The 72089-nt window shown below is 30.9% G+C and overlaps 6 protein-coding genes, 1 long non-coding RNA gene and 2 other non-coding genes across 12 annotated transcripts; 5 read left to right on the top strand and 4 right to left on the bottom strand.

Moving 5' to 3' along the window:
• Positions 1 to 1797: 1797 nt before the first annotated feature.
• LOC131173632 (small nucleolar RNA R71) lies at positions 1798 to 1905 on the bottom strand. The gene has a single exon (XR_009143946.1). It is a non-coding gene; the product is annotated as a small nucleolar RNA R71 (small nucleolar RNA).
• A 17957-nt stretch (positions 1906 to 19862) lies between these two features.
• On the top strand, positions 19863 to 22820 carry LOC110648177 (zinc finger protein WIP2). Its single transcript, XM_021802325.2, has 2 exons — positions 19863 to 20584; positions 22113 to 22820. Exons 1-2 carry the CDS (start codon positions 20018 to 20020, stop codon positions 22542 to 22544), a joined length of 999 nt encoding a protein of 332 aa, XP_021658017.2. The 5' UTR covers positions 19863 to 20017; the 3' UTR covers positions 22545 to 22820.
• A 1121-nt stretch (positions 22821 to 23941) lies between these two features.
• LOC110648178 (uncharacterized) lies at positions 23942 to 25606 on the top strand. The gene is made up of 2 exons (XR_002493537.2): positions 23942 to 24148; positions 25087 to 25606. It is a non-coding gene; the product is annotated as an uncharacterized LOC110648178 (long non-coding RNA).
• Positions 25607 to 26146: 540 nt separating this feature from the next.
• LOC131173378 (thylakoid lumenal 19 kDa protein, chloroplastic-like) lies at positions 26147 to 27095 on the bottom strand. Its single transcript, XM_058135687.1, has one exon. It carries the CDS (start codon positions 27050 to 27052, stop codon positions 26330 to 26332), a length of 723 nt encoding a protein of 240 aa, XP_057991670.1. The 5' UTR covers positions 27053 to 27095; the 3' UTR covers positions 26147 to 26329.
• A 1423-nt stretch (positions 27096 to 28518) lies between these two features.
• On the top strand, positions 28519 to 34822 carry LOC131168903 (putative RING-type E3 ubiquitin transferase C3H69). 4 transcript variants are annotated; one of them, XR_009143687.1, is made up of 8 exons: positions 28519 to 28759; positions 29456 to 29543; positions 29648 to 30438; positions 30795 to 30864; positions 33360 to 33448; positions 33567 to 33627; positions 33787 to 33870; positions 34411 to 34822. XR_009143687.1 is itself a non-coding variant. In XM_058135686.1 (7 exons), exons 1-6 carry the CDS (start codon positions 28749 to 28751, stop codon positions 33601 to 33603), a joined length of 1086 nt encoding a protein of 361 aa, XP_057991669.1. In that variant the 5' UTR covers positions 28526 to 28748; the 3' UTR covers positions 33604 to 33627; positions 34411 to 34822. The 4 variants fall into 4 exon arrangements, 3 of the variants coding, with proteins under 3 accessions (XP_057991668.1, XP_057991667.1, XP_057991669.1); XM_058135686.1 differs by lacking the exon at positions 33787 to 33870 and having other exon boundaries at positions 28526 to 28759; XM_058135685.1 differs by lacking the exons at positions 33360 to 33448; positions 33567 to 33627; positions 33787 to 33870; positions 34411 to 34822 and adding an exon at positions 32112 to 32732 and having other exon boundaries at positions 28525 to 28759; positions 29648 to 29697; positions 29818 to 30438.
• Positions 34823 to 48280: 13458 nt separating this feature from the next.
• Positions 48281 to 48386, bottom strand: LOC131173502 (small nucleolar RNA R71). Its single transcript, XR_009143818.1, has one exon. It is a non-coding gene; the product is annotated as a small nucleolar RNA R71 (small nucleolar RNA).
• A 905-nt stretch (positions 48387 to 49291) lies between these two features.
• On the top strand, positions 49292 to 49845 carry LOC131173382 (uncharacterized). The gene is made up of 2 exons (XM_058135694.1): positions 49292 to 49488; positions 49617 to 49845. The coding sequence occupies exons 1-2, from the start codon at positions 49292 to 49294 to the stop codon at positions 49843 to 49845; spliced, it is 426 nt and encodes a 141-aa protein (XP_057991677.1).
• A 1788-nt stretch (positions 49846 to 51633) lies between these two features.
• On the top strand, positions 51634 to 52579 carry LOC131173381 (extensin-like). Its single transcript, XM_058135693.1, has 2 exons — positions 51634 to 52229; positions 52459 to 52579. The coding sequence occupies exons 1-2, from the start codon at positions 51634 to 51636 to the stop codon at positions 52577 to 52579; spliced, it is 717 nt and encodes a 238-aa protein (XP_057991676.1).
• Positions 52580 to 68944: 16365 nt separating this feature from the next.
• On the bottom strand, positions 68945 to 70460 carry LOC131173137 (malonyl-coenzyme:anthocyanin 5-O-glucoside-6'''-O-malonyltransferase-like). The gene has a single exon (XM_058134994.1). The coding sequence runs from the start codon at positions 70438 to 70440 to the stop codon at positions 69043 to 69045; it is 1398 nt and encodes a 465-aa protein (XP_057990977.1). The 5' UTR covers positions 70441 to 70460; the 3' UTR covers positions 68945 to 69042.
• Between the last annotated feature and the right edge of the window lie 1629 nt (positions 70461 to 72089).

Genomic DNA, 72089 nt, shown 5'->3' with positions numbered 1-72089 from the left:
TCTCCTCAAACACACTATTTTAAGGCTCCATGTCAGAAAAATACTATAAATAGCCTCATTTCCCATTTTAGAGAAGGGGGGGAAGAAAGAAAGGAAGGAAAGGAGCAGGAGCAAGGGCAGCTGAAGAGTCACATTTAGTTTTCCACACCATTTCCAACCAGATTTGGGATTTCTTTCTCTTCTTACCTTTTCCTACATTTCTAGTGTTGAGTTTTTTATTTCTTAGCTTAGATTAGAGCTTTATTTCCATTTAAATTCAGAATATCTTGTAGACATTATGGGTAGTGAGTAGTTTCATTTTGATTCTGGAGCAAGGGATGTAATATTTAGTTATTTTTGTGGATTTGAACTGGGTTAGTCCCAATTTAATGAATTTATGAGGTTTAATCCATTTCTTGTGTGCTTATTCACATGCTTAATGAAGGGCCCCATTAAGTTATGTTCTTAATCCTTGGTTGAAGCAGAAAGGAGAAAACCAAGTGATAGTTAATCAAGAAATTGGACTTAATTAACTTAGATCTAGAAATAGACTAAGGGTTAAGAGGGTTTTAATAGATTGATTAAAGAACCTAATGGGTCTTGGTTAATTTTAACTCCACGAAAGTAGGATTAAGTTAATTAAGGCACTCTTTGTCTCACTCGAAAGAGTTTTCAAAGGATTTTAGAATTAATCTCCTTTAAACCCATAAATTTCATGGATTGGGCTAGCTAGGAAAAATCCCAAAATGACTTAAATATGAACCCTTAACTCCAGAATCGTCTTTCATCAATTATTGCTTGGAATTTTACTTTTGAGTGTTTAGCTTAATCTCATTTTATTAATTTTCATTATTATCAATTTCTTTATTTTGCGAATTATTAAATTAGTCATTGTTTGAATTTAGTTTTGCATTTTCATATCTTCTGCTTCAAATTCCTAAATTTCTTTTATTAATTTGATTAAAATACAATTTTAACATATTTTATTTTACATCAAAAATTCAATCATTAACACAACTCCTCGTGGGAACGATATCTTTTTCTATACTACTTGAATGACCCGTGCACTTGCGGTTGGGACACATCAAGTTTTTGGCGCCGTTGCCGGGGAGTTGTTTGTTTAAGATTGAATTCTTGATTATTTTAGTTGTTTATAGTTTTATCTTTGTTATCTTTTCATTTTGTGTTTGTTTGTTTTTTTTAGGTACTCTTAATCTTTTATGAGAAGAGCTAGAAGCACAAGTGACACATCCTTATTATTTAATCCTGAAATTGAGAAGTTTTGTAGAGACAACAAGAAAGAAACTAGAAGAAGAAAAGAAGCATTGAGAGCAGCTGAAATTGAAACAGAAATGGCTGAAGAAAGAGTTGGAATCAGTGGTGATAATGGTGAAAATGATCGAAACAATGAAAATGCAGCTCATGGTGAAGAAGTTGTAAATGCTAATGTGCCTAAGGGAAGTATGATGGATCACGCATTTCCTCATTTTGATGATTTAAGAGAGAGTATAGCAAGACCAAGAATTGATGCAAATAGTTATAAGATGGATTTTGGAGTACTACAAATGATTCAGAATTCTCAATTCGGAGGTCATCCTTCAGAAAATCCTCATACTCATCTTAAGAAGTTTGTTATGATCTGTGACATGCAAAAGCAACCAGAGTATCTCGATGATGCAGAAGGCTAAAATTGTTTCCATTCTCTTTGAAAGATAGAGCATTGGATTGGCTTGATTCTTTACCTCACAACTCAATTACAAATTGGGAGCAGCTCACTGATGCATTTCTTGCCCAATACTTTCCACCTGGAAAAACTCAAGAGTTGAGGAATCAAATGATTGCTTTTAGACCAAGAGAAGATGAGACTCTTTATGAGTCATGGATGAGATGGAAGGAGTTGGAGAGACAATGTCCACATCATGCCATTCCTAAATGGATGATAAACCAGAATTTTTACACAAATGTCACTCCTGCTATCAGAGGAATCATTAATGCTCAAACTGGAGGGGAATTCATCATTAAGCATGAAGATGAAGCTTATGAGTTATTAGAGAAAATAGCAAAGAACAGTCATCTATGGAGTAGTCCAAAAGGGTCAACTCCAACTCAAAAAAGGCAAGTTGCTGGAATGTATGAGCTTGATCCATTCAACATGATCAATGCCAAATTTGATGCACTCACTAATGTCCTTGCTAAGAAAATGGAGGATTTAAGTATGCTAGTCAGTTCATCATCATGTTCTGGAAGTTCTCAACAAGTTACTTATGCAGAAGGAACAATGAGCTGTGGAGTAGATTATCCTTCATATGCTTGGAGGAATCATCCCAATTTTTCATGGGAGAATCAGCAAAATCAAGCTTCAACTCAGAACTTTCCATCACAACAACAAGAGCATCAATACCAACAACCTAGGCAACCACCACCTAGTTTTCAGCAAAAGAATGCAAATACTGCACCTTTACCAAGACAGCAAGAACAAAGTTCCACCACAGAGGCTTTATTACAACAAATTCTTGCTAATCAAATTAAGCGTGATGAAGAGTTGAGAGAGATGAAAGCAAGGCTGGAACAAATGCAAACACACAATAGGATGCTGGAAAATCAGATTGCACAACAAGCATGCTCATCAAGTACCAATTCTATGGGGAAACTTCCTAGTCAAACAGAAAATCCAAGGGAGCAATGTCATGCCATCACACTGAGGAGTGGTAAAATAGTGCATAATGAGAAGAGTGAAAAAGTTGAAAAGAGAGAAAATGAGGAAGATTTTGAGGGAGATGAAAAACAAAAGAGTTGAAAAGGTATTGCAAGAAAAGGTAATGAGGAGGTTTGAGAGAATGAAGAGAAATATATACCTCCAGCCTTACAAGCCACAGCTTCCCTTTCTACAGAGATTTTAAAAAGCCAAGCTTGATAAGCAATTTGGGAAGTTCTTAGAGGTTTTGAAGAAGCTATATATAAATGTGCCTTTTATTGATGCTCTTTCCCAAATGCCTTCTTATACTAAGTTTCTAAAAGAAATTCTCTCAAATAAGAGGAGACTTAAAGATGATGAGACTGTAGCCTTAACTGAGGAATGCAGTGCTATCCTCCAAAGGAAACTTCCTCCAAAGCTCAAGGATCCAGGGAGTTTTTCAATTCCATGCCACATTGGGGAATCATGTTCTATAAAAGCTTTATGTGATTTAGGGGCTAGTGTAAGCCTTATGCCCCTCTCCATCTATGAGAAGCTCAACATGGGAGATCTTAAGCCAACCCACATTTCTCTTCAGTTAGCCGATAGATCAATTAAGTATCCTAAAGGAGTTTTGGAGAATGTGCCTCTGAAGGTTGGGAAGTTCTATATACCTGTTGACTTTGTCATCTTGGACATGGAAGAGGATTCTAATATCCCAATCATTTTGGGGAGGCCTTTCCTAGCTACAGCTGGTGCTTTGATTGACGTGAAAGGTGAAAAGCTTACTCTCAGAGTCGGAGAGGATCATTTAGTCTTCAACATTGGCAATGATAAGAAGAAGCAACATGAAGATGTAGACTCTTGTTTGAGAATTGATATAGTTGATGAGTTAGTAAAAGAGCACTTTAGAAAGAGCTATCCGAAGGCTTCTCTTGAAAGTTGTCTTATCCATGAAGGAGTATCAATGATGAAAATCCAAAAGATGCTGAATTTGCACAACATTTAAAGGGTAATCCATCTTGTCCTATGGCACCAATCTTTCAAGTTGAGCAAGTGGAGAAAAGTGAAGTAAAACAACCATCTCTCAAAGAAAAAGATGCACCAAAGGTTGTCAAGAAAGAAATGGTCGGATTTTTAGACAAAGCAACAAGGATCTTCTCATGTGATGGAAAGAAAATGAAGTATAGATTCATTGAAGCACCTATTGGAAATAGAGGCAATAAATTCCAATTTAAGCCACCATGAAAAATTAAAAGAGTCCACTAAGGACTATAAATTAGCGCTCTTGGGAGTAATCCCAATTACTTTTATTTTACTTTTTATGATTTACTTTTACTTTCATTGCTTTTGTTTTTATCTTGAATCTCCCCAAATTCAATTTTTGACATTGTTGAATTTTATCCCTTGTAGATGTATTTCAATGGAGGAAGGTTGGTGAACTGCTGGGGAGTGATTCTTAACTTGAAAATTTTGTCCTTCAAACTCTCCAAAATCGATTGGTTTCTTTGCATAACCTGTCAGGCAGGAGCTACTGGTTTATGCAGAGCAAAATGACATTCTGCAGCAAAGAGGGTGTCTGCAGTAGATGGCTTATGTTCTTGGTGAGGTTGGGTGTGTAACTTTTAAGTAAATGTGCTTTTAATGTTAATATGGTGGTAAGTGAGCCATTTTTGCAGTTATGAGCTTATTTGGGTTGTGGGATTTAAGGTGGACAATATTGCATTTTTCTTGGCATGACTTGGGGAGTTCATCATTTGTGAATAGATACAACTTTATGCAGATTTTATTGAGTTTTAATGTGCTAAATGTTGATTTGCAGATTTTGAGTCAAAATGGCATGGGTCACAAATGCCTTTTATGCAGGATCCATCTTCTACAAGCTTGTGTGATGCATTTTTGATGAACTTTGTATATATTGATGTATTTTTGGTGAAAATTTCTCATGGTTTATGCTTCATGGAATTATATTTCTTCATTCTAGGGTATTTTTCACACTTGCAAATCATGTTCCATTGCAATCTTAATCTTGTTGAATTGTGCATAAGCAACTGCATAGCTTATGCAATCCTGTATAACCACAATTCTTGTCATTTTCATTCATATTGCAAAGTGCATGAGAAGAGTGCATAGCTTATGCAACTCTGCATAGCCTAATTTTGTCAAATTTCATATTTTTCGAAACCTGCATAAGCAGAGTGCATGACTTATGCACATTTGCATAACTTCAAATTCTTCATTTTCTCTTTCTGCCGAAGTCTGCATAAGGAGGGTGCATGACTTATGCACTTCTGCATAACCAGAAACTCCAAAAATCAAAACCTGCCGAGGGGTGCATAAGCAGAGTGCATAACTTATGCACTTCCGCATGACCAAAAACTCTGATTTTCTCTCTCTGCCGAGACCTGCATAAGGAGAGTGTCATTGATTTTCTCTCTCTGCCGAGACCTGCATAAGGAGAGTGCATGACTTATGCACTTCCGCATAACTGAAAACTCTGAAACCCAAAACCTGCTGAGAGGTGCATAAGCAGAGTGCATGACTTATGCACTTCTGCATAACCACAAACCCAAAATTCCAAAACCCACCGAGGAGTGCATAAGCAGAGTGCATAGCTTATGCACAACTGCATGACCACCAACCCAAAATCTCAAAACTTGCCGAGAGGTGCATAAGCAGAGTGCATAGCTTATGCACAACTGCATGACCACATTTTCCAAACACCAAAACCTGCCGAGACCTGCATAAGGAGGGTGCATAGCTTATGCACTTCTGCATGACCACCAACCCCAAAACTTAAAACCCACCGAAAAGTGCATAAGCAGAGTGCATAGCTTATGCACTTCCGCATGACCACTCTCCCTGAAGGTCAAAACTTGCCGAACAGTGCATAAGGACAGTGCATGACTTATGCACTTTTGCATGAGCTACTTCTCTGAAGTCCAAAACAAGCCGAAACTTGCATAAGTTAGTGCATAAGCTATGCACTCCTGCATAATCAGTTTTTCACACCTTTTTATCACCCACCTAAACATGCATAAGAGAGTGCATAGGTTATGCACAACTCACTTTTCACTTATGCAGTTTTTACACAAACCCTGTTCAAATCAAATTTCTTATGCAGAACTGCACAGGCTGTAATCCCCTTATGCAAATGTCCTGCATAGCCTGTGCAGCCCTTATAGCCACTCATGCAGAACCGCACGGCTTATGCACCCTACTTATGCACCTGATCTGGACAGCACTTTATTCTGCATAACCTGTGCAGCTTCTTATGCATTCCCATTATCTCTTGAATTCTCATCTGCTCTATACCAGGTAACCTTTTCTTTTTGCTCTTAACATTTCACAATTCCTGGTAATTACTATTTGCTTTAAGTTTTGATAATGCATTGCTTGAGACATTGAGGACAATGTCCAATTTTGAGTTTAGGGGTGCACATTTTGATTTTTGCTTTAGTTTTCACATTTTGAGTATAAGAGCATCTCATCCCATTCCATTTACATATATTGTAAATATTTTACATATACATCCATACATACATATACATTACACATTTACACACACATTATACACCACTTAGAATTATACACATTGCACACAAATAGACAAATAGATTTCCTCCATTTAGTTAATGCATTACTCATTTTTAGGAATCATGCATCATGCATTAAAATTTTTTGCCAAATCCCTTGAGTATTGAAAAGCTGCCTATGAGAGTGATTTGACTCACCCTTTAGTTGGGTTTGTGGATTGAAAGTTTCCTAAGAGGTGCAAGGTTTTGAAGTGTCTATCCCTTGCCTATATCTTCTTAGCCAAAAAGCCACCCAACTAGTCATTTGGAGATGGAAGTATTTAGAGGGAGTTATTGGATATAAGGTAGTCAAATGATGTCTCACCAATCCTAGAACAAATTTTTTAAACCTTTCAAGGCGAAATACCAGCTTGTACTTGAAAAGAGAGATGATTAGGCATTCTTTGATTTAAACCTCCTCATTTTAAACCTTTGGCCCTTTTCCTAATTAAAATTGACCCTTGCAAACCCCTTTGAGCCTTTTTGTCCCTAATTTTTCTTGAAACCCTTATTACTACCTAGCCAATGAACCAAACACTCCAACCCTTTTCATGAGAATAATTATTCATAATATTAGGTACATAAAAAATAAAAAAAAAGAAAAAAAAATACAATAAAAGGGAGAAGAAATGCTTGTCACCTTGTAAAAGTGCTAGTATATGTGCTTTTCACCATTGTCATTCAAAATGAAAGAAATCCACCCAAAGTATTAAAAGAAATGAGTTTGGGGGTGGCAATTTTAGGGACAATCATCAAAAGAAAATGCAAAATACAAGTTAAAGTATCAAAATGTCCCTCCATTTTTATGTGTTTTGTAAACTATGCTAGCACTTGACAATCCTCATTGTGTATTTCTCTCTCCCATATATAAAAAAAAAAAGAGAAAAAGAAAAATATATATAATAAAGTGTACCTTATGTTTCAAAATTGAAAATATTCTCATGCTTTGAATCCTTTTTACCCATCTTTCTTCTTAGCCTCATTTTGAACCCCATGGCCCCATTACATCCCTAAAAAGACCTTTGATCTCTTGATAGTACTAGCTACATTAGTGGAGATAGGAGTAGGGAATTTGCCTATGGGATTGGAAAATTATCCATTCATTCATTTAATTCCATCACTCTATATAGAGGCACTTTGGTTATTGATTGTCCTAGAATTCCTTTTGAGCATGACTCTCTCTTTTGATTGGTTGGTTTGGGGATTTTGAACGATAATTGACTTGATGGCTAAGCGGTGAAAGCTTGGATAAGCATTAGATTCTTTGCATTTTAAAGGATGGGTATATGGATTGCTGGTATGGCTGAAGGTGTGTTAAGTTACTTTAATAGGTGATTTTCATAGCTCTTTGGATAAGGCACCCCTAAAAATTTTGCATCATATTTTAAAGTTTGCTTGAGGACAAGCAAAAGCTTGAGTTTGGGGGTATTTGATGCATACATTTTGCATAGTCATTTAGGTCTAATTTCATAGCCATTTTATTTTATTATTAGTTATTTTTAGCTAATTTCATTAGTTATTTAGTTAGTTTTTCATAATTGTCAATTTTAGATTAATTTGTAATTTTTACTTTGTTTTGTAGGAAAAATGGTGTTTTTGAAGGACTGAAGAGAAATTTTGCCATTGAGGAGTAACTTCTACAGCCAAAGATGTCAAAAACAAGTTTTCAAGCTGAAATATGCATTGACCAAATTGTGCATAACTTGTCGCATAAGCTATGCGGATCTGCATAAGGAGAAAAATCACTGTTCCAATACCTGCCGAAATGTGCATAAGGAGACTGCATAGCTTATGCACATTCACGCCTCCCTTATGCACTTTCACGGAATTGTGCATAACCTATGCACCAAGTCATGCAGTTTCGCATAAGTGAACCAGAACTAGTAATCGCATAAGGGATCATGACTTATGCAGTCCACTTATGCACTCCCACAAAGAGTTCATTAATGAGCTGGCAGAAGATTCCCTCCTCAAACACACTATTTTAGGGCTCCATGTCAGAAAAATACTATAAATAGCCTCATTTCCCATTTTAGAGAAGGGGGGGAAGAAAGAAAGGAAGGAAAGGAGCAGGAGCAAGGGCAGCTGAAGAGTCACATTTAGTTTTCCACACCATTTCCAACCAGATTTGGGATTTCTTTCTCTTCTTACCTTTTCCTACATTTCTAGTGTTGAGTTTTTTATTTCTTAGCTTAGATTAGAGCTTTATTTCCATTTAAATTCAGAATATCTTGTAGACATTATGGGTAGTGAGTAGTTTCATTTTGATTCTGGAGTAAGGGATGTAATATTTAGTTATTTTTGTGGATTTGAACTGGGTTAGTCCCAATTTAATGAATTTATGAGGTTTAATCCATTTCTTGTGTGCTTATTCACATGCTTAATGAAGGGCCCCATTAAGTTATGTTCTTAATCCTTGGTTGAAGCACCGAAAGGAGAAAACCAAGTGATAGTTAATCAAGAAATTGGACTTAATTAACTTAGATCTAGAAATAGACTAAGAGTTAAGAGGGTTTTAATAGATTGATTAAAGAACCTAATGGGTCTTGGTTAATTTTAACTCCACGAAAGTAGGATTAAGTTAATTAAGGCACTCTTTGTCTCACTCGAAAGAGTTTTCAAAGGATTTTAGAATTAATCTCCTTTAAACCCATAAATTTCATGGATTGGGCTAGCTAGGAAAAATCCCAAAATGACTTAAATATGAACCCTTAACTCCAGAATCGTCTTTCATCAATTATTGCTTGGAATTTTACTTTTGAGTGTTTAGCTTAATCTCATTTTATTAATTTTCATTATTATCAATTTCTTTATTTTGCGAATTATTAAATTAGTCATTGTTTGAATTTAGTTTTGCATTTTCATATCTTCTGCTTCAAATTCCTAAATTTCTTTTATTAATTTGATTAAAATACAATTTTAACATATTTTATTTTACATCAAAAATTCAATCATTAACACAACTCCTCGTGGGAATGATATCTTTTTCTATACTACTTGAATGACCCGTGCACTTGCGGTTGGGACACATCAGTTGCCTATCGGTTGGAGTTACTACCCAACTTTTCTCATGTTCATCCTGTATTTCACATCTCCATGCTCAGGAAATACATACTCGATCATTCTCATGTGCTACATCTGGATACAATAAAGCTGAAAGAAAACTTGACATTTGAGGAGCAGCCAGTAGTCATAGTGGACTACAAAGTGAGGCAACTAAGATCAAAATAGATCCCTATGATTAAGGTTTTGTGGAGGAGCCAGTCAGTAGAAGAATGCACCTAGAAGTCAGAGCGAGATATGTGTAGCAAGTACCCTTATTTGCTCAATGTGTAACTCTGTTCTTTTATTCTGCCTTGTGTAAAAAAAAAAAAAAATTCGAGGACGAATTTTCTGTAAGGGGGGAAGAATGTAACAACCCGATATTTTTTTATTTAATATATATATATATATATATATATATATATATATATATTTTATATTTTTATAATAATTTAAACTATTTTATTTAAGATACTAAATTAGTATTTTCATAATGATTATAATCAAATAAAATGAAACAATAATTAAGTTTCTTTAGGGTATATTTAACTTCATTACTGAAGTCTTATTAAATTTAATTATAATAAAAGAATCGTTGGACTTGATTGAAAAACATTAAAAAGTTTAAGGACTGGTTATGTAATTAAAAGAAAGAAAAGGAAAATAATAAAGAAAAGAGCACACTGATGGGACGTTCAGCAAAGGGAAAAGGAAAATAATAATAATAATAATAATATAAGTAAAAGTTATATATATATATATATATATATATATATATATATATATATAAGTTGAAAGGACCTCTCTGCAGCGGGATTTGAAAGAAAATAAAAAATTTTGAAACATTGAACAGACCCCCTTCCATTTTTCCCGTCTCTCCTTCTCTCCCTTTCTTTTTATATTTTCTTTCTTCTTTTGCTCTGGCCAATGACTAGCCCATTGCCGAATGGCAAAGACCAAATGTCCAACATGCTCCGACGACCATGGGAAGCCAAAAACCAGTGGAGTTAGGCAGTGGCAGTAGTGGTTTTTGAGAAGAGAGAGAAAATAGTGGCAACAGCTTTTCGACTGATTTTTCGATGATTCGACCGTTGGATCAACTATCTGAGACCATCGTTAGACTCAGGACAATGAAATCTTCGAGATAGGACCGGCCCCACTCCGATCTGACACCGTTTGAAAAAGGCGATCATCAGACAGTCCAAATCGCTTGGTGAGAATTTTGAGCTTTTTTTATTTTCAAAAATTAAAAATAATTTCATGATAATTATTAACAATTTTTGGGCATAATTTTGGTTTGATCAGATCGAAGATAGCTGATCAGCGCTAGGATCACATTTTCTGCCAAATTCGGCTGTCCGGCGGTCTATATCAGAACGTGGTCGATATTATAGTCAATCCTAGCATTTTCAGACGTCACAGACACGTCCCCAGGATCGGAATTAGCATAGGTAAACCCGAACCCTACTTTTTCTTAATTATCTTGTGCTTGATTTCGATTAAAAATCTATAAAATATTCGTGGTAGGTGAGAAAATTATAATTTCTTTTGCACTAGCTTAATAATATTGCTAAGGACCGTGAGGCAAAATTTTAGAATTTTTAGAGCTCATTTTGGTAGTTTTTGCAAAAGGGTTAGTAATAGGGACTAAACTATAATTTTTCAAATTGTGATGGTTGACTGTTTGGATGGGCCTAGGAGGGGCCATGTGATGTGATTGAGTTGTGATTGTGTGATTTGTGGATATAGAAGTGTATTTTGAATCCTTTTGCAGGTTGGGTAGGTCCTAGGTATTAGGGAGACTCTGCTGGATTTTTGACACGACTTAGGGCGTCTTTGGTCCTTTCTAAACTTGTATTGAGTCAAATATATTAAACAATTGCAATGAAATTGTCAGGTGAGCAGGGACAGCCTTCCTCCTCCGCCCAGTCGCCGCAGTGACCTCAGTTCAAGTTTGTGAGTAAAATATTAATTTTAATTATAATTTTAATATTATTATATATTCAGACATGCTCATGCATCACTTATAAATATGTATCTATATAGTTAAACACTAGGCACATTTTATATTACATTCTTAATTGATGAAGTGCCATGGATGTTGTTTATAGTAATTTGGAGCAGTGTGTGTGCGTTGGCGTGTGTGTGGTGTGTGGTATTGGATATGGATAGGACAGGTAGACGCAACTTGAGAGACACTCGCTGGGACTTGGTCCTTTATGGATAAGTCGGAGTAGGCACGGTTCGAGATGATCTCGCTGGCCCCCGCATTTTTTTTATCAAGCGAAAGTCCGGCTTGAGAGACACTCACTGGCAGAGGTTGGATTAAGAGAGCTGTATAGGGGATCAGCTTCCATATATGTACTGTTTGAACATTATTGGGTGTGTGAGTGCTCCAAATTGCCTTTTTGCTGTTATGATGTGATGTGTATGAAAATTTCGATAGTGTTGTATTCCACTCCTTAGGATGCATTAGCTCTAGGTCACTATAGAAATTGTAGTTAAAATTGGTATTTTACTCTCTGAGTCGAACGCTCACTTCTGTTCACTTTATTTTTCTAGGCTATAGGAGGATTACTTGTTGTGACTAACCTACTCCTCTTCTTCGTAGGTTAATTAGTAATATCTAATGTATTTTGTACAATTTAGCTAAAATTTTAGACTCCACGTGTGTTAGGAGTATTTTAATCAATTTGGGACTGTAATATAATATTATGTTGAATTTGTAAGAACATTAAATGCATGTATGTGTGAGTATGATTGGATTTGATGAGAGCTCCCATTTGATTTATGACATGATGAGTATGTGGAGGGTGAGCTGAGCTCCCCAAATTATCATATATTGTGTTTACAGGTCGAGCGAGTCAAAAACTCTCCGTTGTATGGTCCATATTATGGCCAGACTCTGTCTGGTTGAATTCTTAAAATTGGGCTTAAAATGGGCCTTAGGATTGGGTTAAGGAATAGTTAAGCTTACTATGAGTCTCGGAGGTTTTAGGCTGGCCCAGATCCTAGTGCCGGTCCGGCCCATAAGTTGGGTCGTGACATTTTAACCCTATCTGATTATCTTTTCCCAGATTTTAATTCTTAACTTGCTGGTAATGTTTACAAGGCCACAACCAGCTGGTGATAGCTAAGAGTGTAACTGAGATTGCCTTGAATAAAGCTCATGGAAGCTGTCTCTTTCATACCTCAACAGTGGAGCTCATTGAGAGGTCTATTTTCCGCCACACTTATATGTGTATAATTATATATCCTTCTTTGCTAACCCTTCAAGACACTTGCTATCTCCTTTGATGACTTTTTGCAGACACTACAGTCACTACCTATTTTCTCTACAAAATGATGGAGAAATTTTCCAAGAAAAAATATATGAAGGAAAATAAAAAGGGAAAAAATATTTCCTTTCCTTTCCTTTCTTTGATTTGTCTGTATCCATTGAATACAAGGATAATGTGTTCCCCATTTATATTCTTTTGTTTGTGTAGTGAGAAAAATTGTTGAATCAGACAATTTTTAAATATATGTAGACCTACCCTATAATTGTTAGAATTTCTATTTTCTTTTTTATTAAACTTTTATTTTTTTTAATTATATGCATATTTTATTCATTAAGGGAAAAGTAAAAAGATTAAGCAATGGAAAAAAAAATAACAAATAAGTCCTAAAAATAACTACCAAATGTGGGAGAAGAGTTAGTAGCTTACAAGAATGCAAACTTTAAAGTAAGGTAAAGAAAATCTAGGGTAAAGGTAAGTTATTAATTTTTTTTAATTTATTAATTTGATTAATTTAAAAGTGAAGGTTTTAAAATTTTCAAAAATCTTAATGTTCTTAAAAAAAACTTTAACCTTTCTATTAAAAAAAAAAAATCTTACTTCCAAGCAAGTTGCTTAAGTGCTAGAGCTTTTTTTTTTTTTTTTTACTTAACTAAAATTCGATTCGGGTAAATAACACCATTTTAAGATTTTTAATGCGTCAAGTGATGTTGAAGAGTTCTTTGATATTGTTCTAGAAAGAGATTTAATTTTAGTGTGTAAGCTAATCAACTCAATAAAACTTTTAACTATTAAAAAAAATAATGTGATGTACAAAACATTTTATATTTTTTAAAGAGAATTGATATATACAATCTCATTCTTATTTTATAAAGAAATTATTTTCGTGACCTTTAAATCACTTGGAGCAAACAGTAGAAAAAGAATTCCTAGGAAAGTCATTCTTTGTGTTTGAGACATTCAATTCACACCCATTTCGACCAGTAAACTGGTGTAAAAAAAAGAAAAAGAGGAAGAAGAAGAAGAAAGGAGAGAGAGAAAGAGGGAATATGCATAGAAACCCCACAGTGGTTAAAATTAGGAGTCTGACAATTTTTCAGAAGAATGACATGGAAGTGATAGTTTGCTTGACAGATATTTAGTAGACGAAAACAATTATTGCGGACCCAGATACTGACATTTTCTGGGTTGTTTATGATGGAAAATTTTGAACGGCACAGCGGTATGGACCAGTGCATTCGATAAGTCCTTTTTCACATAAAAAGCTTGCAGGGCAGCAGGGGCGAAGAGACCTGCAGACTGTTAATTAATTAATTAGTACCTGCAACTGCGACAGCCAAGAGGCTCCATTTTGTTAAATGAAAAGTGAATATATTAACGTTTCAAATGATATATAGATTGATTGATTGATTAATTAATCTATGTCTAAATTGTGAAACTAAGGCTTCTAAATACTTTTGAATTAATATTTTTTTTATTTAATTTGGATTAGAGTTGGAATTCGAAATTTCATAATCTAACAAACAATATTCATAATTCATTGATATCATGTAGTGTTGTATCAGTAGTTAATTTGCTTGTAGGATGTGAATAATATATAGGAAAGGAAATTTGTGATATTAATATAATTGTTGGTTTAATTGGAATGAAATGAGACAATATTTAATTAGTTATGAAATATCCGGGGATGGAATGTAAATTTTGGATTTTTTTTTTCTCAAGGAATCCAATTTTATATATGATATTTTAATATTTAAATAACTTAAATTTATATTGGAATGATTTCTATTTAATTATATATATAATTCTTTAAAAAAATCAATTATATTTAATAATTTTTAAATTTGTAAGAAAAAAAAATTTAAATAAATTTTCATATAATTATGTTTAACTTTTATTTATTTGAGAATAAAATAATGATTTTATTTTAAATATAAAAATTGACTAAAAAGAAGTCGATTGAATTTAAAAATGTGCTTTCATTCTCATAATTGAAAATTATTTTTTAATTATTAATTAATTAATTAATATTTATGAAATTCATTGTAATCAACTGATATTTTTTTTTTATTTTGCGAATCAATTTATGTAATCTCGCGTTAAATTTATAAGTAAAATTATACCAAGTTAATTTAGAATGAATTTATCTCCATCACCTCTTATAATCTCCTAAAATAGAATTCCCATATTCCCTATTAAATGGCATTAAGGGACCTAGCTTATGAGTCTTTTTCTTGATGTCAAATGGGTGTCACAACTATAATATAATAATTAATAACCCAGTGATAGATAACCCATCACTTTCACCATTAATCAAAGTGAGAAAATGAAAGAAAATGACCATGAAAAGTGATGTCACAGTAGCATGTGAACAGTGAGTTCCAACCATGGCATTTGGATTATATGATTTTCTCCTGTAAACATCCATTGGAGGTCCTCCACTGTCACCCTCCATCCATCCCTTGTATTTCAACTTGCCATAACTTATCTTTTGGCCTGTATTCTTGTGGGGATAATTGTTACTGCAAAAATTGTATGAGCCATATATGCATGTTAATTGATTGTTAATTAAATTCTCATTTATTATAAATTATTTATATTCAAGTTATTTTAAATTTTATATAAATAAAAATAAGTTATGAATCATTTTGAGTCAGACCAGTTTTATTAAATTAGCATATTGAATCAAAATTTATGCCATCTTTAAATATATGACTTATACAACAAAACATTTTAATTTTGATTGTCATCTCATTATATAATATAATTTTAGAATTAGAATCATTTAGTTGACTAATTCATTTAATTTTTAAATAATAATATAGAACTGATCTCAAATAAAATTAAATGTCAAAAATAATTTATATAGCTAATAATTAATTTAAGATTATATAAAATTTAATTATTGTTGTTATCGTGCTATAAATATATGGATGGAAAGCACAAAATTCAAGTTGCATAATATTCTACATTATTGCATGCTATTGCTATGCTCATGCTAACTATGTCATTATGTTACTTAGAGTCGAATTTTATTAAAGAATTTGTAAGATTATTTATCTTAAATAAATCAAATTGATGTGAAAGAGTTCATCAATAAAAATACATAGGGAGAGAATTTAATTTTGATACATAATAACCAACTAAAATATTTTAACTGATAATAAAAAAAATAAAAATTATAATATTAAATTAATAACCTAATAAGATAATCATATACGAAAATAAGGGTATTGTATTGTCTGATATCAGTTTGGAATAGAGAAATAGTCCTAATTAAATATAATGACTTTGACAATCTCCTCTCTTTCAGTTAGCTTTTAAAATTAAATTAAATTTAATTTATTTTCTCTACCGATTGATTGAATTGTTGTACATATATAATTAAATGAAAGAACTAAACTTTTTGAGGACAAATTAAATCTGTGTATTTGTTTAGGTAAAGAACAAAAGCAATATGATATAGGAAGGAAAGAACACATGGTTATTTAATTTGGTCTTTATATTGGAATTGAAATTTCTGAGGCATAGTTCTTTGGTAATATCAAAAATGTCTTGGACACAGAGACTCAAACGAAAAAAAAAAAGCTTCATTTCCAATTGTTCACACACACACTCGTGCAATCTTGGAAACATAAATTATCAGCTTGGACTTGGTCAAATTAATGACTCTTAAAAAAATTATAATTTTAAGTGTCAGTTCAATTGAATAATTAATTTATATTTTTTAAGTTTTTTTTATTGATAATAAAAAAAAAACTTGATAAATTCAATTTTTTATCAGCTTTTAAAGTCAATAATTTGCTAAAAATTGAAAATTTCCACTGCCAATTTTTAATTTTTTAATTATTGATAGCTCACTGTTAATATTCAAACAGGTTATTAATCTTTTATTAAATGCACTTATTAAATGTGTGCTGATATTTTTTAAGAAATAAAATTAAATATATTAATTTGAAAATACTTGAGTTCTTTTTTTTTTAAATAAAGAATAATATATAATACAAATTTAAAATACATAACTTCATACTACTAAAATTTTATATAAATAAATTTAAAATAAATTATTTATACCAAAATAATTATATTAATTTAAAATATTTAATTATATTAACAAAACATTTGAATTATTTAGTCTATAATAACCACAATCCTCTCAAAAAAACAAGAACTCAGTCTATCAATAAGAACAACAACGAAGATGAAGAGGGTAACCATCAGTGGGAAAATTAAATCCATCGGTAGCCATTTAAAGGAGTTTAGAAGAGGTTCAAGGATATTTATTGGCAGAATGAGAGAGGAGATAGAAAAAAAAAATTGAATTAAAAAAAATTTGAATTCTTAACTTAAAATATTAAAATATTAATTATAATTAAAAAAATATTTCGATCCGGAACCTGGTCAGATTGGTAAATACTCTGGTTTGATTCACCCAAAATGTCTTAGAAACTCGCAAATGAAATCCAAGATTCATTTAATTAAACCCTAAAGCTAATTTCTCTACATATTGAGAACATGAATGATTTGGGAAATGCAATTTGTTATTTTCACAATTCCTTTATTCCTAATTTATTTATTTTTGTAATTTGGCTAATGGTCAAACTTAGCTGCAAACAAAAGAAGTCTTAATTAAAAATTAATAGTAATTAATTATGGTTTGAGAAAAATCCAAATCACAGTTCCCCCTGAGTTTATATTTTATATACTTAAGACAATGAAATGGGTTTGAACTTTGAGCTCTATTAATAAAATTTTAGCTAGCTTTCATTTTCGAGAAGCTACGTGCAGTGACTTTCTTAATTACATCTATAAATTGGGTTTATCAAGTGTTAATTGTTCCTTTTTTTATTATTAAATTTCAAAACACAATACAAGTTTGGTTTATTGATTGCATTTAGAGATTGAAAATTCTAACACAATGTATTAATACGTTCTGAATTTTAATTCAATGATTTGAATTTGAATGATTCTTTAAAAAAATGGAAAGTTAATTCAATAATTCAGATGATTCGGCCTTAAATTGACTCATTTGAATCGATACTACTAATTCGGATTTTAATTCAAAAATTCAATTAATAAAAACTAATATTGTAATTTGAAACAATCTGCAATCAACCGATTTATTGAAATTTAAATAAAAAAATCTGTTAATTTGATTAGTGCATAATTTGCTTTTGACTGATAAAATGCCTTAAATTAAATTATCACTTCACGTTTCATTTTTTTTTCTCTTTGTTTAATGTGTTCTGTCTCAGCAAATTTAAAGTTAAATCCCATGATCAATATATACATTAACCTGTGGCCTAAAATTGGCAAATTTTCCATTGGATCACTCATTTGAAGCAGGACACCAATAATTCCCATTGTTCTTGGCTTTTCTCTAAACCCTTTTCCTTTTAAATTCAGCAATAGAAATTCTCTCTACTTGTCTTCTGGAAAGATCTAGTTTTTTTTTATTAATTAAATTCATTTATTTAATTTATATTATTTTTATATGACTTAAATTTTAGATCTATTTTTATAAATTCGAATTGTAATCTGACTTGAAGGACACAGGCCGACTAGTATAAATATTGTAATATTCAACATTTTGCGTACATTTATGAGATATGCGAGAAATGCATAAGGATTAGAATTTGAAAGTTCTGAATGATTGTATATTGCTCTTTTTATCATAATGAAATTTTTTTCTTTCGTTTTGTCTGTGAATTTATACTTTATAATAGAATCACGTATGTTATTTTTTTCTTTTATTACACTGTGTGATTGTGCAATTGTATATATGCCTTAAATTTACGTGTCTATTATAATAATTTAATTGAAAATAAATCATCGACATCACTCATGAGCTTTATTAGTTCAATAGTATTTGAGTTGTCTTTAATACTGTTAAGTCTCTAGTTTGAATTCTAATCGAAACTAATTTAAAAAAATAATAATCTACTTAGAAAATTCATAAAAAATAAATATGATCAAGAATCATTACTCAACATTATTATATGCATGTTAAAATTAAAGAATGGAGCAATTACATCCATAACTTTTGTATATCACAGCTTTGATTGCCAAAACTTCTTTCTAGACATCAACTTTGTATTTGCCTTTCACTTTCATGCCAGTATTTTTCCTACACATGTCACAAAAAAACATTTAATTATTTGTTGGGATTTTCATTTTTATTTTTTGCAATTTTTAACTTCAATTTTTCCTGTCTAATTTGAAGTACATGTGTCACAATTGTGTTAATACTGGAAAGTTTGAGAGAGTGGATTGACAGAAGGTGTCACTAATTCAAGAGATAACATCAATTTGGGTACATGACAAATATGAAAATGACATTGTCTATGACTATGATATATCTTGAGATGTTTACATATGGCTAGCTTTATTAAAGTATTTTGAAAAGTAGACTGAAACAATTGAAAATAAATTTTAATTACTATACAATTATTAGCATGTGATTTGTGAATTAAAGTACTTAAACCACATTTTCAAGTTGTTAATTATACCTTGGACTAGTACTAATCAGTATGAGATGTTGGCTTTCTTGACATTTATATATTGTACTATGATGATGTGAGTCGTAACTTTACAAGTTTACATGCATACATGGGCTCATAAATTTGTCAATTTGTATCTTCCCTCATTGTCTTATATATCTCTATTTAATTATATATTTGCAATTCACATGGAACAGACAAAAGCATATGATAAATAATTGTTAGTGAAGGGAATTTCCTTCAGCCCAAATTTAAATTTTTATAGTGATATCATATTATTAGAATTTCATTAATAAAAAAAATTTAAATTCAAATCCTAATTAACAGCTTTACAAGATATTGACAAATTGCTTTGATAAGCTTGGTGTACTGAACCAGAGCCATAAAGAAAGGGCACTAGCTAATGGAAAGAATTTATTTATTTTTTATTTGACTTTGATTATTGTTTGAATTTGGAATTTTATAATTTAAGTGTTAAATTTCATGATATCAGAACAATTATTTGATTTGTGAAAGAATTGAATATGCTTAATAGGTATGCATGCACATATCAAACACAATACACACCCACCAAAGCAATTGCTGGATGGGTTACTTGTTTGCTTCAAGCAAGATATAGAGAACAGTTAAAAATAACAGAATGTTTCCTCTCTCTCTCTCTCTTGTGTGGTATACAATGCTTTCTTGAGTGAGGGACAACCTGCTAGTCTAATCTCTGACTTTGTGTCTTTCGGCTGTTTTTTCCTTTACCATTTTATTCTTAATTTGCTTTCAGTGATAATTTCGTGACTTTCTACACACTTTCTTTTCTCTTCTACACCTTTATTTCTTGGGTGAACCATCTCTCTCTCTCTCTCTCTCTCTCTCTCTCTCTCTCTCTCTGTGCACTTATTTATATTCTATTACTCTTCTAGCCAGAGTGCCAAATCAAGAAGATCTTACTCTTCTTTTGTTCTCTTGCACCGTTCCATGGCAGACCCTTGCTCTAATCTTTTCACTGGATGGTTCAACTTTATGCCTACTCATTCTCATTACACTACTGCTTTCACTCCTTACTCAAATCGCTCTCCCTATAGTTTCAATCTCTACTCAAACAACCACATCTTCAACAACAGATCTTCCATTCAATATCAAACCTACTATCCCCCACCTCCTCCTCAGAAGGAATCTCCTCCTCCTCCTCCTCCTCTAATAGAGTACTTATGTCCCTCAAGACAACAAGAAGAGAACCACGAATCCTCTAGTAATTCCATGGAAGAGGACAGGAACATTAACAAGAAATATGATGGTGGTGGTGAAACTGTGACCGTGGCTCTACATATAGGCCTCCCTAGCCCTAGTTCTGATCTGGGTTCTAGGGTTTGTTCCCACCCATCAACAGAAGAAGGAAGTAGTGCAGTATCAGGGGGTTACCCATTGCAGAAACTAATCAAGGGTCAATATTGGATCCCTACTCCTTCTCAGATTCTCATTGGTCCTACACAGTTTTCATGTCCTGTTTGCTTCAAGACTTTTAACAGATACAACAACTTGCAGGTATGCCCCCATTGCGCCATTTCATGAAACATGTTTCCTGTGACTTATTAATCTTTCCTCTCTGTATTTTCTTTTGCCTTTGTTTTCTTTACTTCTTTTGAGCTGGATCATCACTTTCCTTTTTTCTTCTAGTACAAAACAGAACTATTCAAGAAATAATTCACTCTCTCTCTTCTTTGTACTTGGCATTTCTCATGCTTCTTGGATTTACCTTGATTTTTGCATCATATAATTGATTGTCTTTCCCAACTGAGACTATTCCTAGTTTAATTTAACCATTTAGGTAAATCTCTTTTGGGTTTTTTTTTCTTTGATACTTACTTTGAAGATTATATAGTGGATTAAAGTAAAACCTGCAAGGTATGAAGAGTTGCATGGGTAGTGATGTCGAGTCCATTAAAAAAATGTAAAACCTGCAAAGAAATAGTGTTCAAGGTTCTCAGCAGCAGCTGAACTTAATAAAGAGAAAGGGCCTCAGCTTTTATCTGCACTCTTCAGTCTGTAAAATAACTATTGCATGGTCGAAGCTACAGTTCTGTTCCTCCCCATGGCTTTGAAAAGTACAACCTCCTTCAACCAAAAACCTGAGCTCCTAATTTTCTGAACACCAAGTACTCTTTATAATTAAGAGAGGCATTGTAATGGTGAACCATCATAGGTACTGATGTTTGATGATAATAACTCCTACAGTTCAGGCCTAAATTATAATAAACCCCACCTGGGGTTTCCTCAGTTGATTGGAGTTTAAACTATCCTCTTACAGTCTTATTAAATCTTCTTGAGGCTATTCTACTAAAAGATTACTAGTAAATTGTTTAGCATTTTATTGATTTTAAAAAGACTCCTAGCTTGATATATTTGATTTGGGGTTGCAATAGATCCCTCTCTTTGTAATCAATTTTGCATGTTCATTTGTTGAGCAACTTATTTTTCTTTTTGATTCACTCGATCTCAAAATTCTTAAGATGACTCCAATTTCATTTGGCTAAAGCTAATTAATTGTAGCAGCTTAATTTTAATTTCAAGATATATAAAATAATCAATGTATGAGCTTTTGGGTTTCCCACTTGAAAAATGAGGACCCATGTGTAGTGTACTTGCATAGTGGGACTTTAGTATAGCAAGAAGTCCCTGACTTTCTTATAAATTTCCCATCCTCTCCATACACTCATTTCCCATTAAAATTTTGCTAAATTAATGATACAGATAGATGTATAAATTAACGTTTGTTTTTGGTAAAAACCAGGACATTTATACATTAAACTAAAACTGATAAAAGCTTGTTCTGATGTTAGGAAGTTATTAAATTACACTTATGTATACATACATTTACAACGTTTGGTGTCCTTCTTTTTATGTTAGGAAGATCATTGAACATATCATTTACGAAGTTCTAGTTTTTTCCCCATTCTTTCTCTTTTTTTTTGGTACCATATTGTTAGGGTTCGAAGGTAGACACTTGATCACTAGGCTACAAATCCAGTGTTCCCCTATCTCTTTCTAAATATGGGGTTTGCCTGTATTGCAGATGCATATGTGGGGACATGGATCTCAATACAGAAAAGGACCTGACTCATTAAGAGGAACCCAACCAACAGGAATGCTGAGACTCCCATGCTTTTGCTGCGCACCAGGGTGCAAGCACAATATTGATCACCCAAGAGCAAGACCACTCAAAGACTTTAGAACACTCCAAACTCATTACAAGAGAAAGCATGGAATCAAACCCTTTATGTGCAGAAAATGTGGCAAGCCATTTGCTGTTAAAGGTGATTGGAGAACCCATGAAAAGAATTGTGGCAAAATCTGGTATTGTATTTGTGGGTCTGACTTTAAGCACAAGAGGTCTCTGAAAGACCACATCAAGGCCTTTGGTAATGGCCATGCTGTTCTTGGTATTGATTCTTTAGAAGAAGAGGAAGAACTAGCTTCTGAACATGATGAAGAGTCCTCATTGTGAGACCTAATTATAGAAGGAAAATCGAGTTTTACATCAATATGAGATTGGGTGCCATCATATCAGCACTAATACGAGATCTCATAAATGAATATGGGATTGTCATGAGCGTATTGTTTATTATATATGGTTTGTTCATGCTTGGTAATTTAGAAGGATGCTCATTTTTCTTTGCTTGTGTATCTTCCTTTCTGGTATTGTTATTTTCCATATGATTATATTAATTAGGCCATGTATATGTAAATATAAATATATATTTAATAAATTAAGGATTGAAAATTTTCTTCTTTTTTTTTTTACTCTCTTCTATTCAAAGGGAGAATAATCAGTCTATATTACATAGTAGGAGGTATTAAAATTCCTCCCTTTATATGTACCTATGAAACTTGAAATCAACTAAAATATAATGAAGCCTTAATTTAAACTCTAGCTTGTTTCTCTGTCATCAAGTCAACACACTAGTTGCCCTACATTACAAACTTGTTTCCTTCAATATTATCAACATAATAATTGCTTAAAGTGTATGCAATATAATGGGATGTTTAGCATTCCTGTTGTAATGGGAGATATGTACTTTTTTAAATATATTAATTAGAGAGTATTAAAAAATTTTAAAATTAAATTTAATAAATTTTAATTATAAAAATATTAAAATAATAAAATAAAATTTTTTTAATAATATTTAAAATAATATTTTTTTTCTTGAAAAGCGATTTTATGCCTCTAAAATCAATGCCAAACAAACACTACAAATGATAGAGTAAAGTTAACATATAATTACTGCTAATAATAGTATATATAAAAAAAGATATGACAACAATAGTTGATACCATTGATAAATTTGTGGCAGCAATTATTTGTGTCAATGATTTTTTCTTTTACAATAAATATAATTTTATTATGAAATACTTATCATCACAATTTTATAGTAGTAATATATAATAATTTATAAATTATTATCATAAATTTTTAGTAGCAAATTTTATAGGTTTGACAGTAAAAATTTTTGTTATTAAATTTAATATTTATTGTATTGATAATTGCAGTAATAGTTCTAAGTAGTGAAATTAAATTTTAAATTTCGATGGCCTCCTTCATTTAAAAAAATATTAAAATATTACTTAAATTTTGAAAAATTATTGGATATATTCATAACATTAAATTTTAATATTTTTTACATTCAGATAAATAAAATATTTAATAAATTGTAAAAAATAAATTTTATATTTATATGATTAAAAAAGTACATGCTTTTGATGTATTATATAATTTGTCATCGATTTCAGTATACTTCTAATAATACACCAAAATGAGGGAAAATAGACAAATGGTGGGAAAAGTATAAAAACTAGGCCCAAGTGACCCCTTCCCGTGTTCTAATCATTCTAATAAAACGACGCCGCCCAAATCACGCTTGACTCTCTTTCTCTCTCAAAAGTGAATTAGCAAGATGGCTTTAACGTACTGTCTTGCTGGACTTGGTGAGACAAAACCAAATATCTCTCAAATTTAAACCACCGAGAAGAAGAGTTGCTTGAGTTGTAATACCCTTTACCTCGACAAAGATAACTCCTCAGCTGCTTGTTCTTTCCATGGCCACACCACAGGTATCTGTTATTCTCATCTTCTCTATCTCAGCCACTCATTAATGGGTTTATTTCTTTTAATTTTCGTCTCCATATACTGTCATTTAATCTGTGTCATTCATTCTAAATCCCAATATTATGTTCTATTAATTTGTTTCTTTTGTGTGTATGCCTATTTGATCCAAGTCGAAACTATTATAAAAGCAAAATTTTTAATTTGTAGTGATTGGAGATTAACTTGAGAACGGGCATTCCTCGCAATTTTAAGAGGGTATGCTGCTTGAGGTAAAACTATAGAACAATGTTAGAATTTCTTTTTCCCTTGTTGGAGGGTAATTCTCCTTTTTCACGCAAACGCTCTGCTATAAACTTAATGGGACTTGAAGCTTGATAGTATGAACAAAAATCCCAAGTTTTAATGCAAGAATGTCCAAGGATCTCCCCTTTGCTTCTAAAATTCTGGAACTTTCAATAGGCATTCCCTTCTGCTCTAAACTTCAAGGGTTTTGACCCAAATTTTGTAACAAAATTCCCAAGTTTTAATTGTAGGGATGTCCCCTTGGCCCCTAAAAGTCTCGAGCTTTCAGTAGGCATTCCCTTCTGCAGCTCTGCTCTAAAATTAATGTGTTTTGAACCTTATTTATATAGCAGAAATGCCAAGTTTTAATCTTTGGGATGTCTCCTTTGGCCTCTATAGGTCTTAACTTTCAATAGGCATTCCCTTCTGCTCCAAACTTAATAGGTTTTGAAACTTAAATTGCATAGCAAAAATCCCGAGTTTTAATTGTTGGGATGTCGCCTTGGACAAGTCTTGAACTTTGAAGGTCATTCCAGGTATAATACTAAAGGGCCAAACCCTTTATAAATTCCATCTTGCTATTCCACTTGATGGGTCATGATTTGTATTGATTTTTAATTGTGTTATTTTGACTTAGAAGTCATATTTACAATACTTGCAGGGGGAGAAAGGATTATTTTCTTTGGCTCCACCACACCAAGGGATTGATGGGGAACGGACTGATCTCTGGAGTGATTGTCCATAAATGAAACGAGAAGGGTAATGGACCAAATAGAAGAAGTACCAATTGGAATAAAAGATGGAGCTTCTGTGGTGAGTATGATGATAATGCACCTTGTCGACGAGGATGGCATGTTTCTCATGATGATGGCTTCACTTTGTATTAGCAAAAAAAAAACTGCCCTTGAATCTTCAATTCAACAGCACAAGAAGTACAGTAACAAATCCTTATTTTACAGGTAGAAAATTGCGGGTGTGCTGCTTGTTTTCACAGTAGCATTAGATGAAGTGGAAATGAATTCATAGAATTTGCTTGGTGAAAATTTGATGTTTAGGTGATCAATCAAAAGGGTTTAGTCTGGAATCTTTTATATTCTGATTGGGTTGTTGAAGAACAGGTCAATTAGGCATGGATGCTATATGTACACATTTATATTAGAATTAACCACAAATTATATTTATTCCCCTTCTTTTTCTTTTCTTTTTGAAAACATGAAATTTTATGGAACTGCATTTGAGTTTCCAATGGAGTTTTCTTTATGAATTCCCATTTTTTGATAGCAAGGCATATTATAGTGGCAGAATAGTGAATAAGGTTGACATCCCCTGGTCTGAAGCTGGAATGCTATAGTGCATTAATGAAAGTATGGTACTAAACAGAAAAAAATGAAGGTGAAAGATCCATGTAACTGTACTAAGGAAAATTGAATCAAAGCGTAACTGAGTGAAGCTAAGAAACTAATTTAGACATTCACCATAATACAAACTCTAGCCCTGATGAACTCCCACGTATGCATTGCTGGATGACTTCTTCAGGGAAAATGGTTGCTGAAACCAGAGTTTACAAAACCAATTAATGGAAGGGGGATTCATCGGTATTGTTAGGTATAAATCATATATTAATTGGCTAAGTGAGAAAAAAAGAAGATAAACTAAAGCACGTTGATGAGTTTCAAGAAGCAAAATCTAAGCATATAAACCAGAACTAAATGGGAAGCAAATTTGAAAAAGGCTAACACAAAAGCTTCAATTAGTCCAGAAAATCTTCCTTTACATAGATATACTTGAAGATCAAGTGCAGTCAAAACAAGCAATTAAGGTTCAACTCATATATATATATATATATATATATATATATATATATATATATATATATATTAAAAATAAATAACTAATCTACTCTCTCACTGAAAGGACCCAACAGTCTTAAAGGACTCGTGGAGATGCCTCAAAGTCTCTTCATCCTTATTCCACTCAGGGGTCGGTGCATTAACAAAATGAGCATATAACTTGTTCTTAGCACAAGTAACCTTGATCAAGCTATGTTTTCCAATCCCATCAATTTCATACACATAATACACTTGCCCATCTCCATCCTTCTTCTCTTCACTCTTCACACTATCTGCTCCCGATATCAAGTCTTGCAAACCCACATCAGACAAGGCCAAATTATTTAACACCACATCTTGTGGGGCTAGTTGCCTGAATCCTGCAAGAAACGTCAAGTACTCTTTTTCAGTCCTCTTCTTTGGGTTGTAGAACTCGCTATCAGTTCCATTCGTGCCCTTTTCAACTTTGGAGACTAGGCGTTCTTTCCACCCATCAGGGACATCGTAGACGTACTCAGCTGAGGCTTTCTTGTCGGAGTTACCGCCGTATCCACCGTAGTTGGCCGCGCTGGCTGCGGTGCCGTAGTAGATGTGGTAGGTTTGTGCTGAGTCTGCAAGGGAAGGAGCAGTGGTGGTTAGTATTGTAGTGGCAGCAATAGCGGCAGTTAGTGTTGTGTTTAAGAGGGGTTTGTGGGGTGGCATAGGGAGCTGGGTTTTGGGTGGTGGCGGAATTTGCGGTGGCTTTTGGGTGTTGGTGGAGGAGGAGAGGCGAGCTGATGGAGAGAGAATGGTGGCCATGAGATGGGGATTGGCTAGTAGCGGATATTGTATTTTATTTTATTTTCTGTTTTATATGTTCTCTCCGATCTTAGAGCTCATTGCTTCGGCCAATCAAATGCCACCAGCTATATCTCCTGAAATTAAAATTAAAATTAAAATGTTAAAGGGAAAATAATTGGAGTCTTTTTTTTTTTTTTTTAATGGAGTAAGTTGTTAAACGATTAATAATTGTAGAATAAAAGTTTAATTTTATAATTAAAAATTTAATTTTTAGTGTTTTTAAATTATTAATTTTAAAAATTAATTAAAAATTATATTTATAATTTCAATTATACTAACTCTCTTCTATTAAGATTTTCCACTAAGAAAGTAATTAAATTATTTGAATTATAATAAAATTTTTTATAATTTAATTAAATTATTTTTATCTCATGTAATTAAAAGATAAAGAAAATAATAAAATGAGTTATAAAAATTATAAAAATAATAATTATATTTAATAGAGATAAAAATAAAATTAAAAAAATTGTTAATTTTGAAAAAAAGTGAGAGATAAAAGGACATATATTATGAAATTAATTTAAATATTTTCATTATTTTAAGAAAGATATAATTGACAAATAGTACAGTTATAAAAAATTTGAATTTATATGAAAATTTATTAAATTAAATATTTATATACAAATTTATATCTTATAATTAATTTTATATATTTTAATATAAATATTTTATATAATAATTATTAAACTCGTTATCATATGAATTTAAACTTATATTAAATTCACTTATTAATATAAATCTGTTTTTATATGATAATAATATGAGTTTAATTATCCTTATATTAAATATTTTCTACAACATTCGTGTAAGATTAATATTGTCATTTATTTTAACTACAGTATAATCGTTATAAATTTATTTTTATTTCAATTTTTATAATAAATGTAAATATAAATATATTAAAATTTATTTAATACAGTTTATTTTTATGGGAACTATAATTTTTAATAAAAATTTATATAAAAATAAGTACATATTATATTTAATGAGCTGTAAATTATATTCCCCATATAATTAGGGTGCATTAAATAAAAATTAACACATTTACACCCATTAAAAAATTATTTTTATATAAAACTTAATATCTTTTAGATTAAATATTTATATTAAAATTCATGTATATTAATTATACATAAATTTTAATATAAATATTTAATCTAAATTTATAAAATTCATTTTCATATATATATATATATATATTAACAAATACAATAACTAAAAAAGTGAAAAACTGGCTATCTCAAAAAGAAAAAAAATTAACAAACTGGCATCCCTCAATTTAACCATACAATGATACAAATGTCTCAATAATAGTAAAATAATTATAAAATTATAAAATTTAAATTTTAAAATTAAAGTAAAATAAAAATAAATTAATAATAACTATTTAAAAAAAAAGAATCTTCTCAACCACTCAATCAAATATAAACTAAAAAACGACAACTTTTCTAGCATCCCTTCGCCCACCAACCGCCAAAAAATGGAAACCCTAGGCGATATAGGGCAAGAAATTGAGAGAGGAATGGGAGAGACGCAACTTCCTTTAATTATTCTTTGCTTTTTCATGTAATTTGCTCCCTTTAATTTCTCTCTGTCTCTCCTCTTCGATTCTCTTCTTCCAATTTGAAATACGTGCCTTCTCAGCTTCATCTCAATGTCTAAGAGGTGATGTTCCTTTCTTTTATGGCGTAATTTTGTGTTTTCGTTGAATTTCTTCGCGAAATTTTTGTATTTTAAGGAATTTTCATTGTTAACTGATCATGATCATTATCGTTATTGTGGTTTTGTGAGTCTTCTAGGAGAGATGATTGTGTAATTAAGAGATGAATGGATTTTAGGTAAAATAGAAGAAAGTCTTTGGATTTGTTGATTTTTCGGTTTTAAATGGTAAAATTTGTATTTTTGATTGGTGTGGAGGAAGCTTTTGCAGCTGAAAATTTAAGTGGATTTCTTCTTGTTTGCTTGGAAGGACAAGGAAAATAGTAGTACCAAATTGTCTTATTTTTTGAAGAAGATTTTGTGGTTCATTGTATTTTCTGAGCTGTTCTGCCTGCAAGTTTTTTCACAAATTGCTACAGTTGTGGTATGTTAACCAACAGAGGAACTAGCTAACCAAGAAGAAAATGGATAAACTTGTTGTTCATGTTGATATTGGATGATGCTGTGCATTTGTGCATGAATTAGCTTGAGTTTAATTTGAAGAGAATAACTTTTCTTCTGTCATTGGGGAATGGAGGTGGGCTAGAGTTCTATGATCTTCCATTGATGGAGGATTATTGATATCATATCATGCAGGTCTTGATGTTGTTTTTTGTTATGCTTATTTTTTCTAATAATTTTATGTGTCTCCTATTTTTCCAGGGTACTTTGCAAGTTCTTTGCTCATGGAGCATGTTTAAAAGGGGAGCATTGTGAGTTTTCACATGACTGGAAAGATCCACCAAATAATGTAAAGATATTTCCTCCTACTTGATTTATTTTCTCTCGGTTAATTATCAATGAAGTGATAGTTTTAGTTTTCTCATTATTGGTTTCTCTTGGTTATTAACACAGATTTGCACCTATTATCAAAAAGGAATCTGCTCTTATGGCAGTCGATGCAGGTATGAACATGTTAAACTATCTAGGTCAGATACTGCTTCATCTTCATCAACACTTCCTCATCAATCTATGGTATCAACTTCCGTTCCTCTGGCTCGTCCTCTGAGAACTGGATTTGGCAGGGGAACATCAATCCCAGCTGCTTCTGGAGAGCTTTCTGCTTCAAGTAGACCTTACTTCCCTCCAACCAAGCCAGCATGGAATTTGGACTCTAGACCAAACAACTTTTTAGAAAACGATGGCATTATAGAACCAAGGAATGTTAAGCCAGAAGATCGTTCTCTCTGTTCATTTGCTGCTGCTGGTAATTGCCCTCGTGGAGATAAATGTCCTCATATTCATGGTGACATTTGCCCCACTTGTGGGAAACATTGCTTGCATCCTTTCAGACCTGAAGAAAGAGAGGAACATTTGAAAACATGTGAGAAGAATCAAAAGCATATCGAGGCATTAAAACACAGTCAAGATATAGAGTGCAGTGTATGTCTAGATCGTGTGCTTGCAAAACCCACAGCAGCTGAACGAAAGTTTGGGCTGTTATCAGAATGTGATCATCCCTTCTGTATATCCTGTATTAGGAACTGGCGTAGTAACTCCCCAACGTCTGGAATGGATGTCAATACTGCATTGAGGGCTTGCCCAATATGCCGTAAGCTTTCATATTTTGTCGTTCCAAGTGTCATTTGGTATTCCTCTAAAGAAGAAAAGCAGGAAATTATTGATAGCTACAAGGCAAAACTGAGGTATTCTTGTGTGCGCTTATGCTTTATCTTAGCCCAAAATTCTATATTAGTCTAATTTTGGGAACCTGTTGAAGTAATTTGCAAGATCAGTGTGTTGAAATTGAAAGCATTTTAAGATGTATATAATATATATTGATGTGGTTTCATATAATTGAGTGCTTAGTGTTGTGGTTGCATGGAGTTCATAGTTACATAAATCCTTAATAACTGCATATGGTTTATAGGAATTTGACCTAACAGATTAATGGGCAATCTTGATACTGGGGCTTCTGCATTTGTGTTGTACTTTTTTTGCCCCCCTTTTTTAATGAAGTAACCTAATGTGTATGTCTTTTTATTTTTCATTCTGTTGACAGGTCTATAGATTGCAAGCATTTTGACTTTGGCAATGGGAACTGCCCATTTGGGACAAGTTGTTTTTACAAGGTAAAGTGATAGTCTTGTTTGAATTTTGCAACTACAATTTTGATAATGTGATGCAGTCTTTGCCTTTCTATCAGAGCGTGATGTGTTGGTTTTCTTGTAGTTTGGAAATTTTGCTTATAATTATTTGTGTGAATTGAAGGCTAACCAACTTTTTAATCTTTTTGTCAGCAATACTTTTGCTTTCCTTTGTTTTTATGTATTTATTTGTTTTTATTCTTTTCATTTCAAGCAGTAACTTCTGTATATCTTCCCCACTCTGTCTTTGGCTGTATTGAATGTTGCCGGCCCTGGGCAAGCTTTATCTTTTCCCTTTTATTGCTATACATGTGCCTTTGAGAAGTGATTTATTAAGATCTCTAGAAAATATTCAGACCTGAAAAAAAAAAAAAAGCGAGGTTAGTCTTTTTCTTTCAGAACAGCTGGAGTTAGGAAAATTGATTTTATTTGGGATGTTATAATGGATGGTTAGAAAAAGCTTGAAAAATGGATGGATGGCTGGCTGGCATGATTTGCGTTGAGCCTAAGGTAGTATTCTCAATTTTTTTTTTTTTTTGAAAAGACTGGTTTTTGAAACTGAAGAATGGAGAAATTCTGATGTGGATTGGAAAGCAAAAGACCAGTGCCACTGCCACACCATTCTGACTTGATAGGGGAAAGAGAGGAGGGCTTTTTTATTTTTTTTTGGGGCTGGGGGGGTGGTGGTGGGGGGAGGGTGGGTGGTTGTTTATAGAGCGTATAGGAAACTCAAATTATTTATTGAGAAAGTTATATTGGTTTTACCAATACAGCTGTCATTTACAACCTTGTCCCATCCCATGGATAGTTTAACCACTGTTGCTGCCTCTGTCTCTGATCGTTTTTACTGTCTGTCCATTGCAACCATTTGGCACAACCAGCCCTGGTTGTGATGCTCTTACCAGCATCATGCAACTTTTCCTTCACCATCATTTTTACCTTATTGTGAGACTTTGTTGACCATATCTACTTGAAATTGTACTTGTCTACTTAAATTTATGCAAAAATACACATTAGCTTGATTGTGGACTTCTACTATGTTTTTCGTTTATCGATTTTCCGCATTTCGTGACATTCTTGAAGATGCTGTTGAAAAAATTGACTTCCTCCAAGCACTTTAGCTTCTAAATTTAGTCCTCAGAATTGAGAACCTCTGTATTCATTTACTTTCATTTTGGAGAGCATTGGCATTCTCTCTCCTTTAATGGATACAATGTTGTGTTGTGTTCCAGCATACTATCAAGCCAGGCTCATACGCGTGGAAATATCACAGGCCCCCTCCACGGAGGCCATGTTCTCGCAGAACCAGTGTTGTGGATAATATGAATGCATTCTTTGATCTTTTTGAGCACTTAATTGAAGAAGATGAATTGGACATCTTTGATGTTGAGGATTATTTTGATGAAGATTATGTGGCTTTTTTGTTAATGCTGATGAATATTGGATCAGCCAATACCTCCATTGATGATGAAAATTCCTTGTTTTAAGCTATTAGATTTAGCCTCATCGCAAACTTTTTGTTCATCTTTGGGAATCTTGGAGTTGGTGATTTGGCTTTTATCCTCCGAGTATTTTGAGCATTTTGGAATAGTTGAAGCTTGCAGTTTGTTGCTTGTAGTTTGTTGCTTGTAAACCCATGTTTTGAGTTACGTTTGGATGAGTATTCAAAGTAATTCTAGGTTGCTTGACAGGAGGTTTGTTCCATATATTTTATATGTTTGTAGCACTGTGGTGTGAAAAGATAAAACAGCCTGGAAGTGTGTTTCTTGGTTGATGTACTGTCATGGGCTAAACTGAACTCTTGTAGCACATACTATATAATATTTATGAAGAGGCTGAAATTCTTGGAGTTCTGATCTCTCTGTATTTATAATTATTTGTCTGAGACTATTTCCTGCCTTCTTAAAGTTTTTACTAATGCCTCTTTAGGCAGATCTGTTTTGTAGAAAGCTTTACATGAGTTGTTGTTCTCGTTGAAGAAGAAATGCATTTTGTGTTGAATTTCCTCTTGGCCTCTTTTCCCCCCCTTACTAACTTTACAATAGATTATAGTATCTTGGTGAGGAGTTGCTTCTTTCTTTCTATTTTTCTTTTTTTTTTTCCTAATTTTTTATTTATTTGGTACTTGGGGGAAGGGCCAAGTGGAAGTTGCTTTGAATTATTTTAGTAAATAATAATGTAGTTCTATGTCTGAAGCAAAGAACAAAAATATTCTAGCAACTATCATGTTATGTTATAAAAATATTCTAGCAACTATCATGTTATGTTATCACATAGATTGGCCATTATGGATAGCACATCATATTTCTTCCCATATGAAGGCCTATGGTTTGTGACTTATTTAACAACAAATGATGTTATGCAATGGCGCATTATTCCCATTTGAGTAAATAATATTATTTCTCTTGTGCTAGTTTGCTTAGATTCTCTGGTCATTGTGGCCTTAAAACGTATATATTTATGATATTCCAACTTTGCAGCATGCATACCGAGATGGCTGTTTGGAGGAAGTCGCTCTGCGTCATCTTGGGGCTGAAGATGGAAATACTGTGATCGCAAAAAATATAAGGTTTGTTGGAAGACTTATCTTGCCTTTATGTTTCATAACCGACACCCCTTTTTTTAATTTACTTTCTTATTATGTTATATTTTCTTTCAATAAATTTATAAATTTATTGTACTTTCAGGCTATCAGATTTCCTTGGTAGCCTACAAATAAGTTGAATCAGGCTGTTCAATCATTCCCATGTAAGTTTCCCTTTATGACTTGCTTTTTTTCTGATCGCTGACTTTTAAGTGTGGATGCGCAGACAATCACACACGTTTAATGCATAAAAACACTTGTACATGCATGCATGATTAACCAAAACTACTCTAGTTGCTTGAACCCGGTCTTGAAATATGCAGGTCAACCAACAATATCAAGATATTTATATTTTCAACTTGTGAAAGGTCTTCAATTTCCTGTATCAAACTCTAGTTGTTTGTGAGGTAAAAGGCCATTGTCTTATAAATATGGTATTCCATTCTGACAGTTTATTTTTCTGAGGTAACATGGTCTTGCATGGAATTTATGTGGCCTCCATACATAATTTATGTGGCCTCCATACATCTTTTATTGTGGGATCTATTTAGGTTTATAAATAATCTGTACCATGTGCATGAAAATTCATTATAACCAATGCTTAGAGGTGATCAAAATAAAACATGGGTTTTAATGATGCTTAATTTTTTAGTTACTTCTTTAGAAAAATGCTAAGCACGTTACGCAGCCTGTTTAGTTGTCTAGTGGCTCTCTCATATGTGCTATTGCTGTCATAATGTGAATGCTTGTATCATCTTCTCTCTCTCTCTCTCTCTCTTTCTCTCTCACTCACACACACACACACACACACACCCTCCTACCCACCCACACGCCCCATTAATTGGCTGTATTTTTGTGGTCATTTGACATGTACTTGCTTATCAAGTGTGTTGCCAGCAAATATCGCCACATTAAACTTATAATTGCTGTTGTTTTGAAAACTGCAGGATTGCTTGCTAGAGTTGACTTAATTATGGGAAGCTGGAAGGTGTGTAATAAACTGCATATTATGTTAAGATGAAATAATAGTGTGAAGAAAACGTCAACCGCGATGCAAAAAATTACATTTAGCGATAAGTTATGAACTTGCCGATGAATATCAATTTGAAGAATGGATGATGTTTGCCAATAAGCTTGCTTCCCTCACAGCAGAAATGGCAGTGAACTGTGTGTAGCTATTGGATTTTTATACCCTTATCATCCTCAATATTATGAGGTATACATGTCGTGATTTCTGGAAAATTGATTATCAGGGCAGGTGTCTCATACCAATTTAGATCTTCCTTGGTAAAGCTGCATTGTGTATGAGTTGCATGTATAATGATTTTGACACTGAAGTATACAAATGAGATTTTAATAGAGTCGTGCACTAGACTTGTACTTAAAATAATCCTATAATTGCCATATCGTGTTGATGGTTAAAAGTGGATTTTTGTTTTTGTTTTCCTGGTTCTTAGCGATTTGAATTTGAGATTTCGGACCCTGAAAACAACTTTAATTTCATGTAGTCAAAGTTTACTGGTTACTACATTATTGGCAACTTGATACTCTTCAACCTGAAACAGTTGTTTGTGGATTTGCTCTCTAAAGACCAAAACTGCTTCTGCATTATGTTGAGCCTCTTTCTTCACCTAGTCTATAATGGCTGCTACCATTTGGTTGCACCTCTCTCGCTGGTGATGGATTTAGACATTATTTTGTAACTTAGAATCCCATGCTTGGCGGCTCTCTTACCAGACAAGTCTTCTTAGGTTGCGATTGATTACAACTATTGTTTATTATTGTATTGAGAAATTGAGAACTATAAAATTTGTCATGCGTGCATTTGTATATTAGGAGTTTGGCATCTTTTGATTAAAGCTACCTACTTAAGCTTTCTTATCTCCTTTCAATAATATTAATTTGAGACTTATGTGATGGTCAAAAGCCTTCCATGGATGAGTTTGAGTTGCATTTTGCAATTTGCATGTGTGGATTTTAAGAATTTGAATTAATTTTTAGACATCAGTAAATTTCGAGGGCTGTCTTTGAACTTTAAGTGTTAGTAATAAAATCGGCTTAAAATTTAAATATTTGATATAAAACTCCTTGAACTTTGAAATTTTGTATAGTTAGATTTTTCTATTTTTTAACGGTTAGTTTTTTTAATTAAATTAATAGTGATGTGAATAATTATCACTCTTTTATGTAATAATAGTAAAACTAGTTATGATTTTTTTCACAGATTAGTCGTAAAAGAATTTCAGTCGAATGAGAGGATGAAATATTAGATATATAATGATTAATTAGAGAAACTTTGTCTTCAAAAATAACAATAATTGTTCATGTTATCACTATTTCAAACTATTTACATTAGTGTGTTATTTATAAATCGATTATTGAAAGTAAAAAAGTATTATTGTGAAAATTTTAAAATTTAAGAAGTTTTATGTTATATTTTTAAGTTCAGGCCTATTTTATTATAACCCTAAAGCTAAAAAACCAGCTATTAAAATCTGTCTCATCTTTCAATCTATGGTCTAAAAAATATAAGGAAATAATTAATTTTAATTATATATCAAGTTGACAAATTGAAGCGTTTATCGTCCTAAGCTCGTGGGTTTAGGCTCAGTTTGAAATTGTGTTTAAAATGTAAAAAATTGATTTAAAAAAATCCTTAATTTTGTTCTTGGCTATTCTTAAACAATCTCACTTCATTATTAATTGAAGAGCAGGTTAATGAGTTAATTAATTTATAAATAAGTGCTGTTAAATTGTTTAATAAAAAAAAGTATTTAGATTATGAAGATTTATTAACGGCTACAACCTAATCAATTAAGGTTTACATATTCTTCAATCTTCAGTTTGCTGTGCGTTCTCAAGATACCACATGAGATGGCATGCCAAGCATTTGGAAACTTCCTGGAAATTTCATGAATTAAATTGATTGGTTAATCTTCTGTTGACTTGTGTTAGTTTATGCATGTCCTTCACCTACTTTTATAATTAATACTCATGAAGTGATACTTCAGAAGAATTCATAATAATAATTAATTACATCTCAAGTATTTATCTTCTACTATAATAAATCCCATTAATTGCATCAGGTGTTCTATAATCTATACTTATTAAATTAAAATTAAAAAATAAAAGAAAAATAAGGAAAATCTTCCTCTAGCTCCCTTAGCAGACAGGTATATTTATTCAGCTCACAAAAGAGCTCTTTTCATTGACAGTTGCTTCTATCTTTCACTTGCATCAGTTACAAGAACCAGTTGATGGCTTCCCAATCCATGCAAGAGTATGTTAACTTCTGATTTCTTGTGTTAGGGAATTAATTAGCTTAATTAGTTAGTTGTATTTGCCTTTAATCATCATGATATTTGTAATTATCTGTGTGAGCTTAGTATTTTACATTGGCTTCATGTGTGCATTTCTTCTGGTTTCAACCAAGTTCATGTTTGTACTTCTTTGTGTATTTGGTCCAAGATTGTTCAGAGTTGTGGTCCTGTTCTGTTGTGTTCTGTTATTCCTCTTCTTCTTCATTGGCCAAACCATGGATAAATCCATCGTCTCAATTTTCTAATGAGCAAAAAATAAATAAACTCCAAGCTAGTTGAAGGGCAATGGTGTACAGAGTTTTTTCAGGGAAAAAATTTTCCATTTCAGGAAATGCAAGTTGATCATATGAAGAAAAGGAGGAGAAGAATGGCAAGAAAGAGAGAAATTATTATCCTCTCTCTGAGTTGTAGTTAGTAAATATATATGTTTGTGTGGAGACAGTGTCCAAAGAATGAAAAGGAAAATGTGGAGTTGATATATGTGGAAGCTCCTCAATAGATTTTACAAATTCCAACATTTTACACCATTTGGTTATCTTTTTTTGCCAATAAGTTATATGCATTTTGTTCTTGAATCCCCCCCAACCCCTAGTTTTTTTTTTTTTTTTTATTTCTAACGAATCTTGAACTTAAAATCTCACAATTTTAAAGATAATTTAATATTATTCTATTAAAACTTAGTCTACCTTCCTTTTCATAAATTCATGATCTTTCCCAATCAAATTAAACTTGTTTAATGGTATAGTTTTCATATTAATCTTCTTAATTTCAATTAGAGTTATTTATCGATCCGAATTAATCGGATATATTTTTATCAAATCAACTCAGTTGAGTGAAAATATGAAATATATATATGTACAAATTGAATGAAATCTTTTGCCAAATCTAAGCATAGAATTGCTAGTTCTCAAGCTTGGCTCAATTTAGTAGAGAGTGAGTTTTGATTAGGCAGAGGACTATACCTAGGGATAAAATCTACTATGCAAGAGCCTAACATTATTCAAACCACACCTGCTAGAGATCTAATTTTATTCGTAGTGCTCTGTCTCTATCTGAAAGTCTTCTTCACTATCCTTAGCCTCAGCCTAAAATAACAAGAAAGATAATAATAACAAATAAATCTAGAAAGATTATCTTGAATTTTATAAATTTTTGTGACTTATGCCAATGAGTTTTAATTTAATGGTCGGTGAATTTTTTTCAATTTAAATATGTGAAATCTTAAGCTCGAGTGATCAAATTAAATTAATAGATTAATCATTTTATCAGTCTCTAGTTCAATTATTTTATATTCAAATGATTGAAAAAAAAAATAAAAATAGGAAAGAAATTACAAGGGAAAATGAAATTAAAAGAAAATGGACAATCTGCAGGCAATTCTATTGAAAGAAATAGAGAATGCCTGTAACATATTAGTGGTTGAAATAAATAAACAAATGTCATTGCTAATTAACAGTTCATCAAGTATTAATTTATTTTATGATACAAGAATCAATGTTGGATAAAATAGTTACTAAGAAAAATTATTTATATAAAAAATGAACCTTTTTATTTATTTTCTCTTATTGTCTTATTTTTATATGAACTATGAACAATAATTACATAGATAATAAAATTAAAAACCACATAAATACAAGAAGGCCACACAATTCCAACTCAATACCTCATCAAAATCATAAAAATAAAAGAACCCATCAAGAGTGGAGAGATTCTAAATTTCTAATCCATTTAATGCTTGAGGAAAGCAAGCAAAGACAATAACATGGAAGAGCAAATCATAGCCCCAGAGATGCCCAAAGAATAAGCAGCTCCCTTGTCCATTGCTGGTGCTGGGGCTGGTGCAAATTCTTGAGCATCAACACTAGCAAAGAACATTGCCACAACCAAAAAGAAAGAAACCAAAGCCTTGAATGAGCTCATTTGTGCCATAGAGACAGAAAGATTTGTAGCAAGATTTGAAATATGTTAAAGAAGAGAGAGATTTGATGAAAAGGGTTGGGTTTTTGAAAGGTATTTATAGGGACCAAGAAAATGAAAACTTGGAACAGCTAGCTTTTGCAGAAGTTGACAGGTGAGAACAGCTTGAGGCCATGAAATAAAAGGGAACTTTCATAGCATATCATATGGGCGGTAGCCACATGGGTTTGTGACTTTGTGTTGTATTATGTTGGTTGAGCTTCTTTCACATTAAGGATCTTTAACTTGTAGTGAAAGTTCAGAAAAGTGGGAATTTGAAAATGAAGCTTTGGTGTTTTTCTTTGAAAAGTTCAATCTTTTAATGCCATTTTCAACAATCTTTAAAGTCCAATCATAAATTGGTTTTGGTTTCAAATTTTGCATCCACATGTAACTACAACTCATTATAATTATCTTTTAATCATAAACTAGTGAAAATTGACTATATAAGTTGATCCTTTCTAAAAGAAAATATTACAAAATAAATGAACATAAATATAAAAATATGTCACAACTATTTATTAATTAAATGTAAATTACTTAGAATATGTGACAATTAATTTTTAGTTAAGTTTTTCCTTATCCTTTATTTTATTTCATATTATTTATTTAAAACTATATTTTTCAAATAAAAAATATAAAAAAAAAATCATCAATTTCAGATGGAAGAGAATAGATTTGTAATCTTATAGTAAAATATTATTCATCAGCAAAAGAGAAAATATTCTTTTATCATCTCTTTTGATTTGTTTTCTATGTATTTCATTATATTTTCTATATAATTAATTAACAAATTATATAATATAAAATTAAACTTAAGTTTCATCTCTTAGTTGTGGAAAAAGACAGATGCCCCTAAATTATTCAACCTACGGGATAAGCAGCCTCTCCTATGGCTAGTGAAGAGGTCGGGAAGAATTAAGACTTCTTATTTATTTATTTATTTATTTCTTTTCTCCTTAGGAATAGATGATTGTTCATTTCTTCAAATTTTGGAATTGGTCTAAAAGAACAATTAATTGAGGTGGTAATAAATTTTACAACCTCCACTATTTTTTTTATTCATTGAAAAATCCATTTTACAATTCAATGTTAATCAAATCAATGTATATTTTAATTAGTCTGACTTAGTTTAATAATTAAAAACATATCACTTGACAGAAGTAAGTTTGAGTTTCTACTCTTTAATACCCTAAAAAAAATTCCAATCAAAATTATCAAAGAACATATAAACATACTGCTTCATTTAAATATATTTGTTACTATTTTCAAAATTTCAAGTTAAATGAATAATTATAATCAGGGCGGGGCCCTTGTGTCTTTGGCCTTAACCCTCCAAAAGTTTTTAAAATTAAAATTTATTCATAAATTTTAATATATATATATATATATATTTTTTTTAAATTACTATTTATCTCTTAAAACTATTTAAATTATAATTTTTTACTATAACTTTTATTGTAATTTAAAAAAAAAATTATTGTTTTTTCTTCATTATTTTTATTTTTATTTCAATCTCTGCACTTTTATGTAAATTTCACTTATTTTTTATATTATTTAATTTGATATCTTAATATTTTATATTTTATTTTAGTATATATGTTTTTATCAAAATTTTATTTAGTTTCCTTTTAGTTTTTTTTTTAGCCTTCAAATATGAATTTTTTAATTTCACCCCTGATTATAATTTAACAGAAAATTATTCAATATAATTATTATATATACAATTATTTTATTCTGATTATTGATCGTAAAATTATTTTCAACAAAATCTTCCGCAATCCTCCATGAAAACCAAGTTTTGATTTCCTTTTGCCTTTCCTCTAAAGGCACTACACGGATGATGGATCCCATTAAGCAATCTTTATGTTAAAGAATGTAATGAGAAGTACTGTAATTGTTAAAAACAAAAAATTAACAGTAAAAGGAAGTTCCAATTTCTTTTAATAAACAGAGACCACCTCATTCTGAGCTGTAATTGCCCCCCACTATACCAGCAAGAATCATGATAAATTGACACCTTCCATTGTTATTCTTCCTTTACTCTTTACTTTTCTTGTCAAAAACTTCTCTTGCTGCACAATTCTCATCCAACACCATCACACTAAGATGGTACGAATTCTCTGTTTTTGCAGATTTGCTACAAGCAACACGAATTTAGAACTCATCCAATAACATAAAAAAAAAAAAAAAGAAAAGAAAAGAGAAAACCCATGTAATATGGAAAATGAATTTCTCTATGAATATAATCCAACTAATAGAAATTGCAAAACGAGTCAAGTTGTGTGAACTTAAATAATTTTAGGTTATGAGTTATTTTAAGTTTTTTTCCTAGCATTTTATGATTGAATCATTTTGAATTGCAGGGCTAACCGTATTATCTATATATATTTTCATGATTGCTTTTAATTAATACTCAAACTTGAAATATTATAGTTTTGAAGATAGCTCCAGAATGACTGAACTAAAGGTCACCATAGGAAAAAACTCCAAGTTAAATTTTTGTCAATTTGTAAATTATAGTCAATTTTTGTCAAGGTCAATTTGTCAATTTGTAAATTTTTGTCAATTTTTAAAGATGTATTCACTGCATGAAATGATAGACTTAATATCAAAAATTTTTACTATTTAAAGTATAAAATTTGTTACAATAAATATACAGCAGTAATATATGAATCGCTGCAAATTATTATTATAAAATTGTAATTATAAATATTTTTTAACAAAATTATAATTATAAAAAAAAATTGTTAACGGTAATAATTATTTTTAGAAAAAATTTTTAATGATAATAATAATTACTATTATATCTTTTCTATGTACCATTAGCAACAATTATATTGATGGCTACAATAAATATAAATTTTAATAATATTTTTTTAACATCATTTTATATATGATGTTCCGATAATAAATAACATCAAGATAACATATTTAAATATCAAAGTTACAGATAATAGAGTGATAAATTAATGTGAAATTGTATTAAAAATTTTAGGTTATAGCATTCATAAATATCACTAGATGTTTGCTGATAATTTTTATTAATATTGTATTTTAATCTTTTTAACGGTATATAAAACTTATTATTAAAGTATAAATTTATTGTAGTGATATTAGTTTTATAAATAATAATATTAAAATTACCGTAAAAATTTTACTACTAATTATAATATTTACCGCAGTAGTTGAATGATGGATGGAGGCCAAGAAGTAAAGAAACTTCATTTTAATGCGTGAAAATTAATTTCAAAATACTTTTAATCATAAATATGAAAAAAAATCCAGTGAAAGTTCTGAAAGTAGGAATCTGAAAAATCAGGCTTTGGTAATCTAATTTCTTTGAAGGGTTCAATCTTTAGTGTCATATATTGAACAATCTTAAAAGTCCAATCACAAATTCACAATTTGCGTTTGGCTTCATATTTTGTAACCATATTGGCCACATTTCCTTATAGGGCTTCTTGCACATGAAACTACTACTAAATTTATAAACAAGTGAAAATTGACTTTATATAAACCTGCTTATTCTATTCTATTTAATTATGTAGAATTTTTTTTATAATAAAGATAAGAGAAAAATTCTTAGTTGTCAAAAAAGACAGATGCGTATTAATTATTGTCATGAAATGTTACCGACACACATTCATATATTCCTAAATTATTATCCTCATAAAGCATTTTCTTCTATGGCTATTTTCATTTCTTTTTTTAGGAAAAAATGATTATTCTTTCTTCGAAAATTTGGAATTGGTCTTAAATGAATAAATTATTATTCATTCTAATTTCTAAAACAACTGAATTGAAATGGTCATATTTTCTAGAAAACTGAGCTGTACTTGTATTGCCCATTGTGATACAATAAAATCCATATCAATCCTTAATTTATTCCACTCTGTAATTAAACCAATGAATCAAATAAAAATAACCCTCATCTCTCAATCCATCAAAAAATCTCTCTCCACATAGTACATATGTAGCAATGATATGTATATCTCATTATATATAAACAATAAATTAAAAAAAAAAAAAAAGCCCATCTCAGATCTGGCAAAAAAGAGAGATCTTTAGTGCTTCAACAGAGCAAGCATGGACAAGAAGAGAGAAGAGCAAATCACAGCTCCAGACATCCCCAAAGAAAAAGCTGCTCCTTGATCTGGAGCTGGTGCTGGTGCCAAATCTTGAGCTGAAGCAGCACCAGCAGCAGCAAGAACTGCCACCAAGAAAACGAGAGCCAGGGACTCGAATGAAGCAGATGCCATTTTAAATCTTGAAATGATGAACAAGAAAGAGCAAGCTAAACAAGAAGTAGATGTATTTGATTCTTGAAAATGAGAAGTGAAGAGAAAGGGATAAGCCTGCAAGATATATATAGGGAAAGAAACCGCGTGGGGTTCCACAGAGAACGTGGACAGGTGGATCGCCAAGTTGAATTTGGGGAGTGGGAAATCAAGAAAGTCCAGCAAGAAAACGACTGGCTGTTAAAGAATTTGAACGTTAATATTTATTTTATTGGTATCATATCTTTTGATTAGTATTTTTTTATATTTTATCATTTGCTTATTATATATTACATAATGAATTATTAGACAATTCTTTGGTCTGATAATATATTTTAAAAAAAATTTGGTCAACAATAATTCCCTTAGTTGTTCTAACCAGAAAAAAAACAATTTCTTAGTTGTCAAAAAAGACAATGCAATATTAATTATTTGGATATATTATAATTTAGTTCATAAATTTTAATAAAATCTATAATTTAATCTATAAATTTTTAAATTTAAGTAATTTAGTCTTTGAAATATAGTAAAACTTATAATTTAGTCATTCTATTCAATTATTCATCTAACTTACTGTTAATTATAGCAAAAATAACTAAAATACTTTTAACTCTAAATATTTGATAACTTAAACAATTTAATCCTTAAAAATTTATATGATAAACAAAATAATTTAATCAAGGGATTACTTCATTTGTAAAATTTAAATCAATAAACTATTTTGTTTACAGTATTAAATTGTAGAAACTAAATCGTTTTAATTAAAAATATAGAGTTAAGGATATTTTAATTATTTTTACTACAATCGATGGTCAATTAGTTGAAATATTATGTTATGTCAAATCTTTGAGCTAAATTGCTTGATTTTAAAAATATATGAACTAAATTGTTAATTTTACCGACCTTCAGGGAATAAATTGTTATTTGCCTTAATTATTTTAATAAAACGTTAGACATGTGACCCTAATTAAATTATTATGCTATAAAGCAATTTCTTCTATGGCTATTTTCATTATTTTTTTAGGAAAAAATGATTATTCTTTCTTTGAAAATTTGGAATTGGTCATACATGAATAAATTATTATTCATTCTAATTTCTAAAACAAGAATTGAAGCCGTCATAAGTTGTATAGGTCCAGAAATTTAAACCCATTAGAAGGAAACTCATAAATATAATTATATATTTAATTAATAAAAGGTTTAGAATAAATAGTAAGAAAAGATGAATGAATATACGCAATCCATCATATAATTACCATTAATAAATTAGATATAATTTAATTAAATTTTTTGTAAAATTAGAAATCTCAACCTTACTTATTTTTATAATTGTAGTCTGAACTTTTTTTCTTAAAAATCATATTCTAAATTATTGATAAAAGTACAATTATATCCCATCATCAACCACATAATTAAAAATTAATAGAATTGGCATTTCAGACATATTTTAATTCTCCGAATTATTGAACTTAAACCCTAATAATCTAATATAACTAAGGCTCTAGTTCTCGTTAACTTTGAGTATAATTGCACTATTAACAATAGTTTAAGGTGTAATTATTAAAAAAAATAAGGTGCATTGTAAAAATAATAAATTTTGAATTTTTTTTTCTTTATTCCAATTTTTTTTAAAAAAATATCCCAAATCTTTATTTCATTGAAAATTAAGTTATTAAAAATGTTATTGAGGTTGAAAAAAAAAAATTAGATTGCCCAAAATTAGATTGCCCTATCTTCTGCTTAAAAAAAATTTCAAGGAAGCAAATAACTCTATTGCCCCCCCAAAACAGCTGCTAGGAATCATGACATTGAAGCCTTCCATTTTCGTTCCATTGTAATGTAGCAGATGCCATTATAGAATTTTCTTGGAATTATATTCAAAATTTCTAACTCAAAATTTGGAATGGACTATGGCTACGAATCATGATTTAAAGTGAAGCACCAAAATTCTGCGTGGGAACCCATGTTTTGATAAATTTACACCTCCCCATTTTTCCTTTTCCATTACTCAAACTTTCTTGTCAAAATTAATCCTGCCTTGCTTGACAAATATCATCCAAAATGGTATGAAAATTAATTTTATTAATGAGTTTTAGTTTAGTGTCAAATTTTAATATTAATTAAAATCAAGAACAAATACACTAACTTCTTGATGTACTGCAGTGTATTTGTTGCCCCTTTAGCTTGTCCACATCAAGAACACATATGATAGCCCTTGAACAGCTTCTAAAGCTTTTTATATTATTTAGAAAATTAATTTCTGCCTTTTAAAATATTAAAGATATAAACAGAACACTATAAGTAATTTCTAGTATTTTTAAATCAAGAGATTGTTTGCTAATCTCTTGGAATAGATAAAAGAAGAAGATGAAGAGGAGGGAGACCTTCTTGGGTGGCGGCACCAAAGAAAATAGCTGCTAGTTGTGTTGTTTTCTTTTCATAACAATACTTATATAGGTAGGTCAACACATAAAACCCTTGCCACATGTCACCCTCTGATTGGTTCTAGGTTTAATTGACCCAATTACATTGTGCCAAGTGTCAAACCTATATTTAATCTTAATTTTAATCATCTTACATGATTAAAAGACATTTTGCAAGTTTATGTGTAGTGCCATGTGTCACTATCTCATGGTGCCACATGTCATCCTGTGAAATGACCAAAATGCCCATGTGTCTTAATTTTGAGTTCTCAATCCAAAATAATTATTTCTCTTCTTCTAATCAATTTATATCAATCATAAATCAATTAATTAATCTTTATTAATTAATTGATCATTAATTAAATCCATATTTAAACACTTTAAATATAAATTTAACTTATACTGTACATCCAATAACCTAGATTCGGTTTCAAGTCATGCTAGGAATTTTGCAATCTAATTGCAAACCAAACATATTTAATTAATTAATTAAACTCTTTAATTAATTAATTAAACTCTTTAATTAATTAATTAAATCATATTTAATTAGGTGATTACTTGTGTATGTGTGTGACTGTTACACTCATTTCATATAGGCAATTTAGGGTAGTTTTGCATCCATTGTGCCCTTATATTTTAGTATATTTTATGTTTTTAGCTTTATTTTAGCTTATTTGTTAACTTTAGATACTTTATATTTAATTTTCGTAATTTTGTTGTTTTTGATAGGATTTTGTGGCAAATCGAAGATCAATGAGTGCATTAGGAAGTGATTTGAAGAAATTTGGAGTTCTTTAAGCACAGAGGAAAGTTGAAGAAATCAAGCCTTGAAAGAGCAAGTTAGCCGAAATTTGCTTGAGACTTTGCTTAAGATCCTGCTTAGGGTAAAGCGGCAGTGCTTAAGGTGCAGCACAAGTCAAGCATGAGCAGAAAAGTCTATTTTACTCTAAGTCTACCGAGATTTGCTGAGGGTCTGCTTAACCTTAAGCAGACAGTGTGACCAGAAGCTGAAATTTGCTAAGAAGCTGCTTAGGGTTAAGCCGTACCCTAAGTAGACTACCCAGAATGTGAATAGTGCTGCTGACTTGGATAATTTTACACCACATTTCCTATCCACTCCTTGGCTCTTATTTACTTTTAGGGCAACTTTTTGGGACCATATAAATTCATCATTTCCTAGTTTTTGCCATAAGAGAAAAAGGAGGAGAAACAAAAAGGAAAGAAAATATAATAGAGAGACAAGGAGACGCCATTTTTTTTGGAGAGGAGCTGCTGCAACCATTTTTGGAGCTCTAGAAGCTAGAGTTTTGGGTTCTTCTACCTGGGTTTTTCTATTTTAGTCCTCTTATCATGTTTTTCTTTACTTTTCCATCAATCTTTCTTGTAAATACCATTATGAGTGAGTAAACTCTTTGGATTTCAAAGTTGGAAAATATGTTTTAGATTAATTTGTGGATTTGGACTGGGTATTTCCTTATTTTACATAAATATAAGTTTTGATTATTTCCTTGTGTGCTTGATTTACTTGCCTAATGTTGGTACCCATTAGGTATCGTGTTAATCTTTGATTGAAGGACCGAAAGGTGAAAGTCATTGATAGATAATCAAGGATCGGAACTTAAAATCACCTAGATTTAGAAATAAACTAGGCTTTTAAAAGGAATTAATTATTGGTTACAAAACTTAATGGGTTTTAAAGTAATCAAATAACATACGAAAGTTTGGTTATTTTAAAACACACTTTGGTTTGCTTGAAAAAGATATCAAAGGAATTTAGAATCAATTTCCTTCAAACTCTATTTTTCCCTAAAAAATTGGAATGCCCAAGACAAATCCCAATTAATTTATGCATAAACCCCCAACTCTGGAATCGCTTTTAACATAATTAGACTTTGATTTGAATGACCCATTGTTAATTTAGTTTAATTGCAAACTAGATTAGAATTTATTAGTTTGCTCTTTACCCATATTCTAATTAGATTAATCGATTTACTTTGCTCATTTACATTTACCATTTATCCCTTAATCATTAGCCCAAATAATCGCTTCATTCATAGTTTGGTACTCAAACTGAAAATCCTCGTGGGAACGATACTTGATTCATCACTTTATTACTTGAGACGACCCGTATATTTGCGATTCGCCACATCAAGTTTTTGGCGCCGTTGCCGGGGATTTGATTTTTGTTTGATGTTGAACAATTGTTTGTTTGGTTAATTTGGGCATTTTATTTTATTTTCTTTTTACCATTTTACTTTGAGAATTTGTTTATTTTGTTTTTCAGGTACTTTATTTTATGAGAAGGACAAAAAGTGAAGAAATCAATTTATTCTTTAATCCAGAAATAGAAAAGACAGCAAAAGCTTTAAAAGCAGAATCTAAAAGGAGAAAAGCTGAAATTAAAGCTTAACAACAACAAGAAAGAGCACAAGAGCAAGAGCAATTACAAGAAGAAATGACGAACAACAATAACAACCACTCTATGAAGGATCATGCCTATCCTAACATTGGGGATTTCATGCCAAGTATCACAAGACCAAGAGTAGAAGCTAATAATTTTGAATTGAAGCCTGCACTCTGTCAGATGGTACAACAATCACAATTTGGAGGAAATCCAAGTGAAAGTCCACAGTGCATCTAGCACACTTTCTTGAGATCAGTGATATGTTGAAAATAAATGGAGTTTCTGATGATGCAATTCAACTCAGATTATTTCCTTTTTCTCTGAAGGACCGAGCTAGAGAGTGGTTACATTCATTGCCACCGGGTTCTATCATAACATGGGATAAACTTTCTCAAGCATTTTTAGCTCAATATTTTCCACCAAGCAAGACAGCTAAGCTAAGAAATGAGCTGACTTCTTTCAAACCTAGAGATGATGAGAGCTTGTATGAAGCATAGAGAGGTACAAGGATTTGCAAAGGAGATGTTCACATCATGGGATTCCTAAGTGGATGCTTGTTCAACACTTTTACAATGGAGTTTCACCAGCTATTAGAAGTACAATTGATGCATCTTACGGAGGTGATCTTATGGAGAAATCAAGATGAAGCTTTTACGCTCTTGATAAAATTGCTTATAGCAACTACCAATGGAGTTGTGAGAGGAATGAGATCAAGAAACCAGCTGGTATGTTTGAGCTTGATGCCATGAATATGATTAATGCTAAGTTTGATGCTTTGACAAGGAAGATGGACAAGCTAAGCATGAAAGTAAATTCTTCAACTGGAGGTTCTAGTAATTCAGTAGAAGTTGGAGCTGCAAATGTCAATTGTGCAGCTAATTTTTTTGCACTTAATCAAGATTTTTCAAGTGAGCAAGTGGATTATGTGGGGAACTACAATCAAAGACCAGGTGGTAACCCATTTTCTGCAACTTATGATCCAGCATGGAGAAACCACCCCAATTTCTCTTGGGGAGGTAGACAAGGACAACATCAAAATTTTCAGCAACCTTTTAGGTATCAACAACATCAGAATTTTTAGCAGAATAGAGGTCCTCCTGGGATTCCTAAACCTCAAAATGCACCTGCTCCACCTCTACCACAACAAGCATAACCAGACAAGATAGCTAGATTAGAAGCTATGATTGAGACTCTACTTGTAAGCCATCAAAGTCAACAAGATATGATTTCTCAATTAGCATCTAAAGTAGATCAAATGGCAACACACAACAAGATGTTAGAGAATCAAATAGCTCAACAAGCTAGCTCTTCAAATAACAAAGCATTTGGGAAGCTCCCTAGCCAGCCAGAAAATCTAAGGGAGCAGTGCAATGCTGTTACTTTAAGAAGTGGAAAGGTAATGGGGGAAGAACACGAAATTGAAGTAAAGTTGAAAGAAAAGAAAGATGAGTGAGAGTGAATCCACTTCAACTAAAGCTAAAGCTAGTAAGGAAGCAAATGAAGAGAAAGAAGATAAAAAGAAAATTGAAGAGAAATATGTTCCTCCTGCACCATACAAGCGACCATTGCCCTTTCCTCAGAGGTTTCAGAAAGCACAATTAGATAAGCATTTTGGGAAATTCCTTAAAGTTTTGAAGAAGTTGTATATCAACATTCCATTCACCGATGTCATTTCTCAAATGCCTTCTTATGCTAAGTTTTTTAGGGAGATTTTATCAAATAAAAGAAGGTTGGAAGATTATGAAAGCTGTTGCACTTCGAGGAGTGCAGTTCTATATTGCAGAACAAGCTCCCACCTAAGCTGAAAGATCCTGGAAGTTTTTCCATACCATGTCACATTAGAGAAACAAGTATTGAGAGAGCATTATGTGACTTGGGGGCTAGTGTTAGCTTGATGCCACTTTCCATATGTGAGAAGTTAAAGGTTGGAGATCTAAAGCCCACAACTATTTCTTTGCAGTTAGCTGACAGATCTATAAAGTATCCAGTTGGGATTTAGAGAATGTACCATTAAAAGTTGGGAAGTTTTTCATTCTAGTGGATTTTATTGTACTAGAGATGGAGGAGGATGTAAGAACGCCCATCATACTTGGAAGGCCATTTTTAGCCACTGCAGGAGCTAATATAGATGTAAAGAATGGGAAATTGAAGTTGACAGTGGGGGAGGAGGAAATAGAGTTTAATTTATTCCAACATTCCAAGAAACTAGCTGTGATGAATTCTTATTATAGGGTAGATGTTATAGAGCATGATGCTAAAACTGAAGTTACTAAACTAGAGGAAAATCAAGCCATTCCAATGCAATGCAATCAGCATAAAGTGTGAAAGAAAAAGTCAGCTTTACCATCTCATTTGATTAACAATGAAGCTTCAAAAGTTAAGCTCAAGCCTCCATCAAAATCACTCAAAAGAGGAGATTCATCTAAAATTTGTAAGAATAATCTTCAAGATATAGTTGGGATTCTGAACAAAGCAACAAGTATTTTCACATATAATGGGAAAAAGTTGAAGTATAAATTCATTTCAGCACCTGTTGTGAAGGGAGGTAACATTTTCCAATTCCAACCACCATGAGCTTTAAAAAGAAGGTTAAGCTTAAGACCTTAAACAAGCGCTTCTTGGGAGGCAACCCAAGCGTATCCTTTTATAGTTTATTAATCTTCTATTTCATTTCATTTTTAGCTTTTACCCTCATTAAACTCAAAAGTGACATTTGTTTATCTTTTGTAGGTCATTCATGAAGATTGGGCAAATTAACATATGTAGCAAATACAAAGAATTGAAAGAGAGCAAGTATAAAGCAAAATACTGCACTTTATCCAGTACCTGTGAACAGTAATACTTTTAAACTTGTGCTAAATTGCTGATATTGCAATCTTCTTGATAGCACATGTTTAATTTTGTATCTTGTGTAAATTCTGTTAAATGCAACTTGAATGAGGATCAATTTTGATATTTAGGACTGATGTGAGCTTTATTAAAGTACAAAAATAGTGTTTGTTAAGTTTTACATTTTAATGTATATATAGTTTTGTAATATGTTAGAAATTTACATGTTTTTGTTTGAATTACTGCTAGTTTTTGTAGTCTGCTAATTTTTATTCTTGCTCAAGCTCTTTGTTCATCTTTGCTTAAAAAGTCAATTTCTATGTTTTTTTTGCAATTTTGAATGTCCAAACTTGTCTCAAATCTTTCTTTGAAAATGTGCTTTTGGTATAAGTTTAGGAATGAGACCATTTCATTAAGTTTGCAAAAAGGTAATCACAATTGGTGCCTAATTTGAGCTAATTACCACATGCTTGTATCATGCTTGATAAGTTTATGAGAGATGATGAGCTTAAATTTTTCAATTTTGTGGTATTAATGTGCATTTGGTAATTGCTGAGGGTTATGATAGCATTCCATAGCATTTGGACTGTTTTTGGTAAGTAAAATCACAATTTTTCCCAAAACCTGCCGAAACTTGCTGATGATGTTGCTTACTAAGCTATATCCTATGCAAATTCTGCTGAACCCTATGCTTAACCCCAAGCATAACTCAAATTACCAGATGTCTGCCCTACATTTTAAAAAGCCCAAAATTTCGGCCATTTTTTTTTTATGAAGCCCTCGCCCAAACTCCCGATAAACCAAAGCTTCATTCCGCCGACTCCCTTCCCACACCATTTTTTTCGGTATTTCTAGGGAAGCTGAAGAGTTTATTTCTCTTCATTAAATGGTGAGAACCAAGATGTGGTCCACCCACAAACCCAAGCCCAGAAAATCTCAATGCTCTGTCAAATCGAAAATGGCTACTCCATCTTCTTTACCCACAAACCCTAACCCCAGTCCCAGTCCACCACTACCTCAATCGCCACCACCGCAAACACCACCACTACCCCAAAGCCAAACACCAACCCTCATTCCGCCGACCCCCCTCTCGCCACAAAATGAGCCACAAAATGAAACACCCATTTTCGAAACTCAGTTCCAAGAACCAATGTTTGAACCTGCGCCAGCTCAAACCAAATCTAAAGGTAAAACTAAAAAGGCTGCTGGTAGACCCAAGAAAGCCACTGTCGAAAAAAGAAAAGGAACGCCCTCTGTTCCTTTGGACTTAAACTCTCCACCTCAACTTTCCTCTGAACCAGTCAGCAAAAAAACTAGGTCCTCCTCGCAAATTCCATCACCAGCGGTTCAAACCCCTGTACCTCAGTCACCCTTAAACTCTCCCCAGCCTGCCACTGCTCCAGCAGCACCTATGTCATCTGCCAATGATATAGAGGAGGTACTTTCTCCATTACCTTGGGCTTTTAAATACATGGATATGAAAAATGCTTATGAGAGTTTAGCTTCTAAACCTATTTTGGCGAACAAATACATGGATGAGCAGATTTTAAAAGAGTTAGGCATTTATGACTCTGTATTTGCCTATTTAGATGCTGTCAACTGGACTAAGTTTGCTAGGATTAGGGAATCAGTGTACAAGGATTTGACCTTAGAATTTTTGAGTTCCTTAAGGCTGAATTTCAAACCAACAATACCTGAGCATAAGGATGTGATTTATTTTCGATGTGCTAGCATTGATAGGGAGTTAGACATGGATTCTATGAATGAAATTTTTGGTTTTCAGGATTCGGGCTATAAAAGTATTGAGTGGTAACAAACCATCTATGACCCTGTTAAGTTCTGGAAAGATATTGCACCTTATGGGGGTTATTACAGACAGAGGACAACAAAAGCCTCTAGGATAGTCAATCATGTGTTGAAATACCTCCATAGATTTATCTCTTACACTGTTTTAGGAAGGGGACATAGTAACAGCATTGTGGGTACTGGAGATTTATTTTTCTTGTGGTGCATGAAGGAGAGAAAACAAGTTAGCACAGCCCATTTCCTAGCTACTCATTGGCACCAAACTGTCACAAAGCATACCAAAGGTAGCATAGTCTTTGGAGGATATATAACTGCCATAGCCAGTTCATTTAGCTTTGATGCTAGTCTATATAAGCTACTGCCAGTGTCTGTTGAATCATATATAGACAACACAATGTTGCTACACATGGATCTTTGTGAGAAAGTAGGACATACCTATGCTTTGTTACAGCAGCATGCTGAAGCCAGTGGTACTCCAAAACTAACTACCTTTGCACCAGCAGAACCCCAAACAACCACTGCCCCACAGTTTCAGCAGATATTTTGTCCCTCTTAAGATCCTTGGAATCCAAAGTAGCCAGTTTCACTGTCCAACCATCTGTTCCCTCACCTGACACCATAGATATCCTTGCAACCTTGAAGAGCTTAGAAGTTAAAATTGATACCATGGGTCAGCACCAGGTCAACCAAAAGAAGAAGCTAGAAAAGAAACTTAAAAAGAGATTTTCATCTCTTAAAAAGAAGCAGAAGCAGCAACAACTTCAAATGTTGGAGCTCTACAACAAATTGGCCCAATCTTATAACAATTTATATCATTGGGGCCAATACATGCTTCAAGAAATGAAAGACCTCACAGAAAATTTGGAAACTGCTTCTGAAGCTTCAGATCACAATGAACCTACCGTAGAACACAGGCGGACCTAATACGACAACAAAGCCTTGACAATGAGCTTAAGCGATGTGATAGTTTAGTACTAGTTTTAGTTCTTCAATTCAGTTTTAGTCTCTGTTTTAGGTTTATTTTGTAATCTGTTTATTTTAATCTTCAAACTTTAGTAATAGTTGTAATACTTTGGTAATTAGTTTTTATGATTATATTTGCATTCATTTCCTTTAGTTTAGTTTATTTTATTTTATCTTCTGATATGGATATAGTTATTCTATGAATGCTCTTTGGTTTAATTCTTGATTTAACTGTTAGATCTTATTTCATTACACTTTTTCATCTTCTTGCACATTATTTTTGTACTTTATCTTTTATTCAGTCCTAATTTTGTTGATATTGATGAGTTGCACAATCTCCTTTGAGCTGCATATGTTTAACATCATTTGGAGGTAAGAGCTTACCCTTTTACTATTTATGCTTATGGTATGTTGCCAATGCTTATGCTTTTGCTTACCCTACGCAATAGGTTAAGCAACATCTTAAGCAGTGTAAATTCATACATTTGGGATACTTTTTCACATTTTTCTCTCTAAAGCTTCATTGTTAATATCATTTTGAGCTAATTTTGAAATACTTGAGCTTATATTGATTTAATCCCCAATTGTATATATTTCATTAATTGATTAGTTTACACAATTTTGCCCATCTTTGCATTCATTTTAGACATTGAGGACAATGTTTCATTTGAGTTTGGGGGTGAGGGCAAAATTTTTGCAAAATTTTTAAAATTTTCTTTAAAATTTTCATTCATTCATTTATTGCATTTCATTCATCCATATATAGATAATCCATACACTTATACATATACCACACACATGTCTATACCCATATACATACATTTGCATATAGTTTTCATATAGAATACACTTAGTTTTAATTTGATTTATGCATTCATTTTAGGATCATGCATATCATAAAAATAATTTTTTACCTTATCCTTAGAGGATTGAAAATTGCCTTGAAGAGCAATTGAGCTTACTTTTAGAAGGGTTTGATGGATTGAAAGTTCTGGATAGGTGCAAAATTATTAGATTCTTGTTTTAGTTTATATCTTCTTAGCCAAAGGCCACCCAATCAATTGTGTTGACTTTGAGTGCCTAGAGAAAACTCTAGGGTGAGAAGTAGCTAATTGATGTCTCACCAATCCTAAAACAATCTTTCTAAACCTTTCAAGGTGAAATCATAGTATGCACTTGAGAAAGAAATGATCTAGGCATTCTTTGAATTTTAAACCCATATTTTAACCTTAGCCAACCTCACTTAAAAATTTTCCTTTGGAACCAATTTGAGCCTACATTTATCCCTCTTATTCCTTTGGAACCCATATTAATACCTAGCCATAAACCCAAACACTTACCTACCCTCCATAAGAATAATTCTTTGAGTGATAGATACAATTAAAATAATAATAATAATAATAATTAGTTGGGAGAAGTGATTAAAAAAAAAAAAAAAGCTAGCAAATTCAATTATGGTATGTAAAGTAATTCACCACCCAAGTACACAAAGAAATGAGTTTGGGGGTGAATTGAAATGGACAATTATAATTCAAAGTCAATGTTATTTATGTAGTCCCTCTAAAAGCTTCAAAATTATATGCTAGCATTAGTGAATAGTTGTAAAGTTCCTTCCCCCATTTGATTCAAAAAAAAAAAAAAATTTGTGTGTCTTGATCTTTTAATAATTTGATTATTCTCATATTTTGTTACTTTTATCCTTTCCTTGTTAGCCACATTATCACCCCCTTGGCCCCATTATAACTCTTGAAAGTCCTTTTAATCTTTTGATGGTGTTTTACTACATTAGTGGAGATTGGAATAGGAGAATTGCCTATGGGATTGTGATATCATTAATCCATTCATTTACTTTCATCATTATTTAAGACACTTTAGTTTGTTGATTACCCTATAGTCTATTTAGGCATGATTATTCTTTGTGATTGATTGGTTTGGGCTTGATGATATGAATAATTGACCCAAGGCTAAGCGGTGATAACTTTGGTAAGGATTGAATTCTTTGCACCTTGAAAGTGGGTATATGGTTTGTTGGTGGCTAAAGGTAAGCTTGAAAGTTTGGATTAGTAATTTTCATAAATTTAAGGTAAGGTACCCCAAATTGCATTAATTGTTTTTAATTTGCTTGAGGACAAGCAAAGGTTTGAATTTGGGGGAATTTGTTACACTCATTTCATATAGGCATTTTAGGGTAGTTTTGCATCAATTGTGCCCTTATATTTTAGTATATTTTATGTTTTTAGCTTTATTTTAGCTTATTTATTAACTTTAGATACTTTATATTTGATTTTTGTAATTTTGTTGTTTTTGATAGGATTTTGTGGCAAATCGAAGATCAATGAGTGCATTAGGAAGTGATTTGAAGAAATTTGGAGTTCTTTAAGCACAGAGGAAAGTTGAAGAAATCAAGCCTTGAAAGAGCAAGTTAGCCGAAATTTGCTTGAGACTTTGCTTAAGATCCTGCTTAGGGTAAAGCGGCAGTGCTTAAGGTGCAGCACAAGTCAAGCATGAGTGAAAAGTCTATTTTACTCTAAGTGCCGAGATTTCTTTGAGGGTCCGCAACCTTAAGCGCATAGCACGATCGTGAAATTTGCTAAGAAGCTGCTTAGGGTTAAGCCGTACCCTAAGCAGACTGCCCAGAACGTGAATAATGCTGCTGACTTGGATAATTTTACACCTCATTTCCTATCCACTCCTTGGCTCTTATTTACTTTTAGGGCAACTTTTTGGGACCATATAAATTCATCATTTCTTAGTTTTTGCCATAAGAGAAAAAGGAGGAGAAACAAAAAGGAAAGAAAATATAATAGAGAGACAAGGAGACGCCATTTCTTTTGGAGAGGAGCTGCTGCAACCATTTTTGGAGCTCCAGAAGTCAGAGTTTTGGGTTCTTCTACCTGGGTTTTTCTATTTTAGTCCTCTTATCATGTTTTTCTTTACTTTTCCATCAATCTTTCTTGTAAATACCATTATGAGTGAGTAAACTCTTTGGATTTCAGAGTTGGGAAATATGTTTTAGATTAATTTGTGGATTTGGACTGGGTATTTCCTTATTTTACATAAATATAAGTTTTGATTTATTCCTTGTGTGCTTGATTTACTTGCCTAATGTTGGTACCCATTAGGTATTGTGTTAATCTTTGATTGAAGGACCGAAAGGTGAAAGTCATTGATAGATAATCAAGGATTGGAACTTAAAATCACCTAGATTTAGAAATAAACTAGGATTTTAAGAGGAATTAATTATTGATTACAAAACTTAATGGGTTTTAAAGTAATCAAATAACATACGAAAAGTAGGTTTGGTTATTTTAGAACATACTTTGGTTTGCTTGAAAAAGATATCAAAGGAATTTAGAATCAATTTCCTTCAAACTCTATTTTTCCCTAAAAAATTGGAATGCCCAAGACAAATCCCAATTAATTTATTCATAAACCCCCAACTCTGTAATTACTTTAAACATAATTAGACTTTGATTTGAATTACCCATTGTTAATTTAGTTTAATTGCAAACTAGATTTAGAATTTATTAGTTTGCTCTTTACCCATATTCTAATTAGATTAATCGATTTACTTTGCTCATTTACATTTACCATTTATCCCTTAATCATTAGCCCAAATAATCACTTCATTCATAGTTTGGTACTCAAACTGCAAATCCTCGTGGGAACGATACTTGATTCATCACTTTATTACTTGAGACGACCCGTATACTTGCGGATTCGCCACATCAGTGACTTACTAGGCTCATCACTAATTGACAATGAGATATGATATCAACTCTTAATATCAACAGAACTCTTTCTTACCATAAATGATTTCTCTAAATCATTTTATGTACCTCATAGACCATGGTTAACACCTAGCATAGCATATCATGGCCACCCAATCAGTAATAAGGTTTACCTTAAATGAACCTATAATCATATGTTACCATGCACTAGAATCTCTCTGTTACAAAATCCCAACTCAAGCTGGAGTCATGGTTTATGTCAAACTCCATTTGCTATTAATATTATGTTCTCTTTTAATTCCAGTTCTTGATTAAAAGGATTTTCTCATCAGAAACTCTTTCTGAATAAATCTATCGATCCTGGCCAGGAACTTGAAATATCAAGAACAATTAAATGAACATAGGATTTTATCTCTATTTACTTAGAGGAACAAATTCCTTCTTGATCAACACCTACCTCCATATATAACGAGTAGGAGCCAACACATGCCCATATACCCATACACAGTACAAGTATGAAAGCAGTATCAAATTCAAACTATCTATATACAAGATAACTGTGCTATCTCAAGTCTAAAGATTATATGCACTGATATGATTTATAACAATGCATTGACAAGAATAAACTCCATGTGCTTGTCATAACTGTCATTGGTTTGACCTACTTATCATTTATAAGTGCCTATCATGTTGTCATATGGCATGAGACTCACCATTCCATCTTATTTATATCTCATATAAATAACTTGAGAACAAATATGAATACAATCTTTTTGAATAAGTCATGTCCTTATTATGAAGTGTCCTCGATTGTGAACCTATTTATGATACTTTGTGTTAGAAATATTGTCACTCATATTTTTAACAACTTAAGAATAGAATTTCTAACAAAATATCAATTGACCTTTTCTATTACACATAAATATATTATGTAGACGGAAAAGTGAAAATGCCTTTATTAATAAAACATGTACAAGATACATACTAAATGATATGCTCTATGGCATACTACTAACAGAAACTACTACTAAATTTATAAACAAGTGAAAATTGACTTTAAATAAATCTGCTTATTCTATTCTATTTAACTATGTAGAATTTTTTTTATAATAAAGATAAGATAAAAATTCAAATTTGACATCAAATTTAAATTGAGAAATGAATCTACCGCTAAATTAATTTACAAATACTAAAACCATATATATATAAAACATTATTGAAAACCTAAAGAGAAAAAAAAAGGGTGGGTCATAAATATGAAGAAAATTTTAAATAATTTTTTTTTTTCATATTCTTTCGTCATATCTTTTGATATATTATTTATTATATTTTATCATTTGATTATTCTGTATAATATCTTAAATTATTATGAAATGCTTTGATCTGATAATATTAAAAAAAAAAAAAATTCTTAGTTGTCAAAAAAGACAGATGCGTATTAATTATTGTCATGAAATGTTACCGACACACATTCATATATTCCTAAATTATTATCCTCATAAAGCATTTTCTTCTATGGCTATTTTCATTTCTTTTTTTAGGAAAAAATGATTATTCTTTCTTCGAAAATTTGGAATTGGTCTTAAATGAATAAATTATTATTCATTCTAATTTCTAAAACAACTGAATTGAAATGGTCATATTTTCTAGAAAACTGAGCTGTACTTGTATTGCCCATTGTGATACAATAAAATCCATATCAATCCTTAATTTATTCCACTCTGTAAAACCAATGAATCAAATAACAATAACCCTCAATCTCTCAATCCATCAAAAAATCTCTCTCCACATAGTACATATGTAGCAATGATATGTATATCTCAATATATATAAACAATAAATTAAAAAAAAAAAGCCCATCTCAGATCTGGCAAAAAAGAGAGATCTTTAGTGCTTCAACAGAGCAAGCATAGACAAGAAGAGAGAAGAGCAAATCACAGCTCCAGACGTCCCCAAAGAAAAAGCTGCTCCTTGATCTGGAGCTGGTGCTGGTGCCAAATCTTGAGCTGAAGCAGCACCAGCAGCAGCAAGAACTGCCACCAAGAAAACGAGAGCCAGGGACTCGAATGAAGCAGATGCCATTTTAAATCTTGAAATGATGAACAAGAAAGAGCAAGCTAAACAAGAAGTAGATGTATTTGATTCTTGAAAATGAGAAGTGAAGAGAAAGGGATAAGCCTGCAAGATATATATAGGGAAAGAAACCGCGTGGGGTTCCACAGAGAACGTGGACAGGTGGATCGCCAAGTTGAATTTGGGGAGTGGGAAATCAAGAAAGTCCAGCAAGAAAACGACTGGTTGTTAAAGAATTTGAACGTTAATATTTATTTTATTGTTGTCATATCTTTTGATTAATATTTTTTTTATATTTTATCATTTGCTTATTATATATTACATAATGAATTATTAGACAATTCTTTGGTCTGATAATATATTTTAAAAAAAATTTGGTCAACAATAATTCCCTTAGTTGTTCTAACCAGAAAAAAAAACAATTTCTTAGTTGTCAAAAAAGACAATGCAATATTAATTATTTGGATATATTATAATTTAGTTTATAAATTTTAATAAAATCTATAATTTAATCTATAAATTTTTAAATTTAAGTAATTTCGTCGTTGTTGAAATATAGTAAAACTTATAATTTAGTCATTCTATTCAATTACTCATCGAATTTATTATTGATTATAGCAAAAATAGCTAAAATACTTTTAACTCTAAATATTTGATAACTTAAATAATTTAGTCCTTAAAAATTTGTATTATAAACAAAATAATTTAATCAAGGGACTACTTCATTTGTAAAATTTAAATCAATAAATTATTTTGTTTATAGTATAAAACCGTAGAAATTAAATCGTTTCAATTAGAAATATAGAGTTAAGGATATTTTAATTATTTATACTACAATCAATAGTCAATTAGTTGAAATATTAGACACATGGATTAAGTTATATGTTATATCAAATCTTTGAGCTAAATTACTTAATTTTAAAAATATATGAATTAAATTGTCAATTTTACCAACTTTTAGGGATTAAATTATTATTTGCCCTAATTATTTTAATAAAACGTTAGACATGTGACCCTAATTAAATTATTATGCTATAAAGCAATTTCTTCTATGGCTATTTTCATTATTTTTTTAGGAAAAAATGATTATTCCTTCTTTGAAAATTTGGAATTGGTCATAAATGAATAAATTATTATTCATTTTAATTTCTAAAACAAGAATTGAAGCTGTCATAAGTTGTATAGGTCCAGAAATTTAAACCCATTAGAAGGAAACTCATAAATATAATTATATATTTAATTAATAAAAGGTTTAGAATAAATAGTAAGAGAAGATGAATGAATATACGCAATCCATCATATAATTACCATCAACAAATTAGATATAATTTAATTAAATTTTTTGTAAAATTAGAAATCTCAACCTTACTTATTTTTATAATTGTAGTCTGAACTTTTTTTTTCTTAAAAATCATATTCTAAATTATTGATAAAAGTACAATTATATCCCATCATCAACCACATAATTAAAAATTAATAGAATTGGCATTTCAGACATATTTTAATTCTCCGAATTATTGAACTTAAACCCTAATAATCTAATATAACTAAGGCTCTAGTTCTCGTTAACTTTGAGTATAATTGCACTATTAACAATAGTTTAAGGTGTAATTATTAAAAAAAAAATAAGGTGCTTTGTAAAAATAATAAATTTTGATTTTTTTTTCTTTATTCCAATTTTTTTTAAAAAAATATCCCAAATCTTTATTTCATTGAAAATTAAGTTATTAAAAATGTTATTGAGGTTGAAAAAAAAATTAGAGTGCCCTATCTTCTGTTAAACAAAATTTCAAGGAAGCAAATACCTCTATTGCCCCCCCAAAACAGCTGCAAGGAATCATGACATTGAAGCCTTCCATTTTCGTTCCATTGTAATGTAGCAGATGCCATTATACAATTTTCTTGGAATTATATTCAAAATTTCTAACTCAAAAATTGGAATGGACTATGAATACGAATCATGATTTAAACTGAAGCACCAAAATTTTGTGTGGGAACCCATGTTTTGATAAATTTACACCTCCCCATTTTTCCTTTTCCATTACTCAAACTTTCTTGTCAAAATTAATCCTACCTTGCTTGACAAATATCATCCAAAATGGTATGAAAATTAATTTTATTAATGAGTTTTAGTTTAGTGTCAAATTTTAATATTAATTAAAAAGAAATAAAAGAAAGCCTCAGATTTTGCATATTTGCTACAAGGAACACAAATTTAGAACTCAATCAGTAAGACAAACAAAAGGAATGAGAAAAACACATGTAAGATGGAAAAATTGAATCTCTTTATGAATATAATCTCACCAATAATCAAATACATAATCATATATAGTTGCACAATACAACCCATATCAATCCTTAATTTATTCCACTTTGTAACTAAACCAATGAATCAAATAACAGTAACCCTCATCCCTCCATCCATCAAAAAATCTCTTTCCACAAAGCACATATGTAGTAATGATACAATAAATTAGAAAAACCCATCTCAGATCTGGCGGAAAGAAGAGATCTTTAGTGCTTCAACAGAGCAAGCATAGACAAGAAGAGAGAGGAGCAAATAACAGCACCAGAGATCCCCAAAGAAAAAGCTGCTCCTTGATCTGGAGCTGGTGCTGGTGCCAAATCTTGAGCTGAAGCAGCACCAGCAGCAGCAAGTGCTGCCACCAAGAAAGCAAGAGCCAAGGACTTGAATGAAGCAGATGCCATTTTAAATCTTGAAATGATGAACAAGAGAAATAGAGAGAGAGAGAGAGAGAGAGAGAGAAAGCTAAACAGGAAGCAGACGTGTTTGATTCTTGAAAATGTGCAGTGAAGAGGAAGGGAGAAGCCTGAAAGATATATATGAGGAGAGAAACCGTGGGGGATCCACAGAGAACGTGGACTGGCGAACAACCAAGTTAAATTTGGGGAATGGGAAATCAAGAAACGCAATTGAAGACTACAAGTCCAGCAAGAAAGCGGCTGGTTGTTAAAGAATTTGAACGTTAATGGGCTGCTGTCAACTGCAAGCTGTCACCGGCTAATTTTTTCTTATGTGGGATCCAAAGCCAAAAAGACGAGTATTTTTAAAAAATTCCTACCTAAATATAATTTAATTAATAAAATTTAACATATTATAATTTTAAGTAATATATTAATTATGAATTAAATTAATGTAAATGTTGGAATGTAGAAAAAAGTAACTTTATTTCTAATTACATAATGGCCTTTGGCAGTTTGATTTGGTCATGTGTGAATTCCAAGGTTTTTTTTTTTTTTTACTCATTTTTGCTCTTTTTAGATTAAAATAATGTCAAAGTAGGTAACCTATAAACTCATTTTATTTGCTCTTTTGCTAAGACTTATACTTTAGACTATAGAGTAAAATTAGGGTTTTAAGTTATGTTTTATGTCAATAAATATGAAATCGGATTACCAAGGTAAGTAGAACATGGTGAGGGTTCTAGAAATATTTTGGGCAAATTCCATTATAAAATTTTCTTGGAATTGTATTCAACATTCCTGGCTAAAAATTTGCAATGGAATATGGCTACGATAGTTAATCAGGATTGTGATTTGAGAGATAAAATTCCTTTTAAGTAAAAGAAAAAAATGTCATTTTAAATATTATTAAAAAATAATTTTAAAAAATTATTTTATTATGTTAACGTTTTAATTATTAAAATTTATTAAATTTAATTTTAAATAATTTTTTAATATTATGTAATTAATATATTTTAAATAATTTTAATATTAATTGAAATTAAATAAAAAGAAAAGCCTCAGTTTTTGTATATTTGCTATGAGCAAGAAAGCAGCTCAAATTTAGAATTCATCCTATAAGATAAACAGAAGGAATGAGAAAAACTCATGTAAGATGGGAAAATTTGAATCTCTATAAATATAATTCCACTAATGATCAAATACTTGTACATAAAAAGGTCCAATGTATATAAATCATCCTCAACATAATCATAATTATACAATAAAATCCATATCAATCCTTAATTTATTCCACTCTGTAATTGAACCAATGAATCAAAGAACAATAACCCTCATCTCAATCCATCATAGAATCTCTCTCCAAATAGCATATGCAGTAATGATATGTATATTCACTATGTATAAACAATAAAATAGAAAAACCCATCTCAGATCTGGCAACAAAAAGAGATTTTAGTGCTTCAACAGAGCAAGCATAGACAAGAAGAGAGAAGAGCAAATGACAGCCCCAGACATCCCCAAAGAAAAAGCTGCTCCTTGATCTGGAGCCGGTGCTGGTGACAAATCTTGAGCTGAAGCAGCACTAGCGGCAGCAAGAACTGCCACCAAGAAAACAAGAGCCAAAGACTTGAATGAAGCAGATGCCATTATAAATCTTGAAATGATGAACAAGAGAAATAGAGAGAGAGAGCTAAACAAGAAGTAGATGTGTTTGATTCTTGAAAATGAAGTGTAGAGAAGGGGAGAGGCATGAAAGATATATATAGGGAAAGAAGCCGTGTGGGGCTCCACAGAGAACGTGGACAGGTGGATCGCCAACTTGAATTTGGGGAATGGGAAATCAAGAAAGAAAGCGGCTGGTTATTAAAGAATTTGAACGTTAATTGGCCGCTGTCAGCTGCAAGCTGTCACCGGCTAATTTTTTATCACGTGGGATCCAATGCTAAAAAGTTGAGGTTTTTTAAAAAAAAATAAAAAAATCGAAAGATATGATTTATTCCATTAAACAAGGCCAGATGGAAAGTTGATGGCCTGAGAACAAAGAGCCTAAGGCCCCTGCATACAAGTCCAAAGGAGAGAAGATCAAAGCCCACAAATACAGAACCCTAATGTAAATGGGTTTAGAACATGAACGGGTAAACACTTGGAAAACAATCAAAACACCGCCGGCACAAGGGCCGAAGAGCTGCCCCAGGGAACCTCTGGCAAGCATTGAGCTTTTCCAACCCAAGTCAAGAAGCTCCAAAAGCAAAAGGCACTCAAAGCATAGCCAAAGCTAAGTCAGCCGGAACTATGGAAAACAGAGTCAAATGGAAGCAGAGAGTGGTGATTCTTACCTATACATAATTTAATTAATAAAAATTTAACATATTATAATTTTAAGTAATATATTAATTAAAAATTAAATTAACGTATGCTTTGGAATGTAATAAAAGGTAACTTTATTTTTAATTACATTATAGGAGTGAATTTACATATTAATTTTATTGCTTAATTATATATTTCTTTCATCCGTCTTTGTCACTAACCAAAGTAGTCTTTCTGAACTTGGTAATTAGTAGTGCTACGACGACATGACGGACTTCGAAGTTTGATGTGGTTATGTGTGAATTCCAAGTTTTTTTTTTTTTTACTCATATGTTTTCTCTTTTTAGATTTAATTTCAAAGTAGAGGTTGCTAAACATTTATAATATGGTATATATTTTGGGGTTTGAGTTATGTTCTATGCAAATAATTGCGGGATTGCCTTCTGGAATTGCAGATTTTTTCTTTTCTTTTCTTTTTTGAGATTTGCTTCATCTGTGTAGCTGATCTTTTTAATCACGAGAAGGTAATAACATAATTCATGATTTCTCGTTTACTCTGTTTTAGTATTGGGTCACTTATAAATGTATTTGATTATAAATTATACATTTCAGATGTTTATACTTAGATATACTTTGTGCTGCATACGATATTTGAGCAAACTTCTCCTTTTGACCTACCTTTTTAAGATAGAGTTTTACACATAAATTTGTAAAATATTGTGTTCGTGATGTTTTTAAAATTTTCTGGATTAAGTTCTTCAAATTATTGAAACTTTAGTTATTAATGATGTAATTTCATTATATTAATGAAAGTAGTATTTTTATGCAAAAGAAAAGAAAAATATCAATTATTCGTTATGAATTTAAAATATAAATATACAAGTCTTATTTATTTTATATATATATATATATATATATATATATATATATATATATATATATATATATATATATATATATATATATATATATATAAAGAGATTGAGACTTGGGATTTAAGAAATTAGATATGTCTTGCATCAAGCCTCTGGTTTTCAACGTGTTCTTTCTTGTTTAGAGACCTCAGCTCTTCATCATTTTAATGAGATCCTATGCTTCTTAATATAAATTCTTGGAATGTTAATGAATATTTTTTTAAGTATATGATTCGATTAAATTCTATTAAACTGAATTAAATAGTATATCATCAAATTTTAATTCAGTTTGAATTTAAAAAATAATATTTGTCTCCTCTAATGTTAGGTTTGATTTCAACACAAGCCGTATTATATTTGTCAAACAGGTTTTCTTTGGTGTACTTTAGCTCGAGCCTTTCATGTACTTATAATCATAAGCCCTACTCAATTCTGCTATTTTTGTGTCGGAAACGTTTTCGAAACGGAGAAAGTCCATCTATAGCTGTGTCCATGCTTCGCAAGCAATCATTTATTCAATCTTAGTTTCACGTATTCTATGCATCATTAAACATATCTATTTACTTTCAGATGATTAGATAAAATGTTAAATAAAGTTGTAGCATTGGTTCTCTTATTCTGTTGAGAATGAGATCTTCACGTATGTAATCTGTTTTGTCCTTATTTTCATTTGATTATTCTTTCACTTGTGAAATTTATAATAGGGAAGAAAGTTTAATCTGCAAAAATCAATGATTCCAGAAGATTGCATCTTCTAATTTCATAGTTCAGGATCATTATATTCCTCTGAAGCTGTTGAGAGAGAGAGAGAGATCATGCAGCAGGTCTTGCAAATTTTGTGCAACATAAGCCATACCCAGAACGTCCTTTTTTCGCTATAATAAATTCCCACTTTAATAATATTTTTTTAATATTATTTTACATGTTAAAGTAATAAATAACATTAAATTAACATATTTAGACATCAAAATAATATATTAAATAATAAATAATACATGTGTGATTAAAAATTTTAGGTTATAAGATTTATACACATTGCTAAGTGTTACTGATAATTTTAATCAACACTATGTTTTAAATTTTTAATAGCATATAAGATATACTATTGAAGCCTAAATTTGTTGTAGTATTTCTAACCCCAACTCTAAAAGTTTTGACTCATATTTAATAGATTAATCTGGATTTCATGATGCAATTTAGGACTACAATGTGTTTATGAACCTTTGAAATCCCAGCCTTAATCAAATTTGGAAACAGAGCTGATTGAACTCTGTATAGTTGAAAAAATCTGGTCCAACTTATCACCATCTAAACCACCATTCTCATGCACATAAGTTTTTGAAAATCTAGCTGGTGGCTTAATGTTATTGAGGACCATATTAAAAATGTTTTTGAAAAAAGGAATAAAAACATTTTTTTAATTATTTTGAGTTTTTGTGATTAAAACATATTTAATTTAAACTCCGTTTGTTTTGTTAAAAATATTTTTTTATAAAAATATCTTTTATTATTTGATTGTAATATTAAATTAATAATATATATTTTATATGAGTATAAGTATTTTTATATTTTAATAACATTATGAAAGTCTAAAAAATAAAAAAATGAATTTTCTTAAAAAAAAGAAATAATTTTTCTTAAAAATAATTTAATTTTTTCTTTAATTATGAAAATATTTTTGATTAATTTTTTTTTTAGTGTAAAATATATAAAAAATATTTTTTATGAGATAAATGAAACCTTAATTTTAAATTAATTTTTAATACAATTTAATTAATATATTGAAAGAGCTAGCTTTGTCAACATCTGCTCCAAGAATAATCATCCAGCTACTTGCATATAGCTTTACCATTGTAGAAAGCGAAAATTTTAGCATAGATTCCATCCATTATAAGTTTAAGCTATAAATATATAAGATTTTTAAGAACAGTAAAACTTATTTAGGTTCTATGAGTCTATGTATATAGTTGGTGTACTTGCTATGGCCTATCATATATACATGTAATTTGTATATTTCAATTTTTTATTTTTATTTCAATTATTTTTATTTATTTTCATTAAAATTATTTATTCCATTATCCATTTTATTTATTTTTAATTTTTTTAATTTATTATAAAAAATTATTTTTTAAAATTTTTTTAATTTATATTATAACTTTTAACATGCTACTTTACTTTTTTTTTTTTAATTAGTTCAATCTTCTAAAAGGAATATTTGAACCCAATTCAAATTTTTATTTAAGTGTTTATTTTATTAATTATATTTAAAATTTTTATTTATTTTTAGTTTAATTTTAAACTATATGAATTCAAATTATTTTTTACTATTTTATTTTCCCATTATTGTCATTTTTATTATTTTTTTAATTATTTCACTATTTAATTATTAAATTCACATTAATCATTATTACCTTTATTAAATTTATTTTAAGATGGCTTTATCTGACAACAAAATGAATTTTACTTTATACACTAATATTATATTAATAAGATGTCAAAATCTCATATCGTTATTAAAAAATATATATAATAACAAAAAATTAACGATCTATTTTAACAATATTTCTTACACTATTTTTTTTTCCTATAAGCACTACCTTAAAATAATAAAATTTGATTGGCATTACTATTCTTTCATCATCATCTAAAAATATATTAAAAACTATATTTATAGAGTTTTTCATAATATTTATTTAGAGTTTTTAATCTATTATATGTGTAAATTTAGTTTATAAGTAGTAAATAATTAAATTTGATTTACTTTTAAATTTAATTTTAAATATATTTAATTTATTTGTTAAAAATTAAAAAATATTTTAGAAACAATATTTATTTACATATTTTTGTATATACTAAACCTATTACCATGAGAATAATATTAGGCTTTTTTTTTTAGATGGCTTATTTAATTTATTGTTTTAATCAGTATTACTATCTCAAAAATTTAGGAAAAAAATTAAACTCGGCAATTAAATATTGTTATCATTAAATTTTACTTTATCGAATAATAAATGTTATGTTATTAATATTAAATAGGTCTTAAATTAAATTATATAAATATAACAAATATTATTATAGTGAATGATTAAAATTTTATTTTAATAGAATTAATTAAATAATTTTATTAATTATTAATAGATAACAATTTTATTTATAAAATATATGAATAATATTTTATTTTAATATAGTTATTTTATTAATTATATTAACATAATAAATATAAAAAAAATAATATTCACGGCATCACGTGGTTTTTCAGCCTGTTTGAGATTAAAAAAAGAAAAAAAAAAGCCCTTAAAAGAGAAAAAGACAACAAACTGCAAAACAATAAATATAAAAGCTTTCTCCGTGGTTTGCAGGCTGATGAGAGCGACGACACACCCACCTTGAAATATCATTATTAAAAAAATTATATAAAAAATCATGTTATATAATATCAATTATATAATTTATAAGGTTCAAAGTCATAAATTTAAATTTTAATGATTTTTATTTTTAAAATCTTTGAAATTTAAAAGAAAATCATAATTTCATGAATTTCTAGATGGGAAATTGTGTTCTCAATTGTATTTTTATTATATTAATATAATTAAATTTGTTATTAAATAGATGATCAAATTAGTGTTCAATTGATTTCAAAAAAATCAATGGATGATGTGACAAAACCTTTGATTGTAAAATGATAATATATAGATTCTATTTGGCTTTCATAATAAATAAATATGATAAAGTATTGTCTTATTGAAAGATGACGATAGGGTAGAGACAGTCAACTTGTGATAAGACATCACTTCCATAAGTTGGGAGCAAATCACCCCACAAAAAGATTAATTATTGGAGAGAGAGAGAGAGAGAGAGAGAGAGTCATTATTGAAGAATCTTGAGGCCTTCAATGAAAAAAGAGGTAAAAGCTTCCATTTGACTCTTAGGTAGAGCTAATCCAACCTCAATTCCACCTTCTACATCTCTACTTTCAGCTAGTGAAATGGCTCTGCTCCTATCAATTGAAATATCCTCTATCTTCTTAGGCCTCCCCCATCCAAAATCTGTCTCATAAAGATTCAATTTAGGTGATCCAGAAATCATAAGATGGACCTCTGATCCAAATAACACTTCCCAATCCAAGATCCACCTTTCCGCCCCACAAAGAATTTCTTTATCCAACTTCTTGATCTTGTTTCCAATCACATTTGCAGCAACAATAATTCCATCTTCTCCCTTTAATTCCCCCCTAATTGCTGTTGATCTTCCAAATCCTACACAATTACCAAAATATGTGGCAGATACCGGATAGTCCAACCGGGTTAGACCGCCCGCAATAAACCCGAAATAATTTGGATCTTCTTCTGAATAATAATTTTGATCAATTTGATTTTGGACTTTTACTAAACAAACCCAAATAAAAGAACAGGCTAATACATATGGAGATAAATGTATAGGCATTGGCTGACCCTTTTCCTTGCATTTACTAATGATCCGTTTCTTGATCCTCTCCATATCTAATGAACTCACCACAAATGTGGCTCTAACCATATTTGACAAATCCACATGGGTTTCAGTACCTATAACCATTTCTCGTGAAGATTTTCTCTTCCACAATTCCTTCAAGAAAATCTCCTCAAGCCCATATGGATCTTTTATCACAGACCTATCAAAAGATGGAAAAGAATTGATTAAGAAACAAGAATTTGCAGATAGTGAAGCCCATTCCTTGATGAAATTGTTGAATGTTCTCCCATCAGCTGCCACATGGTGAAATGAAAACCCAATGCAAATACCCATATGAGGAAAAATGGTAACTCTCACTGCAAGTAAAGGAATAAATCCTTCTTTCCCAGTTGCTACACAACTAGTAGCCAACTCAGGCACAAGAGGGTAAAACTCATGCACATCTCTTGCATGATTACTAGTAAAGTTCCTGAAATCACCACTAGACTCTCCAACAGAAAATGAGACAGAGTCCCCTGCACTGTAAACAATCTTGGGCTTATAATTACATTCATAAGAGTAAAGAACAAGATTTCCCAGAAAAGGGAAGAAATGCTTGAGAGCAAGGGAAAGAGAGTGCTTGAGGTTGGGGAGAGTGGAGGAAAGAAAGTGAGAGGCGGAATGATGGTATTCATAGAAGAAGAGAGGTTGGCTTGGAGAGAAGAAAAGCCAAGGTATGTCCAAGAAAGTTAGAGGGAGAGTAGTTGGTGGAGCTGAATTGGGTGGTGGAGAAACTTTGCCGTGCTCAAGAACTTTAAAACTGGAGGATTTTGCCATGAGAAAGAGGGAGAGATGGACTGTGTCTAGCCTACAGAAGACAGGTATTTATGAGATGGAAACTTTAGGTAGGTTCATATAAAATTTGATATTATGTAATGAATTCATATGTTGGGACCAAAGTGTTGGTTGCTCCATTTCTGTCTCTCTATTTTTTTCCACTAGAAGTTAATTTTTTTTTTCCTACATATTACATGAAATTTTTATTTTTAGATTATATTTGAAACTGAAAATCTTGCAAAATGATTTTGAGAAAACATTGGCAAATTTTTAAAAATTTTTATTAGTATTGAATGAGAATGTAAAATATTCAACCAAAAGAATTATATGTACAGACTAAATTAAAGACGGTTCTGGCCAATTTCTGATTAAAATTAACTGTTCAAGTTCAAGATTTAAATAGACTAAAATTAGATAGTAAAACTTTTTTATTCAATTTTAATTTTAATTAAATATAATAATATATATTTTTTAATTTTTAAAAGAAAGAGTTTTTTTTTTGGGAAAATTTATAATTTCATCTTTGTATTTCATCATATATTATATTTTAGTCTTTAAATTTTGAAAAATTTTATTATTTAGTTCATAAATTTTACATTATATTACATTTTAGTACTTAAATTTTTAAAAATTAATTATTTAATTTTTATATTTTACATTATATCGCACTTTAGTCTTTATAATTTAATATATTAAACGATTTAATCCTTCTGATAATTGATAAAATTATTATAAACATTAAAATTTTAGAGACTAAATTATTTTATACATTAAAATTAAATGGACTAAATAATTAATTTCTCAAAATTCAGAGACTTAGTGTAATATAGTGTAAAATCTAAAAATTAAATAATTAAATTTTTAAAATTTAGGGACTAAAATGTAGAATAAGGCAAAACCCAAAAATCAAATTATAAATTTTCTTTTTTTATATTTCTTTTTTACTTCTAAATAATAAATACATTTTCTAGCATTAACACACTATTTTACTGAAAATCACTTCAATAAATTGAAACCTTTCCCTTCATGATGAAACACAATTAGCATATAATTTTTAAGAGTGTTAGTCAACTTAATTCTAATTGATATATTAATGCATATATGTTTATTTTTGGTTTAGTAGAAAATGAATCTTAAAATTAAGGTCATAATTTTTTTAATTTATATTTATGGTCAAGTAATGTATATCTAATAACTAATGATTCATCTTTTTGGACTAATTTAATTAAGAATACACTTCTACTTAATTTGAACATTTAGAAATTAACTTCTTAATGTCAACCATGAAAATTGAATCAAAATACATGATAAAGCAATACTTTAATTTTTCTTTACTCATCATATCATCATATACTGCTATATTTAATATTGTTGTTAGAGCAATGAGAAAATCATATGCTTAAATATGTTAGGTAAAGAGTATTAAAAATTAATTTATAATTAAATTTAATATTAATATAATATAGAAATAATTGCTTAGAATATACTTTTAGTTATAGAATATATTTTATCAGAAAATATTCTTTAAAATATGCTATAGAATATGTCAAAAAATATGCTTCCATAACTTTTCCTGCATAGAGGATCAAGTAAAGAGGAAGAATAGTTAATTCTCCTAACTCTCTTTCTTTATCAAATTACTACTCCCT

This window comes from Hevea brasiliensis, chromosome 14, assembly GCF_030052815.1.
Source record: "Hevea brasiliensis isolate MT/VB/25A 57/8 chromosome 14, ASM3005281v1, whole genome shotgun sequence".
Classification (NCBI taxonomy): domain Eukaryota; kingdom Viridiplantae; phylum Streptophyta; class Magnoliopsida; order Malpighiales; family Euphorbiaceae; genus Hevea; species Hevea brasiliensis.
This window is presented reverse-complemented; position numbering and strand designations above follow the sequence as displayed.

Coding starts and splice junctions, on each gene's coding strand:
- LOC131168903 (XM_058135684.1), top strand. Junction 29,544..29,647: donor GGAAAGATCCACCAAATAAT/GTAAAGATATTT, acceptor TTATTAACACAG/ATTTGCACCTATTATCAAAA. Junction 30,439..30,794: donor AGCTACAAGGCAAAACTGAG/GTATTCTTGTGT, acceptor TTCTGTTGACAG/GTCTATAGATTGCAAGCATT.
- LOC131173381 (XM_058135693.1), top strand. CDS start 51,634: ATGGCTACTCCATCTTCTTTACCCACAAACCCTAACCCCAGTCCCAGT. Junction 52,230..52,458: donor GATGAGCAGATTTTAAAAGA/GTTAGGCATTTA, acceptor TTTGGTTTTCAG/GATTCGGGCTATAAAAGTAT.
- LOC110648177 (XM_021802325.2), top strand. CDS start 20,018: ATGGCAGACCCTTGCTCTAATCTTTTCACTGGATGGTTCAACTTTATG. Junction 20,585..22,112: donor ACAGATACAACAACTTGCAG/GTATGCCCCCAT, acceptor CCTGTATTGCAG/ATGCATATGTGGGGACATGG.
- LOC131173382 (XM_058135694.1), top strand. CDS start 49,292: ATGAGTGAGAGTGAATCCACTTCAACTAAAGCTAAAGCTAGTAAGGAA. Junction 49,489..49,616: donor CTTAAAGTTTTGAAGAAGTT/GTATATCAACAT, acceptor CGAGGAGTGCAG/TTCTATATTGCAGAACAAGC.
- LOC131173137 (XM_058134994.1), bottom strand. CDS start 70,440: ATGGCAAAATCCTCCAGTTTTAAAGTTCTTGAGCACGGCAAAGTTTCT.
- LOC131173378 (XM_058135687.1), bottom strand. CDS start 27,052: ATGGCCACCATTCTCTCTCCATCAGCTCGCCTCTCCTCCTCCACCAAC.